This window comes from Trachypithecus francoisi, unplaced genomic scaffold, assembly GCF_009764315.1.
Source record: "Trachypithecus francoisi isolate TF-2019V2 unplaced genomic scaffold, Tfra_2.0 Lachesis_group16, whole genome shotgun sequence".
Taxonomy (NCBI): domain Eukaryota; kingdom Metazoa; phylum Chordata; class Mammalia; order Primates; family Cercopithecidae; genus Trachypithecus; species Trachypithecus francoisi.
In genome coordinates this window covers 76,434,795-76,506,883 of record NW_022681461.1, presented here as the reverse complement: position 1 = coordinate 76,506,883, position 72,089 = coordinate 76,434,795, and positions in this window count along the sequence as shown.

Sequence of the window (72,089 nt, the reverse complement as noted above, 5' to 3'; positions counted from 1 at the left end):
AAGAGTTGCATAAAGTTTCTCAGAATAGTGTAGGTTCAAGTCAAATCCATAAGTCTGATAATTAAGATAATCCATTAAAACATTTTGATATGATTCACCTGGCTGACATATAAGCATCCCTAAACTGTTATTTATTGTGCCCTGATATTGTACCTGGCACTTTGCACATATTGTCTTCATGATGCTCACAGCGACCGCCTGAGGAATGTGCTCCCTTGACAAACACAGAAACTGACAAAGACTCTAAGGGATCTGCTTAATATCATACCACTGCTGAGGGATAGAGCAGCAAGTTGCATTTATCGCTGACTCACTGCTAAGTCCATATTCATTCCTCTGAACCTCAACTCCAACTTGCAAACGCCCCTCCTTTTTTAAGTATCTAAAAAAAAGTTCGAAAGCACAAGCTACATGGTGATGATTTAAAAAATAAAAAATGCGAAACTTCACTTAAGTATCAAAGAAGGCAATCACTTGTTTGTCACAGGACAACTTGGGGACCTCAGAAATACGAAAGACATTTTAAAAAAAGTCATTGTGCTTTCTTGTGCTGAGAGTGGACAGTGGAAAAAGACCTGCCATTTCCACCTGAGCCCCACTTTAGGGAAACAAGGAAACTTTGTGTATCTTTCAGTTCCAGAAAAGGGGAGCCTTGTTCCTGAGTTAAAGAGCAAGTTTCATCTTAGCCTTCAAGAATGATGCCTTTTCATGTCTTCATGGGGTGCTGGAAGCCCTGCCAAAACTCATGAGTGGAAAATCAGGCCCAAATTACCCTGAGCAGTCTGTACTACTAGTCCCTGCCAAATATGAGGCTCCCTCAGGGGTGTTAGTACACCGTTGTCCTTGGGCCTTCATACCTGTGTTATTCTTCATGTGGCTTGCATGTTATATAGAGCCTTTTAGATGTACAGAACATTTCATAATACGTTTCCAAATGCATACTTAAAAATGTAAACAAGAAGGTAGGACCAATATTTTCAAAAGAAAAAGAGATAAATTTCCGTAGTAGAAGAATCGATAAAAAAATGGAGTTTATACATTTCATGCAATGATATAGAGTTAAAAGAATGGACAAGATCTGTTCGAACCTAATTGAGTAGATTTCTTTTTTTTTTTTTTGAGATGCAGTCTCTCTCTGTCGCCCAGGCTGGAGTGCAGTAGTGCAATCTTGGCTCACTGCAAGCTCTGCCTCCTGGGTTCACGCCATTCTCCTGCCTCAGCCTCCCGAGTAGCTGGGACTACAGGCACCCGCCACCTCACCCGGCTAATTTTTTGTATATTTAGTACAGATGGTGTTTCACCGTGTTAGTCAGGATGGTCTCGATCTCCTGACCTTGTGATCCGCCCGCCTCAGCCTCCCAAAGTGTTGGGATTACAGGCGTGAGCCACCATGCCCAGCCCTAAAAAATACATTGTTATGTGAAAATGGCACATTGCAAAATAACATGTACACTATGATATTTACCTAAACGCAGAAAAAAAACTGTATGTATTTTCTATAGATATAGTCATATGTAAAAGTATGTATTAAGAATCTATGCCAATCTTGCATTTGTGGTTACTTGATGGCTGGGAGGCAGTAGTGGTGCTGGAGGAACTGGGGTTACTGGAGAATTAAGAGAAATTCAGCTTGATCTATGACAGCTTTTTTTTTTTTTTTTTTTGAGGTGGAGTTTTGCCCTTGTCACCCAGGCTGGAGTGCAATGGTGTGATCTCGGCTCGCTGCAACCTCCACCTCATGGGTTCAAGCAATTCTGTCTCAGCCTCTCGAGTAGCTGGGATTACAGGTGACTGCCACCATGCCTGGCTAATTTTTTGTATTTTTAGTAGAGACGGGGTTTCTCCATGTTGGGCAGGCTGGCCTCGAACTCCTGACCTCAGGTGATCTGCCCACCTCGGCCTCCCAAAGTGCTGGGATTACAGGTGTGAGCCACCATGCCTGGCCAACAGCTATTTTAAAAAAGTGTGGTCCCTGGACCTTTAGGAGTTCCTGTGATTCTTTCAGGGGATCTTCAAAGTAGAAACCATCTTAGTCCAGTTGGGCTGCTATAATAAAAGACCATTGATTGAGTAGCTTTGAAACAACAGAAATTTACATCTGATAGTTCTGGAGATTGGGAAGTCCAAGATCAAGATGCTGGCACATTCAGTATGTGGTGAGGATTTTCTGGCCCATAGATGGCACCTTCTCACTGTGTCTTCCCATGGTGGAAGTAGGAAGGCAACTCTTTGGGACTTCTTTATTAAGGGCACTCATCTCATTCAGGAGGGCTGCACCCTTATAATATAATCACCCCTCAAAGCCCCACCTCCTAATATCATTACATAGCCTATTAGATTTTTGATATTTGAATTTGGGGGGAACACAACATTCAGTCTATAGCAAACACTAAGATGTCATTTGCCTTGTTCACTGGGTTGACATTTGCACTGAGTATGTGAAACCAGTGGTGTGTAGTACTGCTGGGGGCCTTAGCAGAAATCAGGCAATGGGGTCCAACTGTGCTGGTCATCACTGCCACAGCGCTGCCACACAGTTGAAGTGAAAAAACAAGCCTGCCAATTTCACTTAAAAAATGTTAAAAAAATTGCTGGGCATGGTGGCTCATACCTGGTAATCTCAGCACTTTGGGAGGCTAAGGTAGGCAGATCACCTGATGTCAGGAGTTCAAGACCAGCCTGGCTAACATGGCGAAAACCCATCTCTATTAAAAATACCAAAATTAGTTGGGCTTGGTGGTGGGCGCCTGTAGTCCCAGCTACTTGGGAGGCTGAGTTAGGAGAAACGCTTGAACCTGGGAGGCGAAGGTTGCAATGAGCCGAGATTGTGCCATTGCACTCCAGCCTGGGCAACAGAGTGAGACTCTGTCTCAAACAAACAAACAAAAAAATGGTAAGAAAATTATTACTTTTATTAAATTTGGCCCTTGTGTACACATTTTAAAAGGATATTCTGGGTGATGAAGTATGCACAAAGTACTTTTGCTGCATTCCAAAGTACAATAATTGCCTTAAGAAAAAAGCACTTGTGTGTTGGAGTTGAGATTGTTTTTCCATGAAACACCATTTTTATTTGAAAGAATGACTGTCAGGCAAACTGTGGTTACTCAGACTAGGGTATTTGGCAGATATTTTCCTGAAAATGAGCAAAAGGAGCCTGTCACTTCAAGAAAAACAACTGATAGTATTTGTTACCGATGATAAAATACAAGTTTTCAAGCAAAAACTAGAATCTTGGAAAATTTGTTTCTGCCATCATGATCTTGACAACTCAAATACTTAAAGACTTTTCTGGTAAGATCAGTAGTAATATTGACAAATGGGATTCTTTTAATATTGTCTAATCAAATGAGCCAACATTTGGAAGATTTGAATAGCTGGTGAACCAATATTTTCCAAATGATCTATATGTTTTGTTACAAAACCATTTTTTTCTTTGTTTTACTGCATTTTCAACTTAAAGAAATTATTTGCTGCAAGCTTGCTGTTATGGACTGAATTATATTCTCCCCTCTCCCGGAAAATCATATGTTGAAGCCCTAATCCCTGGAACCTCAAAGTATGACTGCAGTATTTGGAGACAGGGCCTTTAAAGAAGTGATCCAGTTAAAATGAAGCCGTTACAGTGGGCCCTAACCAGATATTGCTGGTATCCCTGTAATAAGAGGAAGAGACACCATGGGCATTGCACACAGAGAAAAGGCCATGTGGGGACGCAGTGAGAAGGCGGCCATCTGTAAGCCAAGGAGAGAGGCCTCAAAGGAAACCAACCCTGCTGGCACCTTGGTCTTTGACTTCCAGCTTCTGGCACTGTGAGAAATTAAACTTCTGTTGTTTGAGTCATCCAGTGTGTGGTATTTTGTTAGGGCAGCCCTAGCGAACTAACACAGTAGCTTATCTTATAAGGAACCTAGATTAATAGAAATAAGATTATTGAGGAGTGGGGCAACAATTTGCAGCATATAAAGCTCCAAAGAAGTTTCTCTAACATTTCCCCCCAATTATTTTATACTTCATCTGCCTTTTCTGTCATTTCTCTCTTTTCCTATTTCCTTCCTTTATTTTTTTATGTCCCAAAGCCAAAATGACAAATCTAGCCAGGGTTGCTGCTGTTGCTGGTGTGTATGTGTGTTGTGTGCATGTGCATATGTGTGCAGGGAATGTAGAATTGGAGGCTGTCAAATAATTACTGTTTTTGTTTTCTTTTTCATGTCTTGGCATTAATACAAACGTTTTACTCTGACCTACTATTAAGAGAGCAACTTGGAGATGAGAGAGAAGAAATTTGATTGAAAGCTTTCGCCCCGAATGTCTCAGGCAGAGGTATTTGGGATTAACGTAGAGACCCTTCAAGAAAACAAAGTAAAGAGAAAAATATGCCTCTAGAAAAATAAGGCCAGGGCTATTATTTCTCAAGGAGTGAGGGCAACATCAAATTAATGGGAAGAACATATATCCTTCTTGTAGCCTGATTGGGTGTCTTTGGAAGGATAATTAATTTTTTCTGTTTGCAAGTGTTGTTAGCCTTCTGGTATTTTCAGAAGAATAATTGCCACAGCATGGTAAGTGGAGATAATTTTTTTTTTTTTTTTTTTTGAGACAGAGTCTTACTCTGTCACTCTGTCACCCAGGCTGGAGTATGGTGGCATGATCTTGGCTCATTGCAACCTCTACCTCCTGGCTTCAAGCAATTCTCCAGCCTCAGCTTCCCGAGTAGCGGGGACTATAGGCATGTGCCACCATGCCCAACTCATTTTTGTATTTTTAGTACAGATGAGGTTTCACTCTGTTGGTCAGGCTGATCTGGAACTCCAGGCCTCGAATGATCCATCCACCTCGGCCTCCCCAAATGCTGGGATTACATACATGGGCCACCATGCCTGGCTGGTGGAAAGAATTTGAACTGCAATCAAAGCACTTACTATTTCACTGCCTCTTCCTAACTTGGAACTAAACCCACTCCCTCCCTTGCCCAAGGGAAGTCAGCAGAATTGTGAGCTTGAGTTGGCCACCCAGAATCTTTTATGAGTGTTGTGGGGGTCCAAGCAAGACAGAGCTGCCCTCCCAAGCTTGGGACCCATGTCTGTCCTGGGACCCATATTCTCTCATGGCATCCCCAGCCAGTTCCCAGGGTCCTGTTGAACTGCCCTTGTTGTAATAATATCAGCAGCAATTAGTATCTATTAAATACTCACTGTATACCTGAACTACTTATTACCTTTGTTAAGTCAACAACAATCCTATAAGGTTATCATCCCTTGAAAGGGACTGGGTAGCTTCTCCCAAACCTGTTTCCCATTGTGGGCACACAGCTAAACTCTATTTCCCAAACTCTTTTACCACTAAGCATGGCAACATGATTAAGTTTTAGCTACAGGCATGTGCGTGAAAGTATTGTGTGTTGCTTCCAGGCCTGGGCTAAACAGTGCTCCCATATCTGACTCTACGTTCTTTTCTCCTCCTCCGTCTTGTGCAGACAGGCACCAGAATATTGGAAGCTGCAAGCTGCTTTTATAACCACATCTTGGAAGACAGCTGCCACCCATTTTGGACTCTATGAGAGCAACAAATAAACTCCTATTGTGTTAAGCCACTGAGATTTTTAGGGTTTATTCTAATAGGTTGTTAGAGTAGCTCATAGTAATACTTAGTAAAATACATAGTAGTACTTAGCAGTACATAGTAAAACTTACACTGTAATACATCCCATTTTACAGGTTACAAAGCTGAGCCAGGCTGGGCGTGACTCATGCCTATAATTCCAGCACTTTGGGAGGCCGAGGCAGGAGGATTATTTGAGGACCCCCGTCTCAAAAAAAGATTAAAAAGTTAGCTGATGTGATGGTGTGTGCCTGTAGTCCCAGCTGCTTGGGAGGCTTAGGCGGGAGGATTTTGTTTGAGCCTAGGAGTTCGAGGTTGCAGTAAGCTATGATCATACCATTGCACTCTTGCTTGGGGCACAGGGCAGGACCCTGTCTCAAAAAGAAAAAAAAAAAAAAAAGAATAAGCTGAGCCTTGGAACATTTGTGTTGTCCAGATTCTTACAACTAATCAACAGCTGTATGTAACCTTGAATTGTTTGTATTTCCTTGAGTGTGTAAGAGTGTGTGTGTGTGTAGCACTGATCTATTAGTGTTTATGGGCACTACAAGGTCCCTCTCAATCTTTTTTTTTTTTTGAGACGGAGTCTCGCTCTGTCGCCCAGGCTGGAGTGCTGTGGCTGGATCTCAGCTCACTGCAAGCTCCGCCTCCCGGGTTTACGCCATTCTCCTGCCTCAGCCTCCCGAGTAGCTGGGACTACAGGCGCCCGCCACCTCGCCCGGCTAGTTTTTTGTATTTTTTAGTAGAGACGGGGTTTCACTGTGTTAGCCAGGATGGTCTCGATCTCCTGACCTCGTGATCCGCCCGTCTCGGCCTCCCAAAGTGCTGGGATTACAGGCTTGAGCCACCGCGCCCGGCCTAGGTCCCTCTCAATCTTAAACAGGGAATGAGAAATGTCAGTTTCAGGTACCATACTGTACGCTTGTTAAGTGATGGAGAGCTACACCATGTGCTTCTGCTTCTGGGCACTGCTGAGCAAGAAGCAGTGACCCCAAAGCAACTAAAACTCCCTCCCCAGTGTGTCTGCAGCCATGGTGCTGACTGACAAGATCTCAATTCTTATCTGCAATGTGGAGGGCCTGGCCAAGGATGACGCTGGCTTATGGGAGAATGTAACTCTCTAAGATGCCAGCCTTTCCCAGGGATATCAGTTTCAGGAGCCTGGCAGCATGTGGAAGGAAAACAATCTCAGGTTGTCTTACTGTGCTCAGGGAAGGTCCCCTCCCGCCTTGCCATGTGGAATCTCTACTGGAGCAGAGCAAAAAACAAACCACCCCCCTGCCCCACCATTCCACTTTTTTCTGAGAAATGTATCAGCATAAAATCACGTATTGCAGAAGCCTGGGCAGTGATGTGGCTGGTGTCTGTCTTCCAAGCCTATGCCCAGCTCTCTACTGTTTGTAGATTTAGAAACTGTTAGAATGTTGGTGCTCAAAAGAATATTAGTGACTATTTTGGACTGATAACCTCACTATCAGTCCACTATCAGTTCAGAAAACTGAGACCAGAGAGAAGTGACTCAATGAAGGTCACAGAACTTGTCAGTGGCATATTTGAGCCCTTATTACATGCTTAGCATTATCTCATTGTTTCAGGATCGTGTTTCCAAGAAAAGAGACTCAGAGACTCTAAGACTTGTGTGTAAGAAAAGCATTTATTGGATAGCGCCCTTGGGAACACACCTGAGAAGGAGTGAAAGAGGCAGGACTGGACAGAAGGAGAAGTTGAACTGTGTGTAGTAGCAACAGACACCTCAGCTGATGCCATGGGGAGCTCTGAAGCTGGATTGGCCCTTCAGAGATATCCCAAGTTGAGGCAAGAAGGCTGGAGTTTCTGCCCCACGTGGACCAGTCACTGCATGTGTGCTGCTCCCAGAGAGTGGTGGTAACCTTGGGTGAGGTAGCCTCCTTTGGGAGAGGACAGTTTCCAGGGCTAGTGGAGTGAGTGCCCCAGTCCTAGGTCCTGGAGAGGATCTGGATGGAAGACCGCAGCATTGGCTGTGTTCACATTTACACTCAGAGCTTAGGATGATAGAAACTGAAGTTTCGGTCACACAACCACTAAGAGAAAAATTCAGGTCTCTGGGTCTCAGCTTTCAGCTTGAAGGCTCAAAGTCATCAGGAGGCACAACAGAAAGGACAAAAAAAAAAAAAAAGAAAAAGAAAAAAGAAAAGAAAGGTTGCTCTTGAGGCTGATGGACTTCCAGTTTAGGGAAGCAGCCTCGGGGGATGCCTGTTCAGGACTGGACTGATCGCTGAAGTGTATACTGGAGGAGAGAAGTCGTGGGGCTGGGGAGGGGGTAAGAAAAGGAGCTTGTCAGCAGGGGCAAAGGGTGAGAGAGAAAAGATTGGTGCTGAATTCCAGAAATCCTGGTCTCCCAGGAGGAACCGAGGAATCCCTGTAACCGCACAGGAATTTCTGTTTCCCTGATGTTAGGGTCTTGGGAGCAACATAGGTTGGGTGAGGTAGAGGTATCATCCTAATAGTTCTTGAAACTTGAAAGAGGTTGACCCCTCCCCAACCAGCAGACCACTACATCCCCTAGGGACATAAAGGCCTTAAGTAATTGATGTTATCTGCGGTAGTCTTAGCACCTGGGAGGCATATATTCTGCTGGGAAAAATTGTGAAAGACTTTGAAATGGGCAAAAAAAGATGACTGGGTGTCTTATCTAGGGCACCCTTCCTGGTTATCTGCATTACCCTGGAGTTTTATTTTGTAACTCTGCAATTTGTAGAACACTGAGAGTAATACACATGATTCTTACCCATAGAAATGCAAATGAATTTTGTCCAGTAGAGATGCAGTTGGTTGTTGCACTGTGGGTATTGACTAGTTTTACACTTATTTGTAGACTCATTTCAGCATTCCAGATTACTTAGATATGTGTGTTCTTGGAATGATCCTTTGACCTGGTTATAACATCTTACTGGCTCTCTTAATGAGTTAAATAAATCTTTGACCCATGCTTATTTTAAAAAAAGAAGGATAAATAAATCCAGGTTCTCTCTCTCTGTTTAGTTGCTCTAAAACCAAGGAAAGTTGAACCACACTATGCAGAGACCTCAGAGACTGCAGGAGGAAGGTGGTACCTAGAGGATGGACAGGGAGAGGTTTGAGAACATCCACTCTACACCCTCATGTCAACCAGAGAAGCTCTACCCTTGTCTTCACTGTTCTCTTTTTTCCAGCAGGGAGCATCTATGTAAGATTTCATTAGAACCAAGTTATCACGGGTTAAATTATGTCCCCGCAAAAGTTGAAGCCCTACTTCTCAGTACCTGTGAATGCGGACTATATTTGGAAATAAGGTCTTTGCAGATGGTCAAGCTAAAATGAAGTCATTAGGGTGAGCTTTAATCCAACACAACTGTGTCCTTATAAAAAGGGGATATTTGGACATAGAGATAGGCATGCCCACAGGGAGAGCCATGTGAAGATAAAGGCAGAGTTTGTGATAATACATGTGCAAACCAAGGAATGCCACATTGCCAGAAAGCAACCAGGAGCTAGGAGATCGGCACAGAACAGATTCTCCCTCACAGCCTTCAGAAGGAATCAACCATGCTGACACCTTGATCTCAGACTTCTAGCCTCCATAACTTTAAGACAATAAGTTTCTGTGTTCTATTCACCATGTTTGTGATAGTTTATTACAGTAGCCCTAGGAAGCTAATACACAAGGTTTCTACATACACATACAGTGTAAACCACCAGATTTTGGCTTCTACCCTCTTTACCATGAGAAGTGGAGTTAGGCCTGTAGAGTGTTAGAGTGCTTCAAGTACCTTAAACATAGCCTTCATTCAAGTGGGGAGGCACTTTATCTTTTTGGTTGTAAAACTCTCCAGGAAAATATGAGATCCAAAATAGCACACCCAGCTGCAGTTTGACATGACATAATTACAGCTCTCCTGTTTGTTGTAGGCAAAAGAAGAGACCCTTGCTGTGTTTTAGCAAAAGGAACAGATCATTGCCTAAAAGGCACCCAGTTACTGTGTCCCCAATTTCCCAATCAGAACTGTCAGAGATTACACTTAATTAAGCCATCTTCTCCCAGCCTTGTGGGATCCGGTGGGTTCCAGTGGTAATTATTAAGGCTTCACAGTAGGACTGACTTTCCTGTGCCTCTATGTACACTCTCATGGCAGGCAGGGGTAGTTTGGGCTGAGATGAGATCTTGGCTTTTTTCTCAGCATATTCTGGACCAAGCACTGACTGTTTTTAAACACTATTTTAGTTGATCTGTCTTTTCAACAAGCATGTAAATGCTGAAGAGAACACACCAGGGCTTGAAGGGGGAGTGACCTGTGGGTAGGGCAGGGCCACTTTCTTTTTGCCTTACAAGGAGTTCTCTCGCTGTTCTTTAAGGTGCTTTGGGCAATGAACCTGGAGAATCAGCTTCATGCTTATCTTGGACTGAAGTGTTTTCAGCTCTTCAGTTATTGTCTCTGTTTACTGATCCATTTGATGCCTGTCAGGTGCCTGTGCATTGCTTGCATTCCCTGGGTTGATTATGCATTTGACTCTGATGGGAGATCCCATTATTTCTTTTTCTGCAGGAGATTAAGTAATGTCTAGAGCTGGGATAATGGAGAGGGCAACAAAGGTGAGGCAGGAATAGAGAGTTGAGATTCTGTTTTGCATCTTCCTTGCTTGCTACAGTACATTTGGCATAAGGGGATTTATTTCTGTCTTCTGTATTCTGTCCCATTGGTTTATGTGTCTTTTTTATGCCAGTACCATTCTGTTTTGATTATTATAGCTTTGTAGTATATTTTGAAGTCAGATAGCATGATACCTCCAGCTTTATTTTTCTTCAGGATTGCTTTGGCTATTTGGGGTCTTTTGTAGTTTCATACAAATTTTAGGACAGTCTTTTTCTATATCTGTGAAGAATGTCATTGGTATTTTGATAGGGATCACATTGAATCTGTAGATTGCTTTGGGTAGTGTGGTCATTTTGACAACATTAATTCTTCTAATCCAGCAATATGGAATGTCTTTCTGTTTTTTGTGTGTGTCTTCTTCAATTTTTTCATCAGTGTTTTGCAGTTTTCATTGTAGAGATCTTTCACCTGCTTGGTTAAGTTTATTCTTAGATATTTGTTTTGTAGCTATTGTAAATGGGATTGCTTTCTTGATTTCTTTTTTAGCTACTTTGTTACTGGTATACAGAATTGCTACTGATTTATGCATGCTGATTTTTGTATCCTGCAACTTTGCTGAATTCATTTATGAGTTCTTTTTTTTTTTTTTTTGAAACAAAGTCTCGCTGTATCACCCAGCCTGGAGTTGGAGTGCAGTGACTCAATCTTGGCTCACTGCAACCTCCACCTTCCAGGTTCAAGCGATTCTTGTGCCTCAGCCTCCCGAGGAGCTGGGACTACAGGCTCACACCACCATGCCTGGCTAATTTTTTGTATTTTTAGTAGAGACAGGGTTTTGCCATGTTGGCCAGGTTGGTCTGCAACTCCTGACCTCAAGTGATCTGCCCACCTCAGCTTCCCAAAGTGTTGGATTACAGGTGTGAACCACCACTCCTGACCTCATTTATCAGTTGTAAGAGGTATTTAGGTGGAGTCTTTAGGTTTTTCTATACAAATGTATCTGCACACTGGGACAATTAGACTTTCTCTTTTCCAGTTTGGATGCTCTTTATTCTTTCTTTTGTTTAATTGCTCTGGTTAGGACTTCTAGTACTATATTGATTAAGAGTGGCAAACTGTAGTCTTCTCTTTAAGCTCAGAGTTCCCACTCCATCTTTGAGACTTAGCACATGTTCACCAAATTAAAAAAAACCCGGCCGGGTGCGGTGGCTCATGCCTGTAATCCCAGCACTTTGGGAGGCCGAGACGGGCGGATCACGAGGCCAGGAGATCGAGACCATCCTGGCTAACACAGTGAAACCCCGTCTCTACTAAAATACAAAAAAAAAATTAGCCGGGCGTGGTGGCGGGCGCCTGTAGTCCCAGCTACTCCAGTGGCTGAGGCAGGAGAATGGCATGAAACTGGGAGGCGGCGCTTGCAGTGAGCCGAGATCTCGCCACTGCACTCCAGCCTGGGCGACAGAGTGAGACTCCGTCTCAAACAAACAACAAACAAACAAAAACCCAGTCGCATCTTGTGTCCTGTAAGATCTGACACCTTGGCCTTCAGCTAGTGTTTAATTGAACCTCTCCCAAGTCAACTAACCTCCAGGGCACATCTCATGTGAGTTCCTCCATTGAACTGTCAGCACTTTTGGCCACCTCTAATCCTCTGCCGTGAGTTTCTCTCCTGCCTTCAGAGGAGTCTCTGAAGAGACTTTGCCTGTGAGGCTTCATAAAGTAGTGCCTCAACTCTGCCACTGCTGTGAGCACTCATGGTGGGAAGCTGATGTTCATAGCAAGGGGTCTGTCTCCTAGGGCTCCTGAAGCTTCCAACTCTTGAAGTGCTCCTGTGTTGTCCCTGCACTGCCTGGCAGTGTTTTGGGCAGGAGTGGGGAAGAGGTTTCCTTCCCACTATGGGCCATACTTTGCCTCTGGTCTGATTTTTAGTTCAGGTTTAATCTACAAAGGAAATATGTGCTGGGCTGTCTCAGGCCCAAGCCAACACCAAAGTCTCGGACCAATGCCAGCACACAGTCACCAGGCCAGTGGCATGTTCATGTAGGGGCCTGGATCCCTGGCGGTGGAGTCCTATGACCACAGGGATAAAATGGACTGAGATGACAGTGAGTGATGGCTCCACTAAGAGCTGTCTCCATCAGGATGTCTGCTCTTCTCATCACAAAAGAGATAATACACAAGGTATTTGCTTTCCCTGATGCAAAGCAGAAACTATTACTTGAAACTTTCAGACATGCAGACTTAATGGTGCTAGTCACTTCATGGCTGCTTAGTAAATATTTATCCAAAAAATTGCAAGGCCAAAAAATATGTCTGTCTAGTTGCCTGTGTTCTCATAGCAGAAACTTCAATTGCATTTCTGCTTTTGACTGGGAAGAAGGTTCCAGAACAGACAGGCCCATCTCTAAGTAAATCTAGCAGGAGAAGGAGTAACTTAGACAGGGAAAGCTGAAATCACAATAAAAGAATCCATCCAACAGCAACTCATGAATTTTTGGGATGAGCTAGAGGAGCTACTCTGAGGGAGATTTTCTCTTGTGTTTCAAACAACTTCTGACCCCTGACTGAGCTAATCATTATGTTTCAGTTACAAAAAAAGGTTATCCAAGACTGTGGAGGTTATCTAGATCTGTGACTTCTCAGTCTAAGAGGAAATCCATCCTGCATGAAACATGGGACTTAGCGTTCATTCACCTTACCTGGCCCTTTGAACTGCCAATAGAATTTCACCCAAAAAGGAAGTTTACAGCTCCTTATTATGATAAGTGCCAACATATATCAATCAGGGTCCAGTTGGAGACAGAAACCACACCTGGTATTTAAACAGAAGGAATTATTATACTAACAATTCATATTTGCATAGAGCTTACAGTTTAGAGAGCACTTTTCTTATATTTTGCTCCATTTAAAATCATCACAAAATTGGAGTGACATAGACAGAACATTTTTTTCTTTATGTAACTAAGTAGATATCTAATTATTCGAAAACTTTTCGCATGTGTGTGAAAAGCTATACATATGCATGAAAAATATCAGATAGCACAAAAGGGTAAACAATAAAAAGAAACTCTCCCTGTTACCTGTGATCCCTAGTTCTTTTTTTTTTTTTTTTTTTGGAGACAGAGTCTCGCTCTGTCACCCAGGCTGGAGTGCTGTGGCTGGATCTCAGCTCACTGCAAGCTCCACCTCCTGGGTTCACGCCATTCTCCTGCCTCAGCCTCCCAGGTAGCTGGGACTACAGGCGCCGCCACGTCGCCCGGCTAGTTTTTTTTTTTGTAGTTTTTAGTAGAGATGGGGTTTCACCGTGTTAGCCAGGATGGTCTCGATCTCCTGACCTCGTGATCCGCCTGTCTCGGCCTCCCAAAGTGCTGGGATTACAGGCTTGAGCCACCGCGCCCGGCAATCCCTAGTTCTTTTCTCCAAAATTTTGTTTTCTTCCAGCAATTTTCTTTGCATATATGAGTTTATACACACACACATATCCACACATAAACATATATAATATATACATAGTTATATATATTCTCCACTAAATAGTTAAAATTAATGTAATTCCTTATAATATACACACATATACTTTTGTATAAATACATCAAAGATTATGTCACATTAGTCTTTTTAGCTTTTTATTTATTTTTTTGTATGGCCTCCTCCATTCCTCATTCATTCATTTATTTGGAAACTATTTACTGAGAAGCTACTATGTTCCAGGCATTGTATTAGGATATCGGGATACACCAGAGAGCAAAACAGCTCAACACTATGGTGCTGATGTCTCCCTTCCTTTTTCCTGGTCAGCATGTGGCATTTTCATGCCCCGATGGGGTATCTCAGGCAACCCTTCACAGTTCATGGCATGGCATGTGTACTCCATTCTATCTTCCTTTTTTGCAAGAATGTGAGGCTTTGCCATGTGTCCCTGAGCCTCCCAGCCACTAGGGTCCAGGTCTAGTTACTATACTTCTATGAGCCATTTGGCTTTCATTTTTGCCCCTCCAGTTGAACTGGGCATCCTTCTTTCATTGTTGGTATCTGTGAATTTCTTTTCTTGCTTTCTAATTCATCTGTGTATTTTAAAACTTTATTTTGAGGAGTCTGTGCATTTTTATTTAGGATTTCTACATGCTGATGGCTGAGGTGGTAGTGAGGAGGTCCTTCAATGACAGGTCACTTTGTCATGGTGACCCAAAGTGCCCAGGAGTGTTTTGACAGATATTGGGAGAGACTGATAGTGAGAGAGGTATGTGAAGGGAATGGAAAGGTGTTTTGCTGGGCACTAAAAATGTGATCCTCTACCTTCCACAGAGAATGATTTAAATTGTTTTTAAATTTATTTTATTTTGTCAAGCTATATTTTAATACAGTTCCATGCACAAAATGGAGTCACACAGGGCTCCAGTTATATTTGAAATATGCCTTTAGATTTCCGGTGATGGAGACGGTGTGTTTATTCATCTCGGTGTTTGCCATAGAGTAGATCCTCAATGCATATTGTGAAACAAATGTATGAATTCATGGATGAATGAATGAGTGTTGATTTGTTAGGATAAAAGTCCTGCTATTGAGGTCTTTCATCCTTAATAATTTGACAACTCTAATGATTGGAGGAGGTGCTATAACATTGACCATCAGCCCCAAATTCAGTTAGTGACAAACAATGGCATTCCTGATAGAGGGAGCACAGGAGAAATATGAACGACAAAACTAGAAAGAGGGAGCTTGAAGAGAAAACATTTCTCCAAGTGTCTTAGTCCTTTTGTGTTCCTACAAAAGGATACCTGGGGCTGGATAATTTATAAAGGAAAGAGGTTTATTTGGCCCGTGCTTCTACAGGTTCTACAAGAAGCATGGTACTGGCATCTAAATCTGGTGAGGGCCTCAAACTGCTTCCACTCATGGAGGAAGGCAAAGGGGAGTCTGCCACGTGGTGAGACCAGGAAGCCAAAGGAAAGGAGAGAGGTGTCAGGCCCTTTTTTTTTTTTTTTGAAGCGGAGTCTCGCTCTGTCGCCCGGACTGGAGTGCAGTGGCCGGATCTCAGCTCACTGCAAGCTCCGCCTCCCGGGTTTACGCCATTCTCCTGCCTCAGCCTCCCGAGTAGCTGGGACTACAGGCGCCCGCCACCTCGCCCGGCTAGTTTTTGTATTTTTAGTAGAGACGGGGTTTCACTGTGTTAGCCAGGATGGTCTCGATCTCCTGACCTCGTGATCCGCCCGTCTCGGCCTCCCAAAGTGCTGGGATTACAGGCTTGAGCCACCGCGCCCGGCCATCAGGCCCTTTTTAACAGTCGGTTCCTCCAGGAACAAATAGAGCAGGAGTTCACTCATTACCACAAGGATAGCAATAAGCCATTTATCAGGGATCTGCCCCCATGACCCAAACACTTCCTACCAGGCCCCACCTCCAACATTGGGGATCACATTTCAGTGTGAGACTGGGCAAGTCAAACAAACTATGGAAGTGATAAGCCATAACATCAAGGAAGTGACAAATGGAAGGCAAGTTAAAAAGAGAAAGAAATGGCATCGATCACCTTATGGTAGAAATGCTTCATTGTCTTTGCGGAGAAAAATCAAGTAGAATTTTAAGAGTGTGAAGAAAGGAACCGTGGGTTTCTCATTCCACATTGCCTACCAGGTGTAGTGACAGATTTGCCTCAGGAATGTTTTCATGAGGACAAGAAAAGGCATCATTACCAGGGAAGTCACATGTCAGCTGGGCAGCAGTTCTAATAGACTGAATAGCAGGTTCTTCAGAACATGAAACCAACTCAGAAGAAATTTAAACTTAAGTGTTGTGGGAAAATTAAAAAAGAGGCCTTTGATTCCAAAGAGGAGAGAGAGCTTGATAATCACATGAAGTTGGTGAGGATGAATGTCAATGAAGCAGGTGTGAGATTAGAAGCTAAATAATGACAATGTTCAGTGCACTGCAATCAGAGAGCAAACCCTGGACAATGGGCGGAGGAGATTAGTGGACCACACTTAGGAGGGGATGGGTGATATGGTTTGGATGTGTCCCCACCCAAATCTCATCTTGAATTGTAGCTCCCATTATTCCCACGTGTCATGGGAGGGACCTGGTGGGAGGTAATTGAATCATGGGGGTGGGTCTTTCCCGTGCTGTTCTCGTGAGAGTGAATAAGTCTCACGCGATCTGATGGTTTCATAAATGGGAGTTCCCCTGCACACATCCTCTTGTCTGCTGTCATGTAAGATGTGTCCTGCTTCCCCTTCACCTTCTGCCATGATTGTGAGGCCTCCCCAGCCATGTGGAACTGTGAGTCAATTAAATCTCTTTTGTTTATAAATTACCCATTCTCGAGTATGACTTTATTATCAGTATGAGAACAGACTAAAACAGTGGGAAGAGGAAACTTGGGAAGAACGGACCCCAAAGTGTATAAAAGAAGAAGAGAATGACAAGTCCACAGCTGGACCCAGAGGCTACTAACAAAGGAGGCAGAATGATTCCAATCTGTTCTTCTATCCTTTCTCTCAAGGGTATGGTCTTCAAACTGAAAAGGGCAGAACAAAGAGTATGTGAAAAGGAAACTGCAGCCAAATAAAGTTCAGAAAATAGTGAGAACCAGGCCCAGATGAATTATCTTCCAGAGATTACAGGAGCTAGAACTATATGAAGCTGTTGTCAATAATCTATGAGAAATTGTAGAAAACTGGTTCTGGCCAGCAGATTGGAGCTGAGTCAACATGGTTTTCAGCAGAGTGAAGTCTTTATGTGAATTAGAAAAAGGCGCCCCTTCATCAAGATGCTTTTCTTCCATCTGTTGGGAAATTATCATAATATACAGATTTTAAAGAATAAGATATTTCATGGCCACCTGCCGGAAGAGTCTTATAATAGTCAATGCTCAAATCTATGATATCTGCTATGCATATGGTCCCTCCTAATATGTGGGCACTCTTAAGTATATAGCACCTGCACACCCTGCATGTGCCTCTGAGTTTCAGGACAGGAAAAGGGTGGGTTACAGAAATTATAGAATAAGGCTGGGTGTGTTGGAGGCCGAGGCAAGTGGATCTCCTGAGATCAGGGGTTTGAAACCAGCCTGGCCAACATGGTGAAACACTGTCTGTACTAAAAATACAAAAGTTAGCCAGGCATGGTGGTGCATTCCTGTAATCCCAGCTACTCAGCAGGCTGAGGCAGGAGTATCACTTGAACCTGGGAGGCAGAGGTTGCAGTGAGCCAAGATTGCATCATTGAACTTCAGCCTGGGCAACAGAGCAAGACTCCGTCTCAAAACAAAAAGAAAGAAAAGAAAAAAAAAAAGAAATTATGGAATAAGAACATGATGTTGATCCTTAGAAATACTGAACACTCCACAATCCTAGTTGGGAACATTTAGAAAATAATGTGCCAATATGAGAATTCATCAAGAATGTTGATTAATGGAGAAGAGTTAACTTGGAGAGAGATTTCTAGGGCAGATTATAGTGCTCTTTGCTTAGTTCTGCCATCTTTAGCAATTTCTAGACAGCATGGGCCTTCAATTTTCAGATGTGATGCTGGGAGTGGGTAGAGGCTGGGTAATAGAACTGGGTGCATAGAACATTGACAGACTGAAATGATGGACTAGTCTGTTAAAATTACATTTAATAGAGAAAACTTGTAGACCTCAGCCATTGTACAATGTCATAAGTATAGAACAGGGGAAGATATAGTTTAGTAGAAACATGGATAAGAGAATTCTGTTGCCAGGAACCTCAATATAAATAACTGGTGAAAAGTGATCCCTATAAAAGTTTCTGGGGTCATAGACCACAACAATGAAAATAAAATTATTAGAATGATAGAGGTGAGGGCCCTATTCTACTTTTTTCAGCTCAGACCATGATTTTACATTTGATTCTGGGCCCCACACCTGAAGATAAATATAACTACTGGGAGTAAATTGAAATGTTTGTCTAAAAAAGTGAGAGAAATGGAAATTATGTTTATATAGCAGTCTAAGGAATTGGAGATACTAGCTTTTGTGACAGAGAAAATTATAAAAGAAAAAGTTACTCATAATTGATAACTTTCCCATTGAGTCATCATGGTTGAACACTCTTTTGTTTGTGGAAAGCAAAGTCATTCTTGGAATAATGGTCTCTGGCTTTCTGGGATTTGGGGAGAAAGCTAGACAACAAATAGAGAGCAGCCAAAGGGACAGATGTGGAGGAGAAGGGATGGACTGGGTGGGGATTAGTGGGCTGTGAATCTTCCTTCCACCACATCAGTAAAATCTTTGGTCAAGTTTACATCCTTTCTTTTGCTTGGTGGAAGGTATTTGTTGCTGTGGGCTGGGATGAAGTGTTGAGTTCTGCTTCAAGATGGATGAGCTTGGTCAGGTATGGTGGTTCATGCCTATAATCCCAGCACTCTGGGAGGTGAGGGTGGGAGAATTGCTTGAGCACAGGAGCTTGGGACCAGCCTAAGCACCATGGCAAGAACTATCTCTACAAGAATTTAAAAAAATTAGCTAGGAGTGGTGGCGTGCACCTGTAGTCCCAGCCACATGGGAGGCTGAGGAAGGAGGATTGTTTGAGTCTAGGAGGTTGAGGCTGCAGTGGAGCATGACGGTGCCACTGCCCTCCAGCCCGTGTGACAGAACAAGACCATCTCTCAATGAAAAAAAAAAAAAAAAAAAAGATGTTCCCTTCAGAAAGGAGAATTTTCATATGGCAATAACTTCAAAAGACTTTAAGTTCAAAGAGTAAACAATCAATGTAAGCCAGTAGAGCCAATTAAGATCAGTGAGCAAAAGTTCTAGAATGGCAGGGTTGTTCTGTGGCGAAAAGGATGCTTTCTGAGAGGTAATGAGCTTCCCATCCCTGAGGGGTACAAACAGGCTAGATGATTTTTTTTAGGAGATCATTTTGGGGAAGTATTAAGCTTGAGAAAGGAATTAAATTCTCATTTAAACACTTAATATCTCTTCCCAACTTAAAATCACTGGAGTTGGTTGTTCTAATTTGCAGCAGAGATAGCCTGTGGTTCTAATTTGTTAGACTCCATAGCCATTGTTTTTTCCTTCTTCCATTTAGGCAGGTCAAACAAGCTCCACTCATTATGTTTGACTGATCTATCTTTTCCTCTATATTGAGATGAAATTCATATAACATAAAACCAATCATTTGAAAGTGAACGATTCAGTGGTATTTGATATATTCACAATGTTGTGCACCTCCCACCTCTATCAAGTTCCAAAACACTTGCATCACCCCAAAAGGAAACCCCATACCCGCTAAGCAGTTCCTCTTCTAAGTCTGTGAATCTACAAGTTTTCCTTTCATCTCCTTTGTCATGCCATTTATTTGTGAAAGAAATCCGATCATTTCTACTGCAGAATTTTCTACATTCTGAATTTGGCTAGTTGCTTCCTATGGTGTTAACTTGTTTTTCTATTCCTCTCTGTCCTATATTTTCTATAGACTGGTGGTTATGTCTGGAGACCTGGTTGGATCCAGAGTCAACAGTTACTTTGGCAAGGATAATTCACAGATTTTGCTGCATAGCTCCTAGGCCTCACATTGACACACACACACAGTGTCCTGATTTTCCAATTCTTTCTTTTTGTTTTTTTGAGACGGAGTCTTGCTCTGTCACCCAGGCTGGAGTGCAGTGGCGCAGTCTTGGCTTAGTGCAACCTCTGCCTCCCGGGTTCAAGCAATTCTCCTGCCTCAGTCTCCTGAGTAGCTGGGATTACAGGTACGTGCCACCATGCCCGGCTAATTTTTGTATTTTTAGTAGAGACAGGTTGGTATTTTTAGTAGAGACCATGTTGGTCAGGTTGGTCTCAAACTCCTGACCTCGTGATCCACCCGCCTTGGCCTCCCAAAGCGCTAGGATTACAGGCGTGAGCCACCGTGCCTGGCGCCAATTTTTACCTTATACTGAGATGAGCAGTGGGTTCAATAGCTGTCAGCCTGATTCATTTACATAAATTTTCCCACCCGCCACCTGTTTATTCAATGATTTTAGTGTCCACCAATGATTGCTTCAAGTTCTAGAGGGGAAGAAGGGACCCCAAAGTGTGTAAAAGAAGAAGAGAATTAGTCTTAATGGTTATTCCATTAGGGATTGCTAAGTGTCATTTCTATCATTTCTTCTGCCCATATTATCTGGAATTGTATTTAAAAAAGTGTTCCTTTGGCCGTGCACGGTGGCTCATGCCTGTAGTCCCAGCACTTTGGGAGGCTGAGGTGGGCAGATCACGAGGTCAGGAGATCGAGACCATCCTGGCTAACAGGGTGAAGCCCTGTGTCTACTAAAAATACAAAAAATTAGGCGGGTGTGGTGGCGGGTGCCTATAGTCCCAGCTACTGAGCAGGCTGAGGCAGGAGAATCACTTGAACCCGAGAGGCAGAGCTTGTAGTGAGCCGAGATCTCGCCACTGCACTCCAGCCTGGGCAACGGAGTGAGACTCCATCCCCAAAACCAAAACCAAAACCAAAACCAAAACAACAACAACAACAACAAAAATATACCTTTATTGGCCCAGTACGGGGGCTCACGCCTGTAATCCTAACACTTTGGTAGGCTGAGGCAGGTGGGTTGCCTGAGCTCAGGAGTTTGAGACCAGCCTGGGCAACATGGCGAAACCCCATCTCTACTAAAAATACAAAAAATTAGCTGGGCTTGGTGGTGTGCGTCTGTAATCCCAGCTACTCGGGAGGCTGAGGTACGAGAATTGCTTAAACCCGGAAGGCGGAGGTTGCAGTGAGCTGAGATCACTCCACTGCACTCTAGCCTGGGTGACAGAGCAAGACTTTGTCTCAAAACAAAGAAACAAAGAAACAAACCAAAAAGCATACCTTTATCAACTGTTTGGTTCATACAGTTCATACAGGAAAACAGGCTAAATGCTTAATCCTAGCATGTCATCAGTTTTCTGAATAGTGAGTCAATGGCCTAGAAAGTTCCAAGAAATGAAGTGCATGCTACTATTGTTATTACTAATTTAAAAAATACCGTAGTGTAACCTGGGTAGCACTCTCAGGGGGTTTTACTATGTCTTTAATTATTGACCACATACCCTGTGGTGGTTTAATCTTAATTCACCAGGCTTCCACTGTTTATTCCTTCATAATGCAGTTTGGAGTGGGACAGCTGATGGTGGAAGCATCCTTTGGGGGTGGTTAAGTGGCCTGGCTTTGAGTTCTGGTCTATCTACATCCAAATTCTGGCTCCAGCACTTAGCAGGTGTGTGGTCTTGACTACACTGCCAAACTTTTCCAAGCTTTAGTTTCTCCTCTGTGAAAAACAGGATAATAGTATTCATGTTGAGTGTTTTGGTGTTAAATGAGATAATGTGTGTATGGTGCTTAACAAAGAGCCTGGCAGGTAGTAAGGTTAGAAAAATGGGAACTATTATCATAAGAAGCCTCTTGAAACAGTCTTTCACCCAATAGATCCATCGAGAAACACAAGAATCCCCGCCAAATGTTAATACTTCCTCACCACCAGTCACACGGGGACTTGGCTTGCTCAGTCTTGGATCTGAATTCAGCTGTAGCTTTATTCACCAGATCAGGCAGCTGAGCCCTCTAAACATGTCCCAAAAAGAACTCACTTTCCACCACCCACTGTGCTCACCAATATTATTGAAGTTATTTACCATCTACTTATCCTTCTTTAAACATAAGTTTTGATGAACTCTGCATAAAGATGAAAAATATATGTGATGGTTGTGGCATATTTTCCCCTTCTGCCTCGCTCTCCATCCTTTACCTGCTCTGTGCTGGAAGGCTGACCATATGGGCTTCCGTGTCCTCAGGCTTCTGGCTGGGTTTGGCCGATGGGAGGCACAGGCAGGGGGCCTGGAGTAAGGCTGTGGTTTGATTCCTGCAGCTCCCTCCCTGCCAGGTCATTGTGGCTTGGCTGCATTCCCCTACTGCAGGCTGCAGCTTCTGTCTGGCAGCCCTCTCTCTTGCTCTCTGTAGTTTCCAGACATTTTGGCCTGCAGGAGGTAACAGCTCCCAAGCATTTCCAGCCACAGGATGGTGCATCATCTGAGGCTGCTTTTCCTAACTCCTCCCCTTGACTTTGTAAATAGTACTTTCACTAAACTCTGCTTAAAAGTCCCAATGTAAGTGTGCCACTGTGTCCTCCTGAGTGTTACATACAAAGTGTTTGTGATAGTAGAAGATCAAAACAACCTAAAATAATCAAAAATTATGGGGAACTAGTTTACCAAATTATAAGGAACTAGTTTACCAAGTTATCATATAGTTATTAGATACAGTAATATATAGATATCTGAATTCAAGTTTTATTTGTTTTTTGTTTTTTTTTGGTGACAAGATCTTGCTTTGTTGCCCAGGCTGGAGTGCAGTGGCGAGATCATAGCTTGCCGTAGCCTTGTAAATTCAAGTTTTTGAAAAAATATTTAATGACAAATGTGTATAGCATAATATTCAGGTTCTCCAATTTTGTAAAATGTAGTGTGTGTCTATGTGTGTTAGCCCATAGAAAAAGGTTAGAAGTTGACATTAGTTCTATATAGGATGTAGTTGAATTTAACTTAATCCATGCTTTTTTGTTTCTCGAACTAAAAAATGAAAAGGTAGTTGAGTTTTGTAAGAATAAAATCAATACATTTCATGATTTTTACAGTATTTAAATCAGTTTTCTAGTTAATGTTGTGAATGTCAATTATAGCAACACAGAATAGTTACTTTGGGCAGATGTTTGTTCCTATCTGTATATTGTTATGATATTATTATGATGTCTGTAATTTACTTTAAATTACTTTAGTGTAGATATGTGTATGTATGTGAATGTGAAGGTATGTCGGTGTGTGTGTGAATGTGGATGTGTGCGTGTGTGTGTGAGCGTGTATGTGTTAGTCTGAGATACTCTCTAGAGGCTGTCACTTTGCCTTAATCAATAGTTCACACTCCAGGGGTGATCTGTGCGTCCATACTCCAGAGGCAGCTGCTACCTCATTTCAGTTGTCTACATCTCAGTCACCATCAGGGACTTCATTAATTAACATATCAGCTGTCAGAAAAGCATTTTCATGGATAAAATTTATGTCTTGTTAATCTGTATAACAGATGTTAGATATAGGCTCATCTTATTGAAATTAAAGATTTTCCAGAGGTGCGGATTGGCCATAATATTTTAGAGACAGTCACCACCCCAGCAAGGCCTATAGCCTGTCCTTTTAGGGATAGTACTCGAGACTTAGTCCTCAAGTGGTTTTGAGTTGAGCCACAGTGTGGGATGATTCTGGTGCTTTCTTTGGACAATAAGGGTGACAGAATTCTGCCTCTGAATATTGCGGTGTCTGCTTCAGGCATGAAAGGTGGGGTCAGATTACCTAAAAAACAAAAGATGTTGTATGATCGGTTTCATGCCTACTCACTAATAAAAATTTGTTTTATTGATATCTGTGGCAGATAGATACATGTGGTATGAGACTTATTTTATTTTTTTCTAATTAAAAAATTTTTTTTTGAGATAGGGTCTCACTCTGTTGCCCAGGCTGGAGTGCAGTGAAGCGATCACAGCTCACTGAAGCCTCTACCTCCTGAGCTCAATTTATCCTCCCACCTCAGCCTCCTGAGTAGCTTGGACTACAGGCACATGCCACCACACCTGGATAATTTTTTTTTTTTTTTTTTTTGGTAGCAGTGAGGTTTTGCCATGTTGCCCAGGCTGGTCTTGAACTCCTGGGCTTAAGTGACTCTCCTGTCTCGGCCTCTCAAAGTGCTGGGATTACAGGCATGAGCCACTGAGCCCTGGCTGAGACTTGCTTGCATAACAACCAGACAGCAATGTTATGGGGTTGCTTACCATCTCCTTGACACCTAAACTTTTTGGCCAAGACAATGATCCTGAAAGTCTTAGATGAACAAAAAAGCTTAAGTCCATTTGCAACATGGAATATTTGGACTCCAAAGCACAGACACTTTCTAGAAGGTATTTGGAAGGCTCTAAATTGTAAAAGAGCTATTTGAGGAACAAAACAGGATGGAAAGTCAGTCAAAAATGAAATAATTAAACAGTATGGAGCAGAAATGAGATGTTCATCATAAGTCAAAAAGTTAATTTATTGTCCTTTGTGTCCTGTGACTTTGTAGAGTTCCTGGCACTTACCTGCTCTTAAGACCGGTATGTTGCAGGTAGAGAATAAAACAGAACAAAGCTTCAGTTGGGTAGGATCTGAAGCTTGAACGTGACCAGAAGAAGATGGCAGACCCTTCCAGGTCAGAGGAGGAGCAGAATACTTAGGAAAATAATTTCAGGGTGGGAAGGAAAAATATGGTCCCTTCTGAGGATCCTTGAGTATCTTCAGGAAACAGTAGATAGAAGTTAAATCCTCTAAGACATCAGTGCCTCCTGAAATTAAGAAATAAAACATCAGTAATGGTGGGCTTTTCAAGTCTGTTTGCAGGCTGAACTTGCTTAGAATTTCTCTGCACTGTCTAAAGTCTCTCAATCCTTGTAATAAGCATGGCATATGAAGTCACATATAAGCAACATTTTTATTTGCTCAAACTCTGCCTTTGTTCTAAGACATTGAGGCAGCTGAATAATATTGCCCATGTTTGAGGATACATTTTGTGGGCTATCCTGATACACCTTTCAGATGCATTTCTATTCCAAAGGGTGTCATATGATCAGCTTATTAAACAAGCTCAAATTTTTTCTCACTATTGTCCCTTTGAACTTCTCTGTTGACTCATCTTTTCCTGACCCTGGATGAAACTTTGGAAAGCTCCCTGAGCTTTTTCTGTCATGCTCAGGTTAGTACATTGTCTAATTTTCCAGGTATTAAGTCCAGACTGGTTGAATAGCAAACTTCAGTCTTTCATCCCCTCCTGCAGCTTGGACCCACATCAGGCGGGAGAGCAGCAGTGGGGAAGGGGGTTGGGGTTGGGTCGCTCTCTATTTTCTCAGTCTTCCACTCTTTCTCTTCTGCTCTGTTTCTCTGGCTTCTCCAGTATTAGGGCTTGAAAGGCAAAGAGGGTGAGGGGCAGCAAATACCTCCTTTGACTGCTGCGGTGCAGGTATTTGGTGCGTCTGGGGATAGGGCAGTGAACAAATGCCAGTCCCTCCTCTCCAGGGCTCTTTCTTGAGTTCCTCAGGGGTCTCTTTCCTGGGATCCTCCTACTGCAGTTCCCTAATGTAGCATGTTCCTAGGACGGCCTCTGGCCCTCAGTGGCTCCCCGTCATCCCCTCTGGTGGCTTCACTTTATCCCTCCAGGTAACCCGAGACTTCTTCCCTTCTGATGGATCCATTCTAACACCTGGGAAGAAGATACGCATTTTTGCCCCTCCACACTCTTCAGGTGCAAGCCTTTCAAGGCAGCCTTCTTCAATCTGCCACCAATCGCCCCCCTGGCCAGCCAGCCAGCATCTCACATTTTGACAATATCACATTTGGGGCAGTTCTAGATTCTGTTTTTCGAACTCTGAAGTATACCTATGAAGCTCTCTGAGACCTGAAACCCATGCTCATGTGGCTTAATATGAGAGTGACTTCCTACGTCGGCAGCTGAAATAGCTTGGTTGGGGGAGCATTACACTGGAAAATGATTTCCTACTTCTCTCCCACTTCCCAGTGGGAAGGGAGGGAGAAATGCCACAGCACATCAAGTCTTTTTCTAAAAAGATTCCACTTCCCAATCTCTGTAACAAATCCTCAGGCTTGTCCCACTGTGATGAGTAAAGGACTGCAGCACCTGTCTCACAATGCTTAGCCCATCCTACATAGGTGGTCTCATCCTGTTGTTCTCAGCTGAAACTCTGTGATGAAAGGAAAGATCACATTTAATATCCTGTAACTCTAACCACACACACCCATTTGGAGGCAGTTCTGTTCCAACTGAAACATTGCAGAGGAGTCATGATGATTAAGAGTCTACTACAATGGAAGTGGTGGGTAATGCCTGTCAAAATCTACCTGGCCAACGTCATCGCACTCACTGTAACTCACTGTGAAGAATTTGGAGACATAAATCAAACACATTAAAGACTCAGGGTTACTTGTCTTTGGGAGCTCCCTAGTGACTTCCATTTTGCATCGACTGCCAAGTAGTTTCTGTCAATGTCCCTAACAAAGTTAGAGCTATGCCAACTGTCTCTCTGTTTGAGACTCGAAGCAGGCCAGAACAGGCAACTCACTGCATGGTCTTTATAGAATACGACCTAACTCCATGGCTTTGCTGGAGGGCCAGTGTGATGAACAACCATAAACAATTTCCTTTTAGCTATATGTAAAATGTCAGAAAAAAAAAAGCAGGGCTAATGGAGAAATAGCCAGCTACCTTTAGTCTTCCTATAGACATCAAAGTTGTGAGACAAAACTGGCAATCCCAGAGACCAAAAGTAAAATCCGTTACCTTACAACTGTGACGAGAACATATAACAAGGAGACCCAAAACTGAAAATTGGCGCATTGCCAGTGATTGTTCTGCCTCATTTTAAGACAAATCCTATTACAAGTAGATAGCCAGACATTTTTTTCTGGAATTTGTGAAAATTGTATCTGAGCCAGAATGGAAGAAGAAACAATCAGAAATCTTTATTTTAAATGCCAAGAACAAGAATAGCAATTTAACAGCAGTAGAAAGTAGCCTTTGACTAAATTAGTCTTCCAGTCCCGCAGTCTTCCTCAAATTCTTCACAGCCTAGAGCAGTATTTCTCAACCTTTTATCTACTATAGCTGAATAAAGAGCTTGTTTAGACATTTTTTTCTAATCTCTTCCGGCCTATGAAATCTTAATAACATAGATATAGCTATATCTATGTTATATAGATATATGAGATTGATGTTTATATACTGTAGGTATATCTGTTCTTTATACATAAAAAGAGTAAGGTTTTTTTCACCCCCTAGTAAAATTTCCTAGTTAATTTCCTAGGGCTGCCATAAGAATGTACAGGCACACCTTGTTTTATTGCACTTTATTACACTTTGTAGATATTGTGTTTTTTACAAATTAAAGGTTTCTGTCAACCCTCCATTGAGCAAGACTATCAGTGCATTTTCCCAGCAGTGTGTGCACACTTTGTGTCTCTGTCTCACATTTTGGCAATTCTTGCTATATTTCAAACTTTATTATTATTATAATCTGTGATCAGTGACCTTTGATGTTACTATTATAATTGTTTTTGGGTGCCACAAGCCACATGCACATAAGACAGTGAACTTAATAGACAAATGTTGGTGTGTTCTGACTGCTCCACCAATCGGCCATTCTTCTTTCTCCCTTTTGTTAGTCCTCCCTATTCCTTGAGACACAATATTGAAATCAAGCCAATTAATAACCCTTCAATGTTCAAGTGTAAAAAAGTTTCACATCTCTCACTTTCAATCAAAAGCTAGAAATGATTAAGCTCAGTAAGCAAGACATGTCAAAAGCTGAGATAGGCCAAGACCTAGGACTCTTGCACCAAAAAGTTAGCCAAGTGGTGAATGCAAAAGAAAAGTTCTCAAAAGAAATTAAAAGTGCTACTCCAGTAAACACATAGATGATAAGAAGGCAAAACAGCCCTATTGCAGATATGGAGAAAGCTTTAGCGGACTGGATAGAAGATCAAAGCAGCCACAACATTCCCTTAAGCCAAAGCCTAATCTATAGCAAGGCATTAACTCTCCTCAATTCTATGAAGGCTGAGAGAGGTGAAGAAGCTGCAGAAGAAAAGTTTGAAACTAACAGAGGTTGATTAATGAGGTTTAAGGAAAGTAGCTGTCTCTATAACAGGAAAGTGTAAGGTGAACCAGCAAGTGCTGATGTAGAAACTGCAGCATCGTCCAGAAGATCTAGCTAAGATCACTGATGGAAGTGGCTACACTAAACTACAGGTTTTCAGTGGAGACAAAACAGCCTTCTATTGGAAGAAGATACCATGTAAGACTTTCATAGCTAGAGAAGAGAAGTCAACCATGTAAGGCTTTCATAGCTAGAGAAGAGAAGTCAATATCTGGCTTCAAATCTTCAAAGGGCAGGCTGACTCTTGTTAGGGGCTAATGCAGCTGGCATCTTTAAGTAGAAGCCAACGATCATTTACCATTCTGAAAGTCTCAGGGCCCTTAAGAATTATGCTAAATCTGCTCTGCCTGGGCTCTATAAATGGAACAATAAAACCTGATAATAGCACATCAGTTTACAGCATGGTTTACTGAATATTTTAAGCTCACCGTTGAGACTTACTGTTCAAAAAAAGATTCATTTCAAAATATTACAGCCCATTGACAATGTACCTAGTCACCTAAGAGCTCTGATGGAGATGTATGAGATTGATGTTTTTCTGATGCCTGATAACACAACATACATTCTGCAGCCCATAGATCCGAGAGTAATTTTTACTTTCAAGTCTTCTTATTTAAGAAATACACTTTATAAGGCTAGAGCTGCCACAGACAGTGATTCCTCTGATGGATCTGGGCAAAGTAAATTGAGAACCTTCTGGAAAGAACTCACCATCCTAGATGCCATTAAGAGCATTTGTAATCCGACCAGGCACGGTGGCTCATGCCTGCAATCCTAGCACTTTGGGAGGCCAAGGCGGGCAGATCACAAGGTCAAGAGATAGAGATCATCCTGGTCAACATGGTGAAACCCCATCTCTACTAAAAATAAAAAATTAGCTGGGCGTGGTGGCATGCGCCTGTAATCCCAGCTACTTGGAAGACTGAGGCAGGAGAATCACTTGAACCTGGGAGGTGGAGGTTGCAGTGAGCTGAGATTGCACCACTGCACTTCAGCCTGGCCACAGAGTGAGGCTCCATCTAAAAACAACAACAACAAAACCCCAAAAAACAAAAAAACAAACAAAAGAACAGTTGTAACCCATGGGAGATCAAAATATCAACATCAGCAGGAGTTTGGAAGAAGCTGATTATTCAACTCTCATGGATGACCTTGAGCAGTTCAAGACTTCAGTGGAGGAAGTCACTGTAGATGTGGTGGAAATGGCGAGAACTAAGAATTAGAAGTGGAGCCTAAAGGTGTGACTGAACTACTGCAATCTCGTGATTAAAACCTGAATGGACAAGAAGTTGCTTCCTATGGATGAGCAAAGAAAGTGGTTTCTTGAGATAAAATATACTCCTGGTGAAGATGCTGTGAACGTTGTTGCAATGACAGCAAAGGATTTAGAATATTACATAAACTTAGTTGATAAAGCAGCATCAGGATTTGAGAGGATTGACTCCAATTTTGAAAAAATTTCTACTGTGTGTAAAATACTATCAAGGAGCATTGCATGCTACATCTTTCATGAAGGAAGAATCAGTGTGGCAAACTTTATTGTTGTCTCATTTTAAGAAATTGCCACAATCACTTTAACCTTCAGCAACCACAACCTTCAGCAACCACAACCAGAAGCCATGAACAAGACCCTCCACCAATGAAGATACTGCGAAGGTATTGTATGACTTGTTGAAGGCTCATATGATTAGTTTTTTGTTTTTTGTTTTTTTTTTAGCAATAAGGCATTTTAAAATTAAGCTCTGCACTTTAAGCAAAGACAATTGTATTGCAAACTTAATAGACTACGGTATAGTATAAATATAACTTTTATATACACTGGAAAACAAAAAAATTAGTGTGACTTGCTTATTATGATAATCATTTTATTGTGGTGGTCTAGAACTGAACCCACAATGTCTGCAAGGTGTGCCTGTACCACAAACTTCATGACTTAAAGTAACACAAATGAATTCTCTTATGAATCTAGAGATTAGAAGTCTGAAATCAAGATGTCAGCAGGGCCATGCTCCTCCCTCCCTCCCTCCCTCCCTCCCTCCCTCCGTTCCTTCCTTCCTTCCTTCCTTCCTTCCTTCCTTCCTTCCTTCCTTTCCTCCTCCCCTTTTTCCTATTATTCAACAAATATTTGTCATATGCCAACTATGTGGCAGAGACTGAATTCGGAGAATTAGGGAGATATAGGAGGCAGGTTTTAGCTGTTTAAGAAAGGACTTTATAATGCTCAGATCTTCCCAGAGACAACAATTACCATCTGTGCTTGCTTGTGTGCACATATGACCTTATTTTGCCTTCACAGCAATGTTCAGTGGTAGGCATTATTATTATCTTCATTAATCAAGAAACTGAGTTTGAACAAGAATTTTAGCCAGGATAACTTAGTCAATTTTGTGCTGCTATAACAGAATACCTGAGACTGGGTAATTTATAAACAACAGAAATTTATTCTCTCACAATTCTAGAGGCTGAGAAATCAAGATTAAGGCACCCGAAAGTTAGAGCCTGGTTTCTCTGCTTCCAAGATGGTACCTTGAATGCTGTGTCCTTCAGAGAGGAGGAATGCCATGGCCTTAAATGGCAGAAAAGCAAAGAGAAAGAGAGAATGTCTACTCCCATGAGTTGTTTTTATAGCAGCATTAAACCATTAATGAGAGCTCTGCCTAAACACTGCCCATTAGGCCATACCTCCCAATACTGTTGTTCTGGGGATTAAGTTTTCAACACATAAATTTTGGGGGACGTATTTAAATCATAGCAATAATTCAGCTGCTAAATGAGGATACGTGTTGTCTCATGTTTTTCTGGTTTTAAACCTTTTGTATGACCTTTCCATGACCTAATATGCCCCACCACCTATCCCTTCCCCATTCCCTGTGTGATGGGCATACCCTGTCTGTCTGAATATGCTCCATTTCACTCAGACAAACTTTTTATTCAGAATGTGAATAACATTTCACATGGTGTCATTTCTATTTTTATTCTCTGTGACTTAAAAGCCAACAGCAATATGCCAAATATATTCCTGCTTTCATGCTTCAAAGGTTTGTTTCAGGAGACAGCATCTTGCATACAGGGACCACATGAATACTGGTTGGAAAACAGGTGGCTCAGTGTGGCAGTCCCTCAACACTGCATTAGATGCAACACAAAGTTTTTCAGTCACCACACACCACCAGACCTCTACCGGGGAGGTGAGCTCTAGTTTGCTTTTCATGTATGAGCATATTGTGTATTGTCTTAGAGAAGGTAAAGCCACGTGTCCTGGAACAAAGCTAGTGCTTGTTACAGTGTGCCCCAGTAGCAACTATTCAGGCACTTCTTTCTCCAAAGCCAACGTAAACTGGGAGAACTTGATTGATTGATTGATTGATTGGTTGATATGAAGTTCCACCCTTGTTGCCCAGGCTGGAGTGCAATGGTGCGGTCTTGGCTCACCACAACCTCCACCTCCCGGGTTCAAGCGATTCTCCTGCCTCAGCCTCCCAAATAGCTGGGATTACAGGCAGGCGCCACGACGCCCGGCTAATTTTGTATTTTTAGTTGAGACAGGGTTTCTCCATGTTGGTCAGGGTGGTCTCAAACTCCTGACCTCAGGTGATCCACCTGCCTCAGCCTCCCAAAGTGCTGGGATTACAGACGTGAGTCACTGCGCCTGGCCATTATTATTTTTTGATGGTGGGGTTGGGGAGCTTCCTCACTATGTTCCTATTTAGCATGGAGAAATAAAAATGTCTAGGCATTAATTTATTTGAAGGTAACTTAAATCATCTCTTTTTTCCTTTTCTTAATCTCATCTTATCTTACTGAAATTCCTCAAAATTATGACTTGTGGATGACATTCTTCCTTAGCTTTCAGAGAGATGCAATTTCCTCCTATTTTAATGGTCCTTTTGTCATTACAAAATGTAAGCCCCTGCATATGGTGTATCAGTCATGGAAAATTAGCTTGTACTTGTGGTAATCTACCTCAATAAACAAAAGTTTACTTCTTGCCTGTGGGTCAACTAGTTGATTTGGTCCTCATTGTCTTTACTCTGAAACCCAAGTGGATAGAGCAACTACCATCTAATAGGTGGAGGTTGCTGTGGCAGAGCGAAAAGAAGTGTCACAAACTATGCACTGACCTTAAAACTTCAATTCACTGAAGCAAATCACAGGACCACTTCTAACTTCAGAGAGCAGAAAAGTGTAAGTCCACTGTATGCCCATGTGGAAAACTTGTACTGTCTGCTGAAGTGAATTAGATACCTGCGCTACACTCGAATCTTATCTGGAAATTTCAGCATATATAATTTTGGCAAAAACCATGGAAAGTTCTACTAGGATTTTGTAATCTGGAGACTTACAACACAGGGAGACTCCATCTCTACAAAAAAAAAAAAAAAAAAAAAAAAAAAAATTAGCCAGGCATAGTGGCATGCACCTGTGGTCTCAGCTACTTAGGAGACTGAAGTGGGAAGATCACTTGGGTCCATATCCCCAAGTGGGTAGCATATTTGCCTCTCAAAAACTAGTCCTTTGTTATTATCATCTTTCATTCACTAAACACTAATTAAAAGCATCCAGCACTGTGCTGGATGTGTGACCAAGCTAGTATGGATGCAAGATTAATAAGACCAGCTTGTCCCTGAGCAGTTCACATCAAATGGAGGAGACCGTGATGCAAGTAACAGTGCCATGCACATGTTAGAGATGTCTGAGAAGTGTGTCTGAGTGTCCTGGCACTGTAGACAAGGGGAGCCTACTAGTCTTTGGAGGTCAGGAAGAGTTTCTAGTATGAGATAAAATGCACGTTGAATCTTGAGAATGACCAAATGGCTGTCAATACAGAGAAAGAGAATTAGGGGCAGAGAAATAGAACATATAAAGATCTAGAGCCTGGGAAGACTTTATGTTATGAAATTTGTGTAACTGGAGTCAGGATGCCCTGCAGAGCTAGAAGGGCAGGCAGGATTAGCTGTGTGCCAGGGAGGCCCGAGTCTCACTCAAAACCAATTACCACCATCCTGAGGGGGAGGGTTAAACAAAAGTGTAATATATATACATGACAGCTTAGGTTGCAGCACAGAGAACGCTTCCAAAATTTCCCTCCCTTTTTGCTCTTCTGCTCCTCTGCCTCCTGCCCAGCCTCTAATTCCACTCCCTAGGCTCTGCTTCCATTGAGCTGCTACTCCTTACAGTGAAGCCCAGGACCTCTCTATTCCTTTGGTCTGAGGTTGCAGAATCTTGGGAAGATTAACAGTGGCTCCTTGCATCCTTCAGAACAGGGCACCAACCAGAAAAATTCATCTCTCTCTTGCTAATGCTCATTACCTTGAAAACTTAATTTTGATTCATTATTATGCTAAAGGAATTTCTTCCCATAAGGGAAGAAGACAGGAAGAGACAAAGCACGCAAACAATGCAGAGAGCCACATCTGTTTACTTTCTGAGGAGGAGATGACAATCTCAGACATCTTTGCAGCTACATCTTTGCATTTGCTCTGCTCATGGCCATCTCTGCCGACTTCCTCTTATCATGGTAAGACAGATGAGCCCTGCTCTTGGGACAGGGAGATAGAAGTTCAAGAGCTTATTTACCCAGCTCATTCCCAAGGACAAGATTTCTGTTAGACTCTTCCATGTAGTATAAACCAATGGTGTGGAACTCTGACTTGGGGTAGGCAGAATAAACCAAATAAAAAGTCAGTTATAATGACTTGGCGAGGCATTTGGTCTTAGAACATTGGCAATTGTTCTTTGGAATATTGAGAAAGGCTGCAGGACTAGTTATCCCCTGGGCAAGGGTTCTGTTCTTTTGCTTAGCTCCAGTCCTAACTAACAAGTGTTAAAGGCTGAAATGATCCTAAATGATTCTCTATATTTTTAGCCAGGTCCCAGCTGGTCATTTTCTGTCAGTTGTGCCTGCTGAAAATGAAAAAAAAAAAAAAAAAAATTGCAGCTGACCCATATTACAAAGGCTGCTGTATTCTTAGAGATTTGTTGATCTGATTTTAAAGTCCCGGAAGCTAGCATTGCATTTTGAAATGGCACATTGCTTGACATGAGATTTAACTTCATTTTGGAGTGAACTCTTCACCTTCTGCCCAGGTTCTCACTGACATGTCCTTGAAGCAGGTATCAGAGTGAGTGCTGCTCACGTCTTTCCCCCATGATATGGTTTGGCTTTGTGTCCCCACCCAAATCTCATCTTGAAAATTGTAATCCCATAATCCGCACATGTTGTGGGAGGTACCTGGTGGGAGGTAATTGAATTATGGGGACAGTTTCCCCCCATACTGTTCTTGTGATAGTGAGTGAATTCTCATAAGAACTGATGGTTTTATAAGGGGCTTCCCCCTTCACTTGGCATTCACTTATTCTCTCTTCTGCTGCCCTGTGGAGAGGTGCCTGCTCCCATGATTGTAAGTTTCCTGAGGCCTCCCAAGCCATGTGGAACTGTGAGTCAATTAAACCTCTTTCCTTTATAAATTACCCAGTCTTGGGTATTTCTTCATAGCAGTGTAAGAATGGACTAATACCCCCTACATACCATTACATTGTCTTTCAGCTTGCCACTTTGCACTGTGATCAAATTATGCAGTGATTATAACCGAATAATATCTGTTTTCAAATTTCTCCCCTCTATGCCATCATTTAGGGCAGCAACTATGACTCCTTTGCTTACCAGTAGGTTTCTAATTCCACCACCATGCCTGGTACATAGTAGATGCTCAATAAACATTTGTTGAATGAATTTTATATAACGTCTCTGCTTAAAAATTTTCAATGGTTTCCTGTAGACTTCCTGCTGACTTAGGCATAATTAAGAATCATTTTGTGTGGGGTGGGGCAGAGGGATTCAAAGGATTTCCTTTGACCCCCTTGGGTCATAGACCCAAGCCTTCCTTTATTACTCCTAAATACTTATAGAATCTAATAAAACTAGGAAGGCTACCCCACCTCAGGTCCTCTCTAGCTCTCACTTGAACAATTATTAAGCCTCCTTGCTTCCTGACTCTCCCTCATTTTACTCACTCAGCTTCCATTTCCTGAGTTAAGGAGCAGTCACATAATTTGCAAGGCCCAGTGCAAAATGAAGGGCCCCTTTTTCAAAAGTTTTGAAGCTTTCAACACAACAGTAGTGTATTAACCAAGCGCAAGGCCCTTCTGTATGTAGGCTGTCTGTGTCTATGTGACTGCACTGGTTGCATATCCGTGAAGCCAGTCCTTTCAGAATTCAATTCTTTTAAAGCACAGTTTTGGTCACGATAAGCCCTTGCTCAAACACTTTCAATAGCTCCACATTGTCTAGGGTTCTAATTTTAGGGTCCTATGAATTCTGATCCCAGTCAACCTTCCCTGCTTCCTCTCCTAGAAGTCCCTTTATATACCTTATATGCCTTCCAAACAGAACTACTCAACCTTCCCCAGAGGTATCCTTTCCTGTATCTGTGCCTTTATTTGTACTATTCCATTACTTAGAATGTGGAACCTCCCACTTCCCATCAACACAAATCCTTTACGAAGTCTTCCCCGATGCTTTCATTTTTCAGAAATCTTTTCTCCATTTGAATTTCTAATAGAATTTTAGCAGAGTTCTTTTTGTATTCATTCATTCCCTAGTGAGCTCTCAAGATTGTGCTAGACACCGTGGGAGGTACTGAGATGAGTGCTGTCTATTCTGTTCTGTGACTTTGCTGCTAGACTCCTTTAAGCTCCCACGGGCAGGTTTTGCCTCGGTTTGCCTATGTTTGGCCTTCCAGTCAGTGGGTACGTACTCACTAAATATTTGTCAATTCAATAAAAGAATGAATAAATCAATGGTTGCCAGATGACTTTCAAGAAAAAGGCATACCAAATCAAACCCACAATGAGATATCACCTCACATCTGTTAGAATGGGTATTATCAAAAAGTCAAAAGATAATAAGTATTGATGAGGATGTGGAAAAAAGGGAGCCCAGTCCACTGTTGGTGGGAATGTAAATTAGTACAGCCATTACGGAAAACAGTATGGAGGTTCCTCAAAAAATTAAAAATAGAACTACCACATGAACCAGCAATCCCTTCACTGAGTATATACCTAAAAGAAATGAAATTAGTGTCTCAAAGAGACATCTGCACCCTCATGAACATTGCAGCATTATTCACAATAACTAAGATATGGAAACAACCAAAACATCTATTGATGGATAATGAGAGAAGAAAATGTGATACATGTATATATCACAATACATATACAATGGAATACTGTTCAGCCTTAAAAAGGAAAATGCTGCAATTTGCAACAACGTTGATGAACCTAAAGAACATTATGCTAAGTGAAATAAGCCAGACACAGAAAGACAAATACTACATGACCTCACTTATATGTGGAATCTCAAAAAAAAAGACACATAGAAACAGAGTAGAACAGTGGTTTCCAGGGATGGGGAGGGGAAGGAAATGGGAAGCTAAAGGTCAAAGGGTACAAACTTGCAGTTATGTAGGGTAAGTCTAGAGATCTAATGTATAACACGAGGACTACAGTTAATAATATTGTATTATATATTGAAAGCTTGCTAAGAGAGTAGATTTTATGTGCTTTTACCACACAAACACACACGTACAACCATACACACACACACACACAAAGTTTATTATGGAAGATGATGGATATGTTAAATTGCTTAGTTGTAGTAGTCATTTGAGTATGGACACATATCAAGACACCATATTGTACATCTTAAATTTATACAATAAAAATAAATTTAAAAAGAAAAGGGCATAATTCATTTGTTAAGTATTTATTGAGCACCTACTATGTGTTAGACTCTAAGTGTTGGGAATATAGAAATGAAAAAGGCAGATTGGTCCCTGTTTGCATGAAGCTTACGTTTTTATGGGGGAGGCATAGAATAAACAGACAAACAATCAAAGAAACAAACCAGAAAAATATTAACTGCAAAAATAATCCAAGTGTGTTGGATGTCATTATGAATGGATGGTGTGTTTGAGGGTGTCTGAGAGATTCTTTTGGATTGAATTATCAGGGAGGTTGATACCACCAGGCGACATTTAAGCTGAACTCTGAGTATCAAGAAGGAGAAGCTTTGGGAAAGTAAAGAGCAGAGGGTTTAATGCAGAGAATCCGGGCATTGAAAAGTCCTCAAAGTCCGGGCGCGGTGGCTCAAACCTGTAATCCCAGCACTTTGGGAGGCCGAGACGGGCGGATCACGAGGTCAGGAGATCGAGACCATCCTGGCTAACACGGTGAAACCCCGTCTCTACTAAAAAATACAAAAAACTAGCCGGGCGACGTGGCGGGCGCCTGTCGTCCCAGCTACTCGGGACTCGGGAGGCTGAGGCAGGAGAATGGCGTAAACCCAGGAGGCGGAGCTTACAGTGAGCTGAGATCCGTCCACTGCACTCCAGTCTGGGTGACAGAGCGAGACTCCGTCTCAAAAAAAAAAAAAAAAAAAGAAAAAAGAAAAAAGAAAAGTCCTCAAGGTGAAGATTAGCTTAGGGTATCAAGGAGGAGAAAGGCCAGAGCGGTCAGAGCAAAGTGGACACAGCAAGAGAACTGAGATGAGCTGAGAGGCAGTCAGAGTGGGCACTTAGGGCTCTACAAGCCAGAAAAGGAGTTTTGATTTTTATTCCAAGTGTGAGGGAATGCCTTTGTGGACTGGGAAGGTTGGGCTTAAGCACAAGATGAATGATTGGAATTCCATACTATGGCTTGTGAAGTGGCAAAAATGGAAACAAGGAGATTTCAGACTGAAACAGTCCAGGTGAGAATCACTAGTGGCTTGGACTAGGGTAGTAGCGACTTGATTACCCAGGTGTCTGTGCTGTTCTGGGAGAGAGAGGAGATTAGGAGGGATGCTACAGAGAAGTTCCACCAAGCAGATGAGGAAAGTCTACATGGGTGTGGCATGCAATAAAGGATTAACCTTGCCCCCAACGCAGGTCTGGCATGTGTCCTTGGCCGCTGGGAGGTAACCCCTAATGCCTTGGAATGTCCTGCCTGATTTGTTTGCCTGGGAGCCTTGGGCCATGCTAGATAGTCCATGCTAACCATATGATTTATAGTGAGGGACCTTGGGCCATGCAGTATCAGCTCATCCTCTGGAAGGGCTGGAGACTAAGGTCAGTTAAGGGGGCAGCCAACCATGTCCATGTTACTGAGCCCCAGTAAAAACTTTTGGACACCAAGATTCAGATGAGATTGCCTGGTTGGCAATACTCTGTGTGCATTGTTATACATCACAGCTGTGAAAGTAAGCACTAGCTGCACAACTCCTCTGGGAGAGGACAACTGGAATCTCCATGCTTGGAACTCTTCTGAACCCTGCCCTATGCCCCTCTCCCCATGGCTGCTTTTAATCTGTATCCCTCTGCTGTGATAAATTGTTCTTGAGTGTAATGGCTTTCAGTGGGTTTTATGGGTCTTTCTAGCAGATTATCAAACCTGAGGATGGTCTTGGAGCCCCCTGAACTTGCAGTTGGTATCATAAGTGAGGGTGGTCATGGGGATCCCCAAACTTTGCAATGGGGGTATGAAAACCTGAGAAAGGGAAGCCTTGAGTGACCAATGTCAGCTCATATGTCATTGGTCAGCTGAGTCTTAGGAGGATTGAGGAGTGAGAAGAGAGTAAAGAACCCTGCTGTCCCTTGGCAACTGTCTGAGGGACTTTTTTTCTCCTCTACACCCATGTTACATTGAGAATAATCTGAACTCTTCTGGCCAGAGAGCTGTCTATAGTGTGACCTGGAGAGATAGCAATGAAGGACAATGTCTTTAGTCATTGCCTATGTGGATATCTGTGGGCAGAAATAGCATTTTTGATAAGCCAACCACTAACATGGTCTTCATCTGATTGAATTCATTCACTGCTACATTAAAAAAGAAGCTGACACAATTGAAGAATGAGTTCAATAAATCTATCCTGCCACAGAGACAGTTGTGTGTGTGTGTGTGTGTGTGTGTGTGTGTGTGTTGACATGGATCTCATCCTAAAGAAAAAATAAATCTTGGCTTCAATCAAATGAAGACTCATTTCACATGGCAGCCTCCTCGCATACAGCTGATGGTTGAAGTATGGGGAATTGTTTAAAATTGAAGCCTTTGAAAATGAGGATATGGCACTCAATTTATCATCCTCTTCTCTGAGGTTTAAAGGGTTCTTCAGAACATAAGCCAGGCCAGTTGCTATTTTAATAAAGCTGTAAGTATAATTTCATGGGCTTAATGAGGGTTTCTCCATTTGGCATCTCTCAGCATCCCCACAAACTTGACTGTAGAGGTTGCCATAGATGTGTTGGATAGAGGCTGATTGGGAAAGTGTGTCTTGTTTCACAGGCTGTACCATGGACAAAGACAGCAATAACAATTGTTCAGAACTTCAAAAACCAGATATTCCCTCCTGGATACTTCAGCTTGGATCAGGATTGTATTAGTTTTCTACTGCTCCTTAGTAAATCACCACAAAATTAGTGGCTTAAGGCTTCTCTGGGTCAATAGTCTGGGCCCGGTGAGCTGAGTCCTCTGCTTTAGGGTTTCTCACAAGGCTGCAATCAAGTTGTCAACCAGGGCTGTTGTCTTATCTGAAAGTTCAACTACAGAAGAATCCATGATCCGCTTCTCAGCCCATTCAGGTTGGCAGAATTCAGTTCCTGGAGGACTGTTTGATTGAGAGCCTTAGATCCTTGCTGGCTGTTTGCTATAAGCCACCTTCATGTCTTTTCCATGTGGGCCTCTCCGACATGGCCATCTCCTTTATCAAAACACACAAGTGAGGAAGCAAGAAAGAAAGTCTGCTAGCCAATATGGAAATTATAACCTCATCATATCCCTTCACCTCTGCTGTATTCTATTGGCCAGCCCACACTCAAGGGGAGAGGATTGCACAAGGGAGTGATACCAGGACATGGAGATCACTGGGGACTATTTTAGCATCAGCCTGCTATGAGGAGGCTGTCCCTGATTGGTGAAGTCACAGCAATATCCTCTTACAAAAAATATGCTGCATATTCCTGAGTTTCAAAAATATTCGTGCAGCAGGCAAATTGCACCTTTGAAGAAACTGTGATGTCCTGGTGGCAAACTTATGTCTCTATATTTTCATTTATCTTCTCATCTTTCTCATGAAATGCTATTTTCTATTCTATCCAGAATCTATTTCATTTTATTCCTCTGCTTATCACTAACCTAGCTGGGGAAATAGCTGGTCAAATTAGAATCTGCGAAGAGCTCGATTCCTTGAGGTTGAACAGAGTAGACCAGAACTTAACTGGTGGGTGGTATTGTGTCTGGGAAGCTTCCTGACCTTGGATTTCACAGTTTCGCCATTTCTCTTTTATGCTTATGAGGCTCTGAATCAGACACCCACACAGTTTCAGAGCTGTTTCCTAGAGCTGTCTTCATGACAAAGCATTTGCAGGGAATTCCATGCTCTATCTTCTGTAGTTTTAAAACATATTGAATCTGTTCCTGCCAGTTTTCCTGGTAGATGTGACTTAAAGTTACAGATGACATTCAAATAGAAAGACCTACATGTCTTTTTCAAATGGTCAATTATATCAGGGATTAGAAAATTGTTGTTATTTTTTTGTTTGCCATAACAATCAAGCACTAGACTAATTCATTCAACCTCTCATTCATGCAGTCACCTTCTACTCATTCAAGAACAGCCATTGGCTGCCCACTGCAGCTGCTGAGAGTGACAAAATGTCAAAGTCAAAGTTACTGCCCTTACTGGTCCCTGCTCTCCCCATCCTCATGGTATTTCTTCTTAGTGCCCACAAAGGTGTCTGCACACTGCTCTGCCCTTTCCTGGAGATAGTGTTTTATCTCTAATGTCTGATATGGAATTAATATTTCCTTTGTCTGAACAGAGGGAGTCAAGGGCAATTCTTCAGCCCAATCAAATCAGCAGCCCCTTCTGCAGGTTCTTCTGGGGACCCAGGTGCTACAGGAGCCTGCCTGCACTGGGTCTGGGTCTGACCCGAGAGTTTGCAAGGTTCCTCCTTTCATAACTGGTTGTGGGTAGAGGATGGAGAGGAGAGGGAAATGGTAGCGATGTTAGGATCTTGTAGGCTAGAGAGGGTATTAGAGCTTTTAGAAGACAAGACAAGATGGTGGATCCCTGAGCCTGTAGGGAGGCCTAGAGGTAGTTCTCAAACACGTTAGTGCATGTTAGAATCCTTTGGGGGAAGGTTTTTTTGAAATGAAAATTATCTGTCTCCATTCACAGATATTTTGACTCAGGGGCCCAAATATGGCCTAGGAGTCTGCATTTGCATTTTGCATTTCTCATAATTCAGATGCTGGAGGTCCATGTTTAGAAACAGTGGGACTTTGGCAAAATAGATAGATTACATGTAAACCATAAGAAGAAAGAATCCAAGGAATACATTTACTGCTTGTTTTTCCCTTCATTGATTTCAGATATATAATCCCAAACTCAATACAATCTATTTGTTTTTTGACCAGAGGTAGAGAGTCTGCAGTGCTTATTAGATGAGGGAAATCTGAAAGCTGAAATTAAACCAACTGGCTACTTAATTCAGTTATTCATCTACTCCAGGCAAGGAGCAGTCATTCACTTCCTTTCTTTTCTTTCATTCAAGAACGTAGTCACCTATACTTTATGAATGAAAGCCAGCAGCCTTTCACAGCTAGAAAAATAATGCTGGCTTTGGACAACCAGACAATGTCTCCTCTGTATTGATGTCTCTAAATCATTCCCTGAGTACCCACTGCTGTTATTCTCTCTGAAAGAAAGCAAACCAAAGTTTTGGAATTGCAAAGACTGAGAGTGGGAATTCTATGGGCTACTAAAGAGAAAAAGAACAGATTTAAGATGATAAATATAATACAATGTAATATAACACAATATAATCAAATATCCATCCATATATGTGTATTAATGTTTGTAATATTTTACAATGTAAACTTGTGAGTTTTATGAAATATTATGATATAATATTTTTATGAGAAAAAAGGTGGAAGAAAAACTCCATGTTGTTAATATATATATTTTTTAACCCTAATTGGGGGATTGAGGATGAAACTGGTTGTAGGAAATTATTGCTACTTTTTATATCTTTGTAGCATTTTTCCTAAGGTAGAATCTATATTTTGTATTAAAATTTTTAACAATAGAATATTATATAATAATAATGAGGAATAGGTCCCAGGAATGTCAAAGTTAAAAGAAGAGCCCAAGTTCAAAGTAGATACACTTCCTAGAGAAGATGTGTTTTTGTTTTGTTTGCAATTTCACTTGAAATCTGGGTTGTCTTGGCTTCCTTTAATTTAAGATTTTATTACCAGTGATTGTGTAGGACCTGGATTTTGTTTAAAAAAAAGATTTTAATATGAATGAATAATTCGAATAAGGAAATGGTGCAGACCAGGCTTAAGTACATAATGCAGAGGTGCTTGTTTTGATTGTGTCGGAGCTAACCCCTCAAGTCTTCTGGAGAATACACAGACAACTGAAATTTCTTCCCATTTGACTGCCCAAGGGCAGAAGCCCCAGACTGGCCTTTTTGCTAGCTTCCAGCTAAACAATGTTTTACCCAGAGCATGAAAATCTAAGTTTATGTTCCGAAGTGATTTGATTTTCCTTCTTCCTTTTCCTATATGTAAATGCTGTGGTTTTTTTTTTTTTTTTTTGGCCTTGATTAGAGGAAATCAACCTATTATTATTTTCCATTGTATACAAATAAATAGTATGCTAATAATGTTACTGTATGTTCTTGAGTTATTCTTTGACTGTTATTCTGGAGGTTCTGCTGTGATCTAGCCCTTCAGAGAAATGGGCAGATTAGAGGGCACCTGGTCTGAATCTGGTCTGTACCTGATCCTCTTGGATCATTGCCTCATCTTCTCTTGGCTCCTGTGATAAGTCTTGGGTGGTGACTGAGCTCTTTGGCTCTCATATGCTAAATCTGATTCTTGGTTACATCTGTTTCTGCTTCTGATTCTTGGTCTGCTTGAATAGAGCTGATTTAATCCATCATGGTGGCAACTATAGTGGAACCTGGGTTTTCATCGTATGACCAGATCATTGAATGACTTCTGTCAAGTGGCAGCTGACAGGAAATATGAAATCTGGTGTCTGTTAACTTTTTGTTATTTGGCTGAGAATTCTGATGATTCCTGGTCCTTGATAACATACAGTTGTAAAGTTTTTGGAGTTTTTCTTACTAATGATAGAATTCTCTGTGTTTATATGTTTTGTTTTGTATCAATTTGGCTTCCTCTATCTGATTCTAAACCTCAGAGCCTTTTTCCTTATTCCAAAATTAAGTTTTCATGTGCATTTATTCTAAACCCAATAGTGCCAATATCTGTAAAGCTCAAATTCTTGCACCAAAATTGAAAGGAAGTAGAACCCCTAGTATTCAATGATTTGCTTTTATTTCTCTACACTGCTGAATAATTCCAAAATTCCTCTCTTCAGGACTTATAAAATAAGGCTAATGAAAGGACATTATCACTATTGTACAAATATGGACACTAGAAAAATAGAAAAAATACTATTTTGGTAAATTTAGAAGAAAATTGCAAAAGCATATAGATTTATCAACAATGATGCTTCCCCGAAGGAATAGTGTTGATTAATTGCATATCTTATAGTATTTGAAATTGAGAATATTGTTTACTTGATCAATATCCTTAATACTGGTGCTCTATATTTCTGCCTTAAATTCTGCTGCTTCTAATTTATAGATTCAATGCTGTTTCTAAATTAAATTAAACTACCATTGGGATACTTCAGAGAACTAGAAAAAAACTATCTTAAAATTCATATGGAACCACAAAAGAGCTTGAATAGCCAAGGCAGTCCTAAGTAAAAGAAACAAGATAAAACTGGACCCCTTTCTTACACCATATATAAAAATCAGCTCAAGATGGATTAAAGACTTAATGTAAAACCCAAAAGTATAAAAACCCTGGAAGACAATCTAGGCAATACCATTCTGGACATAGGTATGGGGAAAGATTTCATGATGAAGATGCCAAAAGCAATTGCAACAAAAGCAAAAATTGACAAATGAGATCTGATTAAACCTAAAGAGCGTCTGCATGGCAAAGGAAACTATCAACAGAATTGAGCAGACAACCTACAGAACAGAGAAAAATTTTGCAAACTATGCATCTACCAAAGATCTAATATGCAGCATCTATAAGGAACTTAAACAAATATACCAGAAAAAAAACCAAAAAAACAAAAAAACCAACCCCATTAAGAAGTGGTCAAAGGACATGAACAGACACTTTTCAAAAGAAGACATACATGCAGCCAACAATCATAAGAAAAAAAGCTCAACATCACCAATTATTCAAGAAATGCAACTCAAAATCACAATACGGTACCATCTCACATCAGTCAGAATGGCTATTATTAAAAGTAAAAAATAACATGCTGGTGAGCTTGTGGAGAAAAAAGAATGCTTATACATTGTTGATGGGAGTGTAAATTCGTTCAACCATTGTGGGAGACAGTGTAGCGATTCCTCAAAGACCTGAAAACAGAAATACCATTGGACCCAGCAATCCCATTACTGGGTATATACCCAAAGAAATATGAACTGTTCTAAAGATACATGTACACATGTGTTCATTGCAGCACTATTCATAATAGCAAGGACATGGAATCAACCTATATGCCCATCAATGATAGACTGGGTAAAGAAAATGTGGTACATATACACCATGGAATACTATGCAGCCATAAAAAAGAATGAGATCATGTCCTTAGCAGGAATATGGATGGAGCTGGAGGCCATTATCCTTAGTGAACTAATGCAGGAACAGAAAACCAAATACCACATGTTCTCACTTATGAGTGGGAGCTAAATGATGAGAACGCATGGACACATAGAGGAACAACACACAGTGGGGCCTATCAGAAAGTGGAGGATGGGAGGAGAAAGATGATCAGGAAAAATAACTAACGGGTGCTGGGCTTAATACCTCGGTGATGAAATAATCCATACAACAAACCCCTGTGACATGAGTATGTAACAAACCTGCACATGTACCCCGAACTTAATATAAAAGTTTTAAAAATTCTGCTGCTTCTCATAATTAGCTTCTCTAACTTGTATAAGAGTTGATAAAAATTCCCTGTTTGTAAATATAAAATAGTGTCTGAGCAAATAAATAGATATACTTTGTCTGCCTCTAGAGAGAGTTATTAGTAACAGATTATAAGAGCTTCTAATATCTAATGGAGCAAGTACCTTTTCCAGTTAGTTTTTATTAAAAATATCAAAGTATTAAGTGGTTATATAAATGTAAGGTAAGATAAATTTAAAATTCTAAATAGATTTACATATGTTGACTATAAAAACTTTTTCTTGCTAAAACTGTAACTCTGGGGGGAAGAAAGTTACACTATAAGTTTCATTAATGACCTGGTTACTAGGTTAGAATATAAAATACAAATATTTGTTTTTAAACATGTTAGATGATTTAATATCTGATAATTCAAAGGTATAGAAAACAGCTTTAAAAATATTCATAATCAAGATGACTGTGATAATTAGACTGATTTAATTAATTTATTTAAGGACTTTACCTCTTCCCTCCATGACAGCTTTGAATATATTTTTTCATGAAAAACTTAATCAATTTGATTTTCCTGAATTCTTTCTATTCATAGATAAACTAGCATCACTCTGTTAGATGCCAGGTAAACTAACATCACTTTGTTTCAGATTGTAAAATTACAAAATTATGTGTTCAACTAAATTCAATTATAAAAGGTAATTGCTTTATAAAAAGAAATAATGTTACTGTGAACAAAAATAGCTATATAGTCCTTGGTTTTCTGCTTTCAGACTTTCTGTGGAGAAAATGTTGGTTTCTTTGGTTAAAAATAGCAATTAATAAAAATGCTGAGATTATACAGTGTAACACTTTAAAAAATAAATATATATATACAAAGATAATATGTTTTTCTTTATCAAGGAAATTGTTACAGTTTATTATGGCAAATATATACAGTCTGATATATTACACAGATTAAACAATTGCAAACTTACAGAAAAGTTGGAAATACTACAAAGACCCTTACCTTTTATTTTCTGAGCCATTTGAGAATAATTTATCAACCCAATACCCCATCACTCTGATTACTGTGTACACTATTTTCTACAAACAAAGCTATTCTTGCATAAAACTACAATACAACCATTAAAATTGGTAAATTAACCTTGATATATTATTACCATGAAATTATTACCATACAATCTTTGAATGGCATTCAAATTTCCTAATAATATCCTTGATAGCAAAAGGATCCAGTTCAGAATTACAAGCCACATTTAGCTGTCATTTCTCTCTTACCTCTTTCAGTGTGGAACAGTTCTTCACTCTGCTTGATTTTCATGACCTTGACAATTATAGGTTAGTTATTTTATAGAATGTCCTTCAATTTGACTTTGTCCAGTGTTCCCTCTTGACTAACACCGGTTCTGAGCCTTTGGTAGGAATATCATAGAAGTGATGATGTGTTCTTCTCACTGCACTCCTCAGATGGTACATAATGTCAATTTGTCCTATCACTGGTGATGTTCACTTTGGTCACGAGGTTAAGGTAGCATCTGCCTGCCTTCTCCACTGGAAAGATCCCTGTATTAGTCTGTTCTTAGGCTGCTAATAAAGACATACCTGAGACTGGGTAATTTATAAAGAAAAAGAGGTTAATGGACTCACAGTTCCACATGGCTAGGGAGGCCTCACCAGTCATGGTGGAAAGCAAAGGAGGAGCAAAGGCACATCTTACATGATGACAGGCAAGAGGGCATGTGCAGGGGAACTGCCCTTTATAAAACCATCAGATCTCATGAGACTTATTCACTATCATGAGAACAGTATGGGGAAAAACCTATCCCCATGATTCAATTACCTCCCACTGGGTCCCTCCCATGACATGAGAGGATTATTACAATTCAAGGTGAGATTTGGGTGGGGATACAGAGCCAAACCATATCAGTACCCTTCTCCATAACCCATTTGTCATAATAACTAAGCCTTATTCCCTTCCTTCCTTCCTTCCTTCCTTCCTTCCTTCCTTCCTTCCCTCCTTCCCTCCCTCCCTCCCTCCTTCCGTTCTTTCCTTCTATTGACTCGTGGATTTGTATTTTATTCAATGGTTCATAATCTGCTTCTGTCATTTTTTTCTATTGCCCCTAATTTGACCCTTCAGAGCAGATCAGTTCAAGTGGGTCCCTATGTTCTTTGGAAATGTTCCACCATCCTTTGAGTACTTCTTTGCTTTCTGGCACAAGCTGTTTCAGGCTCATCTTGCACTTTTCCAGTCCTAGTTCTGGAATGAATCATTTCTCCAAGGAGCTTTGGTTCCTTTTTGTGGAGAATGATATCTGGAAACCCAGATTTGTGGGCCAAGTATCCTCATTTTTATTGGGATATTATTGCTCCTAGACCCTCTCTTAGTGGACAGAACTAGGGAATGTATGTTTGTATGTATATATTACATGTACATACAGATATGCATACATTTGTTTCTATCTATCTATCTATCTATCTATCTATCAATCATCTATCTATCACCATGTGTTGACAGCAATACCACTAATTCCAATCCAACCCCACAGGTTTCATTCTATTTTTCCCTTTCTGTCTATATAACTCCCTTCTCTGACACTGAGAAACACAGCTCCCATATCCATAATGTATTCACTTATTTGCCCAATCTTCCTGTCAGTAACAAATCTCCCATCTGTGCCACCATCTTCATTTTGACTAGACTGGTGTTCAACCTTGATGATAATCCTAATGTGATATTGTTGGATAATGCTTCACATATGAAAAATAAGCAAGGTGTACTTTGTTCTGATATACTATAAATTTAAAATACTTTATTATACATACATATATACATAAACATATTTTACTTATAGCTTATTCCATTCAGATAACCACATTACTAGAGGTTCAACAGTTAACATTTATACCAATAGTGAATATGTCTTCAGGATTGGTTATGACTTTGACATGGTATAAAATTTTTTTATAAAAAGGTAATAACCTATTGAAGATACTTCAACGTCTGAAGAAAATCTCAGTTATTAAGATTAAAGCTTCAATGAAAGAAAATGGTCCAAATGAGTGACATATGAACATCTAACCATTGTTCTTATGGACTCCAGGATTCTGTCAAGGCGGAATGAGCTACAGGTATGTAAAATCAAAACTATCTGGATTTCCAGAAAAGCTTATTCATTACATTTAGCTGTAATAATAACAATACAATTGACCCATGAAAACTCCTGTGTTCTCACCCTATAAATGCTTACAAGAGGACCTGTTGGACTTCCTTGACTCTTCCATTAACAAACTCTACCTTATTGGACTTCAATTATGCAACTAATGAGATTCAACATATTTCTTAGGTTTCTTGGGATTCTCACCTTGTACCTCCTCAAGTTTGCTGGTTGTGACTGCAGGCTCTTGCTAATTCTTGTGTCCTCCCTCAGCCCTGCTTAGATGTGGCTGACTGCTTTTGTTTCAGTCCCTGACTTGGCTCTGGAAGTGCTGACTGGGGCAGGGGTCACTCTCTTTTTCACAAGGGAATGGAAGGCACATGGCACAGAGCAAAACATATTCTAGAACGTTTTTGCCTTGTAGCACAGAGAGTCAAAGCCCAGAACTATTCTAAAAAGCATTTAATTTAGATGGGAGAGTCCTGTGATTTATACAGTGTTAAATTCGATCTGGTCAACCTTGCTCCTTTATACTGTAATTTAATATTCATTTTAAAAAGTGGTATTATTTGAGAGCCTTTCCTGGACCAAATTATTTCTCTTGAGACCAGTCACAGTGTTTGACATCTGAACATCAGAGATTCATCTGATGAGAAAAGAGAGCTTTAAAATATTCTTGGTCCTTAATTTCCCTCCATGGAAATATTAATTTCTAAGGGAGTATTGTGAGACTGAGAAAGGTTCTGGAGTTCTTGAGATAAATTTCATGTTCCAGAGCCAGACTGCCTCCTGCCCACTATTTTTGTTTTAACTTCTCAAATACTTTCTAATATTTTGGTTTAGGAGGGCAGCGGAAATGATGCTTACAAATATGAAAAATTAAAAGGGAAGCAGGACAAACACATTTAGTTCAAGTTCATCTGTTAAAGTCGTTGGCAGAGAAGTGTTTTATTTTAAGTTAAGGAATGCCCAGGAAAAAAAAAATATCTGTAATATTAAATAGAACCACATGTCAAGGCAGGGTGCCCAGAGAATAGGGGAGCAGTTTGGGGAGGCCTCAAGGATGACTCAGAAAGCAGAATTGCCACACTGAGCAGAGGGTCTAACCATTGGGACAAAGGGGCTTCTGAGCACCACCTCGCACATCACACCTACAATCGACAGAGCAGCTTTCAGGGCGGTCATCTCATGGCAGAGGAGCTTCAAGGACTGCTGCCATCCTGAGTCCTGTGAGAAGCACCTCATTCCCCTCCTCTCCACTGATCGGCTCAGAGCCCAGCAAGTGGCATGTCCTGAAACCCTTGACTCCAACAAGCAAACTTGTGTGTGCCTTGAATGCTTTTACTTCCTAACAACTGACACCTTTTAAAGAAGCCCAGCACCTATCTCTTCTAATCCATCATTAAGTAGCCATGGAGTGTATGTAAACTGTGTGACTCTGCAGGAAAGCTGTGAAAATTGATGTGGTCTGTGAAATTCAAACCCATCGCAGCTGATCCCTTAAACCAGAGCTGACCCCTTAAACCAAAATGGCCACAGGATCCACCGGATTACTTTAAAATTTTTACTTTCTTGTCATTTTCTAGGGGGAGATTTTATATAAAGATAAAGATTTTTCTTATTTTCCTAGAGAAAATTCAGGGGATCTGGACACACCAGATCTGTCTGTACTCCTGCATGGTGATGGTTGACTGGCCTGAGTAGAGGTACACTGTAGATGGTTTATAGTCTCCTTGTCACCACTGCCATCATTTCCTATGGTCCCTCTACCTGGCCCACTTTACTCTTTTAAAATGCCTGACTTCTGTATGCTGAACTCTCAAAACTCACCCCAAATTATCCTGGCCAGGTTGGGGTAAGCTAAGAGAAAATAACTCAGAGGATGAAAAAGGTGTGGGGAGGACTCCAGAACAAAATTACCCTATTTCAAAATGTTTAAGCAGGATATTCCCCTGCCTGCAGGCCACAGAACCTTAGCCTGATCCTGACTTGGACCTTCTCACCAACTCAGGTTCACTATCCAGATCTGTGTCAGTGTCACTGGGCAAATATTGGAGGTGGGGGTGGCAGCATCCTCTCTCATTCATTGGAAAGAGGCCAGGGTGTAATTCCTTTTCACAAAACAGTCTTAGAGTTCAGGGACCAAGAATATGGGGTCAGGGAAGCAAGGAGAGAAGCTGCCCTTGTTCCATACCTTCCATGTGCTTCTACTCCACAAACCTGTGTCCCCAGGGACAGCTGACACATCAGGGGTGGCTGTGAGGGAGACAGCAAGTAGAGTGTGGGAGTGGTACTGCACTGTCCCTTTCCCAGGATTTGATCCTCAACCCAGGAGTACCCTCGCTATTTTCATGTTGCAGTAAGTTTGTAGGTCATGTTCACATTTGGCTTGCGAACATGAAATCTGATGGGAGTAGTTGGCTGGAGTACAGTTTTTGAGGTTGAAGAGGTCGAGGAACTTTGAAGGAAGGTTTGCATAAGGCATTCACACAGGTGTTTAAGTCAGTGATATGAGGATGATATAGGCAGAAAGAAGAGTTCTTGGAGTGCTGATGAAGGTGGGCAACTGGAAAAGGAGGTGGGAGGGAAAAGTTGATATAATTCACTTGGTTAAAAGAAAGACATTTAAAAGCTTTATCTTAGAATGGAGGTATAACAAAGAAGTTGCAACCGGTAGGTAAAAAATGCCTACCCCAATTGGCTGATCTTTCTAATGATAGAAAGTTTACTACCTGAAAGCCAAGTTATTTCTTATTGGGAGTGACTTACTTAGTTCTCTAGATTAACATATAACAAAAAATACAACTTGGGAATAACCAGTTGCATTACTTATCTTCCCCCGAGTCCTCTGATACTATAAATTCACAGCTCCCCAGGAGAGTGTATTGCAGAAAATCAAGTTCAATCAATTCCTCAAACATTCCAGACTTCTTTGCACAGCTCTAATGCAAAAAGCTTGAGATATGTTGTAGGTCACACGTAGAACACAAGGTGGTCCTAGTCCAGAGGAAAGTGATGATAAGCTGCTGTTCATTTGCTGAGGTCAGGATCCTCTAGTGGCACCTGTGGGCCTCTCTTGATGCTCTGCAGAGCTCAGTTGGTGCTATTGCCTTTCAAACTGAGTCATTCGAGCCGTGAGAATCAGGCTCGATGCCTTTCTCTTATCCACACATTCTGAGTCCTGGCATATTTCTTGATTCTCTTTCCTTTCCATGCCAACTTTCACTGCCCTAATTTACGATCTCATCGTTGTTTGTCTAAACTATTGCAGCAGGCTTCTCACTAGCTTTCCTGCCTCCAGTCTTGTGTACACTAAAATCTACTACCTACACTGTATGCCAATACCTTGTGGACATGACACAGAAGCCATAGCATAAGACTGAGTGGGAGATATGAAGTCCAACCTCCAGATGATACTTTCCTCTACATCACAATATACCGTCCCAGTTTCCCAGGAGGGAGAAAATCTAAACTACTTGAAATGAGGTAGAACATAAATTATGATTATAGATAAAACCAGCTATGTCAATCATGAAACATGGTTCTATTTGTTCTGTATGTTTCTCAAAAATTTCAAGGAAGTAAAAATTATAAACTAAGAAAGACTGTGAGTGTCTCCAGTTATGATGGTCTGCTTGTGATTTAGAGGTGAGCTTAGTTAAGCTTCTACATTCAAAGCCATTTAGTCTCATTTCCAGCCTTAGCTCCAGCCTCATCTTCAACCATTTCCTTTAGGACCACTGCATTGCACAACCCCAGGGGGCACTGTCACACTGTATTTTATGTTAATGGTGCCACTGGAATTGAGCAATGCTGTGGTGCTTCTCTGTGCCTCACATCCAAGCAATTGCCAGAAATATGTAGACTTCATCCTACTGATTCTTGTTCCTTGGTCTTTGATTTTGCTGGTCTCTCTTCCATGAGAAAACATTCTCATGACTTTTTTCTAAATTCTTGGACACACAGGCACACAGAGACACACACGCACACAGAGACACACACACAGACACACACACACACACACTCTCTCTCTCTTTCTCTCTGTCTTTCCTGATCAAGTATTAAAGTACAGTCTAAGTATCAGCCACTCCAGTAAGTTTTACCTGTTTCTCTACTCACCCTCATCTCTGTCATCACTAACAACCTTGAATTGCAATTTTAATCATACATGTAATCAGATGATTTTGATTATATAGATTTATTTAAAATATACATTTACATTTATAGATATATAAAAATATATTTATATTTATAGATATATGAATATATGTATTTCCCCCACTCAACCCTGAGTTTCTTAGGGGCATGTCTTATGCATCATTGCAGTCCCGTGTTCTACTATAGGACCTGACACCATTTTTCCTTTAACCCGGTGCTAACATCCCTCTTGGCAGGTTTCCCAACCTGAAACTGACCCTTTCCCAGAATGAGAGCGACACCATCAACTCCCTTCACTGGAAACCCTGTCCTATCTATAGGGATATGATTTGGTCCTCTGGGTTATACATTATACATAATACTTGTTCCCAAACATATTCCCAAAGTCTAGGTTAATTGAGTATTAATACCATAGGTGGAACATTAACAGTCTAGACCACGTCGTATTGCCTCAAATGTAGTTAAGTTCCTTTTCATAGTTTTCTCCAGCATCAAATGAAGAGAAGACAGATTTGCATGTTTTCCTGCATATTGTGTGTGTGTGTGTGTGTGTGTGTGTGTATTCACATGGGTCATGTTCTTGATCCCTTAGCTAGCAACATATACACACAAAACAGATAATACTATACAAGCATAAGGCAGTCAGTGCATGCTTAGAGAAAAAAACATTACTATGGAAACCATCAACTGTAATGACTTTGATTTGATTAAAGAAGCATCTAAGAAAGTACAACTTCTTAGGGTCTTGCTCGGGGAATTTTTCCATTATTTTATTCAACAAATATTTATTGAGATCCTACTATGTGATAGGTACTATTGTAGGGAACGTGTGAATAAATAAAATTGAAAAATAAATCCTCGCCCCCTCAGGGCTTACATTCGAATGGATCCTTGATTGTATTTGTAGAAGATGTTCCACTCACATTCTTCCAACAGCTAAATAACATTCTGCCTTGGGAAAAAACCCCAATTTTCCACTTTCCGAAGGGAGAAATGAGTTTTAACTTTCATATTATCCTCCTCAAAAGAGTTTCCAAAAAAATGTGAGGTCCATCTCTGCCACAACTGCTTTTAATATTGACACTTATCCCATGCGTGGTGGCTCACGCCAATAATCACAGCACTTTGGGAGGCCGAGGTGGGCGGATCACAAGGTCAGGAGTTCGAGACCAGCCTGACCAACATGGCAAAACCCTGTCTCTACTAAAAATACAAAAATTAGCCAGGCGTGGTGGCAGCACCTGTAATCCCAGCTACTCAGGAGGCTGAGGCAGGAGAATTGCTTGTACCTGGGAGGCGGAGGTTGCAGTGAGCCGAGATCATGCCACTGCAATCCAGCTGGGGCAACAGAGTGAGACTCCATCTCAAAAAAAAATTGACATTTAATATTGTATTAGATGAAAGTATCTAATGATGATATACGTAAGCCTCCCTTCAAAGATACCACCAAGTAACCAAATAGCTCCTCCATCTTCATGCGGGATAGCGGAGCTGATAGGATTATCCTGAGTTAAGTATTAATGGCCTTATATCAATTAAACATCACCGATGTCTTCTGGCTCTCAGCTTAACCAATGTGCAGCATATCCGGGTGACACTGCACTTGCCTCTCTCTAATGTGTGGTTAAGGGGCAGCTATTTTCCTCGGCAAAGTCCCCTTGGTGAGTCCATGGTGTCACTGGGTTATCTCTGAGAGGTCATTGTTCATCTTCCATCATAGGTCAGACTTGGCAGTGGTGAAAGAAATGTTCTTGCTACATCTGTACACACATAATCATGAGCTTTTCTGAACACATACGTCATTTTGTGGATGTGTGAGTGGATTCTCAAAACAAAAAACAAATAGGTCTTTTCAGCTTTTTGAGCTAGAAGAAAACAATAAGTATGCTGTAACAAAGAGGATGATCCCAGGTCAAGTGTAGAAATTTGTGTTGGCTGTGGGACTAAGTCACCCCCAAGATCCCTCCATCCTCAATAGACTATGATTCCAAGAATTACCCAGAGTCAGAAGCCAATGCTTTCAGTGTCTGGTCTGAGCATGCCCATAATTATATAGAGAAATCAATAGAAAGACCGTGAAGGGGAGAGATCAATTTTGCCCATGTTTAACCAAAGAAAAGACCAATTTACATTTTCCCAACATCCTGTCACATTCTATAGGCCACTTTTACCTAACATCTGCAGAATTACAAGAGACCATTTGAGTGACGTATTTCAGAGAGAACTTATTAGTGATAGAAGAATGAGACATGAAGGCTAACAATGACTCTGTGATATTAACTCCAGCCCTATAACCAAGTGGGAAGTCTACAGATGAAAAAAACTCCATCCACTATTTATTTCCTTGTTGAGACAGGGTCTTGCTCTGTCTTCCAGGCTGGACAACAGTCATGTCAAGTACTCTAGTAATGTCAGGTAGATGAGAAGACTGCTTGTTTTTATATTTTAATTATCAATCTGATGATTTGCTTTTGGTTTGTTAATATATTTATATTATAAAGTATTATAAATTTATTTATTTATTGTAACAGGGTCTTGCTCTGTCATTCAAGCTGCAGCGTAATGGCTCTATCATAGCTCACTTCAGTCTCAAACTCCTGGACTCAAACAATCCTCCTGCTTCAGCCTCCTGAAGTGCTGGGATTGTAGGCATGAGCCACTGTGCCTGGAACCATACATTATTGAATTACACCTTCTGTTTCCCTCCACCTTACAGAGCTAGATGAACAAATACCTAATTTCAGTTAGAGATGTTTCTTTTCTACACGTCTCTAACAGTAACATTATGTACATGATAATATAAAGAGGCAAAACAGTGCATGGTATAAAATGTAAAAAAGTACAGGAAGTTCCATAGGACATAATACTTCCTACTGTAGGAATACAACTGCAATCCACTAATACCAAGTAGATGAGAAGACTGATTGTTTTTATATTTTGATTATCAATCTAGTGGTTTACTTTTGGTTTGTTAATACATTGGAAGGCTGCTTTGAGCTTGACAGTGGTTGTGCTGGTTTTTATTCCCGTCATCCTCAGATAGACATTTTAAATTATAGTAATATGTCCATTCATCCAACACTGACAAGGAACAAGAATGCCACTTGAACGTGGAAATGAATACATTTTCCAAACAACTAAATTTTAGCCTAGTCAAACTGGAAACATTAAGAGCCCAATCTGAATGGAAAATTGCGACAGCCTGTTTGGTTAAACACGGGTGCTGAACATTGTTACTACTTAATGTTCTCGGGAACTACTGAGATATGCAAGGCTGTATATTCCCCTTTTAAACAACCTTCACACATGTTGAAGAATGGTCCCAAACTGACGTTTTGGTGGCTGTTGTTGTCTTGTGTGCATTTTCACAGTTTTCTTCCTTGTAGTGGTTACTGCCTGAAGTATCACTTTTCCTGTTTTTCTCCAACCCCTTCTCATGTGTGTTTCTATTTTTAGTAAACCAGAAAATCATTTAACCAAACGTACTAAGTGTTATATCTAGTCATATATAGAGTTTTGTTTGTTTTGAATCAGGGAACACTGAGATTGTGGTGAGAGGTGTGGACCCTCTTCTCTATCCCCTACCTCCTCCCAAGCCATAATTCTGTCTATAATCCCAGCCAGATCCCTGATGCCCATCCATAGCCCCCAGTTTAAGAATTTCTGTTCTAGTATGAATATTCTTTAAAGAACTAAAAATAGAACTTCCATTCCATCCAGCAATGCCACTACTCGGTAACTATTTGAAGGAAAATAAGTCATTATATGAAAAAGACACATGCACACACATGTTTATAGCAGCACAATTCACAATTGCAAAGATATAGAACTAACCTAGGTGCCCATCAACCAAAGAAAATGTGGTGTATATATACACCGTGAAATACTACTCAACCACAAAAAGGGACAAAATAATGTCTTTTGCAGCAACTTGGATGGAGCTGGAGGCCATTATTCTAAGTGAAGTAACTCAGGAATGGAAAACCAAATATTGTATGTTCTCGCTTATAAGTGGAAGCTCAGCTATCAGGAGGCAAAGGCATAAGAATGATATAATGTACTTTGGGAACTTGAGGGGGAAGGTTGGGAGGGAGGTGAGGGATAAAAGACTACATATTGGGTGTAGTGTACACTGGGTGATAGGTGCACTAAAATCTCTGAAATCACCACTGAAGAATTTATCCATGTAACCAAAAACCACCTGTACCCCCAAAACTATTAAAACATTTTTAAGAAAGTGTTTCTATTGTAAAGCTCATGCATTTTACCTATGTGAAATCCCATTAGTTTTTGCTGTACAAGGTAACTTGTTCTTTGATAGATCAAGAGGTTGAACACCTCAGTTCTGTTGATGAATTTGACTCTTACTACTATGACTTGAACAAGTTTTTAACTACTCTAAACTTAAGTTTTTTCATCTATAAAATGATGATAATAAATAACTGTCCTGTAGGATCATTGCAGGATGAATATAAAACAACATATAGGCAAGGAAGTTGCAAATTTCAGACAAGGAGAACTTAGCCCAAGGTCGGTGGACAAGGGATGGGCTTCAGAGCATCAGCAAATGCCCTGATATTCCCAGCAAAATGCAGGTTTGTGCCACCTGTGTGTTTTTCATCAGAAGTTTATTACCTCAAGAGAGGAAGAATAAGTGCTTCTAGCATGGACTTTGTGATATCATTGTTGTGCTTATTTCCCAATTCTAAACTACATTTCAGATAGGAAGAGCTGTTAATTTACTGACTTCCAGGTAGGAGAGGCATTAATATGTACTTGGTGTGCAAAGGGTCCTCAGTGAACTCAGCTTAATGAATTAACTATGATTTCATTAACCAGTTAATGAATTAACTATTAGAGAATGTGTACCAATGTATCTGCATAGTCATGTACTCTGCTACTTTGTAGCTGATATGGTCTGGATGTGTGTCCCCTCCAAATCTCATGTTAATATGTGATCCCTAGTGTTGGAGGTGGGGCCTAGTGGGAGATATTGGATCATGGAGGTGGATCCCTCATGAACGGCTTAGAGACATTTCCTTGGTGATGAGTGAGTTCTTGCTCCGTTAGTTCATGTAGTATCTGGTTGTTTAAAAGAGTCTGGGACCGCTACTCTCTCTTGTTCCCTCTCTCTTGCTCCCACTCTCACCATGTGATATACCGGCTCCCCGTTTTCTTTCTACCACAAGTGTCAGCTTCTTGAGACCTCACTAGGAGCAGATGCCAGCATCATGCTTCCTGTACAGTCTGTAGAACTGTGACCCAAAATAAGCCTCTTTTCTTGATAAATTGCCCAATCTCAGGTATTCCTTTATAGCAATGCAAATAGACTAACACAGTTAGTGATAACATATAATTCACAAATGGACTAATGGATATAGATAGCTATGCTATATTTGCCAACATAATCTATATTATTTTAAGTAAATAAATAGATTACCTGGGCTAACACTCTTACTTCATTAATGCAAATAAACAAATTGGTCTTCTCAGTGTCTTTTACCTGTACTGGTTTCCTTTCTTCAAAGGGATATCATGAAGATATATAAAGATATAGCTATTAAAATGTTTGAAATTTCAGGGAAAATTGCAGTGTAATGAGGATGATGGTGAGGATTAGCTAATTAGAGTTATTATTTATTAAGTATCTACTAAGTACCAGACTCTGTTCTAGGCATTTAATACACTTTGTGTTTAATTTTCAAAACAAGCTTTAAAGATAGGTATTATTGCCCTCATTTTATACATAAAGAAACCTGAGACTTAGGTTAAGTAATAGGTCCAAGTTCACAAACTAGTAAATGTAAAGCTGGAATTTTAATCAAAGTCTGTTTCACTCTACAGTCTGTTTTTTTTTTTTCCTACAGTTAATATAGCAGAAAATATATTTGTGACTCTTAATAAGGAATAACCCAGCCCTATGAAATGAATTTTTCTTATTTTCCTATTGCATTTGAAGATTGTAATAGTCAGTCTATTAACTTTAAAAAACTTAGGATGTACCTAAAACTCAATTTAACCTTTATATTAAAGTTAAGAAATGCCCTTGAAAAGTTTCAGGCAAGGGGATGATATGATCAGATTAGTGTTTTTGGAAGTTTGCTCTGGCTGTAGGGTTGAGTGGGTTGGCACGGGATGTGACTGGGGGCAAGGAGGCCAAGATGGAGGCTGTTTTAACAATAGCAATGGGGTTGGAGGAAGTGAATGGGCATGATGACTATTTAGAGGATAGCCTGGATAAATCTTGTTCATTGACTGGATATGGGAGGTCAGGATGGTTAGAAATTAAGACAGACACCCAGATTTTTGAGTGAGGCCTTATATCCTTTCTGGTATTAGGATAGGGGGCAGGCTATTAGGGAGAGATTTACAGGTGAAAATGACAAGTGCTTCTGGGACATACTGGGTTTGAGGTATTTGTGAAGATGTTACAATGACCTTTGGGTATTGGTTTTGAAATTTAAGAGCATGATCCGGGCTACAAACTTAGTTTTGGAAGTCAGCATCATATTGGTGGTTAAGCCATAGAAGTAGATGAAATTGCTCAGGAAGGGTATGTGTAGTGAGAAGTGAAGAGAGTTTAGGTAAGAATCTTACAGAACACCAAGATTTAAGAGACAAGTAGACGGCATAGCTAGAGGTGTGGTACTGTATTGTCACAGAAGACTCTTTCAAGATGGAAGGGATGACCCTAAATACTTACCCAAAGAGAACACATTTATTCACATAAAGACCTGTACATGAATGTTTATAGCAGTTTTATTTCATAATTGCCATAAACTGAAAACAACAAATATCCCCCAAGTGGTGAATGGATAGACAAATTGTGGTGCATCTGTACAACTGAAAGCTATACTTATCAATGAAAAGGGCCTACCCACCTATACACACAACATGGATGGATCTCAAAAGCATTTGCAATGTGAAAGAAATTGAACATGAAAGGCTATATACTGTCTGATACCATTTATATGATATTCTAGAAAAAGCAAAATCATGAGAACAGAGATGAGACCAGTGGTTGCCAGAGGCTGGAGGTAGGAGGAGTGGATCGACTATGAAGGGACTTAAAAGAACTGTTTGGGGGTGATGGTCATGTAATATATCGACTATGGTGTAGTTACATGATTGCATAATGGATCTAAACTCATAGGCCTCTACACCTACAAAGGGTGAATTCCACTGCATATAAATTATACCTGAATAAACCTGACTTCAAGTAAAAAACCAAAAACAAAAGGGAGCTGTTAAAATGTTCAACACAGCTTAAAAATGACATAAGAAGAGGACTGAGACATGTCCATTTGGCACTGGGGACTTTACAGGGAGCAGTGGCAATGGCATGGGGGAGGCAGAAGCCAGAATGCTAAGCATTGAGGAGAATGGCAAAGATCACTGGTTGTCTGTCCCCCATACCCATTTTCCCCTTCTTACATGGGAATGGAGGCCTCAACTTTTGGATAGGCTTATGACCATGCAGAGTAAAGACTGCTTTGTCTAGTTTCCCTGGAAACTGCATGTAGCCATATGACTGAATTCTGGCCAAAGAGATGTAAGTGTCCTGAGGCAGCTTCTGGGAGCCTTTCTTAAGAGGCAGTTGGCGTGCTTCCTTTACTTATTTTTCTTTCCTCTTTCCACATTTATGTTGGCTGGAATGCAGACATAAGGGCTAGAGCCAGAGCAGCCAACTTGGACTGTGAAACAATTTTAGGAAAGGAGACCACATATGTTAGAGCAACGTTTTGCTCTGCATCTCTTTGCTCTTTCAGGAGTCGAGCTCATAAACTGGCCCAGGACAGCTTATCTCTGATCTTTTAAAAGACAGAAAAGCACATCTTTTTCCTGTTTAAGCCTCTTAATTATTCACACATGAACTTAATCCTATATGCAACTGGAAAGGGACATGGATTGGGGGGAGGGTTTTATGATCTCCAAATTCACATCCAATTTCTCTGTGAAGGGATACCTGGAGTTGATCCAGAATCTCCTTCCACAAAACGGCTTTTTGAATCTTCACTGGGTTTGACTTTGCAGCTCACTCTCCAGAGGAAAAGGAGGAGCAGTGAATCCACTGAGAACATTTTGCACGGTTCTCTTTCCAGCCCGTGGAACTGTCTCCCATCTAGAGTCACCATACAGGCTGTTGACTGGCCAGAAAGTCCTAGCCCTGTGGCTTGCATATCTGAGTCCTCTCCCCTTTCAATCCCAGTCCCTCAGGAAAGCTTTCCCTGAACATCTACCTACGCACATCCACTCCTCTTTTATTCTCCATCAAAGCATTTTTTAAAAGCACATCTTTAGTAAGACATAATTCATAGACCACAAAATTCACCCAGAGTGTATAATTCAATAGCTTTCAGTATGTTCAGTTGCACAATCATCACCAGAAATTAATTCTAGAACATTCATCACAGCATCTTATTACTTAATTTTTATAGCAATATTTTCAGCTTGTGACGATATGTTTATTTTTGTCTTTATCTGTGCTTTGCCTTTCTACTTTAACCCGTGAGCTCCTGCAGGGCAGGGATTGTGATGGCTATGCCTATGCTTGGTGCTGCGTTTTCAGCACCTGGCAAACACCAACTCACAAAGGGACCCAGCTGCAAGATACAAGAAAAGCCTGAAGCTGTCCCATCGACTCTTCATTGTAGCAGGTGCAGGACACCTGGATGAGAACTAGGTTCTTGCTCTGGAAACCGTTAGGAGTAGAGGATTCTCAGAGCGGGTGGAGGCGGGGAATACGTACTCCAGGTGGCTTATTACTGCGTGGCCGGTGCCGTGGTAATTTGGGAAAACATAGTCAATATAGCTATTGTTTTCAAATAACAGACTAGGGAAACTGACCCTGGACAATATCTCCCTGGCAGGCGGGAACACGCAGAATTTGGAGTGAAACGGAAAGGGGCATGGGGTCACCACGGTGGTGAAACGCCGCATTAAGGCGCTGCAAGACAGCTGGAGTTTTGCTTGGGAAACTCACAGGGATCTCGCCGGGCCGGCACAATGGCGTTTCCGAACCCATGCCCAGCCCACTGGGGGCAGTACTTGCTGCTTGCAGAGGCCAGACGCTTCTTGCAACTTCTAAGCGGCGAGAGCTGCCACCTTGCCAATGACTCACTCGTTTCCCTATGCCCTTTGGGCTGTGCCACCCGCCGCAGCCTCTCTGCTCCCCCACCCACCCTTCTCCCCAGGCTCTGCGCCGCGCCGCCAGTCCCAGGGGAGCCGCCAGCGCACCTGGCGCCTAGGGCGCGCAGCACTGCTCGCTGGTGGCCACCTCACCCGACGCGCAGCTGCTAGCGCGCTCCCTCCCTGAAACCCTGAAGTGGGGTGGCTTGTCTAGCGCCCAGTGAACAACATTATCCAATTGCTTCCCGTTTTATTCGCAGGCTGGGAGCTGAGAGAGCCTGAGCATTCACTTTCAACCCTCCAGGGGAGGAGGGGGTGCGGGCGGGGAGGGGAGACGACTCCCAGCTCCACCTCGCGCTCAGCGCGGCCAGAGCACTCGGCTCGGGAGAGGCGAGCAGCGCCGGTGAGCCCCGCAGCAGCGCGCCCGGCCGCCGATCCCCGCGATGGAGTGAGTATCCCCGCGCCGCGCCGGCCACTGCCCTCCTCTCGGCATGTTGCCATGGTGACCGCGGCAGCAGGCAGATCCCGCTCGGGTCCACGTCCAGGATGGGTGTTTAATTTCAGCCCCATGTGTACGCCTGGTGTTTCTATAGCAGCCGCCGCGGCAGCAGGAGGCAAGGGGTAGGAACCCCGGGTGGCGTGGTTTTTGCGGCTGCCCCTTGGCCAGCAGGGCCTGGGGGGCGAGTGAGGGGAGTAGATGATGTTGCTAAGGACGGAGGCACGTTCTAGGCTTTCCCATCCCTGCCCCAAGCTTCCGCTTATCGGGGAGTTGGCCGCAATAGCCATGACTTCCGATTCCTAACCATGTCAGCATTATTGGACTGCAGTTAAAAAAAGAGGGAGGGGGTCACTGCGGATCGGAAGCAAACGCGGTTCGGTGTGAAGCGTGCAATGGAAGGATGATGAGTTAGTGGGTAATATGAGCCAGGGCTGCAATGTCCTGGCCACTAGAAACCATCAGAAGACCCCAAATAATTGATTTGTTCCTGGGGTATTGGAGAAATAAGACAGAAACATATTGGCGGCAGCCCAGAGTGGAATTACAACGTTTGGCACTGTGAACACGGCATGGATGGGTGGGGAAGAGAGGGCATGAAGACAAGAGGCGTTAACCAGAAGAGGCATAATAAAGGGCTCCGGCTGTGGGTCTGGTCTCGGATGCCTCTTTTCTCTGTGTTTGCATCCCTGTACTGCTTTTTGGACACATTCTCGAGCTGCTGCCGCAGCAGGGCCGCTCTGACAGGCGAGATAGCCAGCTGCTCCAAGGAAGGGTCATTTTTGGAGCCAGCTATTAGATCCCGCTCACTTGGTCAGCTTCTCCTCTTCCGTTCTCTTCCCACACTACTCCTTGACATTGAGGCCGTCTGAAATCATATTTCAAGTTAGAGATAAAGTCATGTTTTCAGACATCAGGACCTTCGTGCCAAACCCAAGAAACCCTAGATGCAGCCTTTATCCCTCTGCATATCTGATTGTGTAGATGCAATTTAATCTTCAGGAAGGCTGCTAAAGCAGAAGTGAGAGATGGTGTGGCATTGTAGGAGTCAGGAGTCATGGATTTCAGGCCCCACCTAGCCTGATACTGGTGTTATTGATTTCCTACTCCAGTAATTGAATGTCTCTGAGCCTCAGTTTCCCTATCTCTGCAATGGAAACAAAGATGTTCCTTACTCACTTTGAAGCATTATTGAGAGGATCATGTATTATTTGTATCTCTTCCAAAGGGCTTTGTAAATTGTAAGATATGTACAAATTTAAGGAACTAGTGTCACGATTAAGAGCTGGGCTTTCCTTTACTGTCCTTTACTGGAGTCAGATTGGCTGGTCTGAGCCTTCCTACACTTTGCTGAATGACATTAATCTCCCTGGACCTCATTTTTCCCATCTGGAAAATGGGAATAATAATAGTAACTATTTCATGTACTTTTTGTGAACATTAAAGAAGTTAATGCATGTAAGTTGATACATATACATATAAAGTTCTTAGAGCCTGGCATAAAGTAAGCTCAATAAATGTCATCTATTATCTATGAATATTATCTATTATTATTAGATTGATGCAACAGTAATTGCAATTTTTGCCATTACTTACTGGCAAAACCCAAAAATTACTGTTGCACCAGCCTAATACTACAGTCTACAGCATTTCATGGGATTTCGGATTGGCACCAAGCTATTTTTTGTTTTAGACAGGGTCTCACTCTGTCACCCAGCCTGGAGTGCAATGGTGCTGTCATGGCTCACTGCAGTGTTGACTTCCTGGGCTCAAACAATCCTTCCACCTCAGCCTCCTGATAGGACTACAGGCATGTACAACCATGCTCAGCTAATTTTTAATTTTTCATAGAGACAGGATTGCCCTATGTTGCTCAGGCTAGTCTTGAACTCTTGGGCTCAAGCAATCCCCCTGCCCCGGCCTTGCTGGGATTATAGGTGTGAGCCACCACGCTCAGTCTTTTTTTTTTTTTTAATTTATAAAGAAATACATGGTGTGGTGGTTCATGGCTGCAAGCTCAGTGCTTTCAGGACAGAGGTGGTAGGAACTCTTGATGAGCCCAGGAGTTCGAGGATGCACTGAGCTATAATTGCATCACTGCATTGGGTGACAGAGTAAAACTTCATCTCAAAAAAAGAAAGAAACAGAAGGAAGGAAGGGAGGGAGGGAGGGAGGGAGGAAGGAAGGAAGGAAGGAAGGAAGGAAGGAAGGGAGGAAGGGAGGGAAGGAAGGAAGCAAGGAAGGGAAAGACAATGCCTGAAGGGCAATTGAAAATAACATAATTCCAAAGATACCACTGTAGATATGAGAACCAGCAAGAAGCCACAGCAGGCTTGGGTATACAGAGCAGATTCACCCTGATGCACACGTCATTCTTGTTCTTCACTGTCATTTTCTTAGACATGGAGACTGTCCTTTACAAGAGACTGAACATAGATCTAGTCATCTCACGGGGTAGGGCTAAATGAGAGCCTGGTTGTTTGCCAGGGCAGCAACTTTCATCTTTGTGTTCTCACATGAATAATCTAATGTTTGATGTATTTCTCCCAGACTTAGCACTTGGGTGCTCAATAACTGGAACAGCACACAGGATTGATAAGTTTACAAAGGTCCTCAGCTCTTTCCCACATTCCCTCTGAGTCCTCTGGCTAAGGTTTCCTTCCAGGTGTGCTAAGTTCACACCTGGAACTCCTTGTGAACAAAGACCTTCCTCATCACATTCTTCTGGCTTCACAGGATCCAAATTGCTGCCTCAATTAGCCTCTTTCTCCCTAGTCAACTTGGCCTCGGCTTTCCCATTCCCAAGTGACATTCCAAAGTTCTCACTTCTTGGTTAACCTTTCCAATTTCCAACTCTGTTTTCTGCCCTACTTCCTCGGCTTCCTTAATGTATTAGGCCGTTCCTGCATTGTTATAAAGAAATACTTGAGACTGGGTAATTTATAAAGAAAAGAGTTTTAATTGGCTGATGATTCTGCAGGCTGTATAGAAAGTGTGGTACAGGAGTCAGCTCAGCTTCCAGTGAGTCCTCAGGAAGCTTTCAGTCATGGAGAAAGGTGAAGCAGAAGCCTGGCAAGTTGTATGGTGGGAGCAGGAGCAAGAGCAGGGTGGGGGTTGGGGGGCAGTGTCACAGACTTTAAACAACCAGATCTCAGGAGAACTTATTCACTATTGCGAGTGAGCACCAAGGCCCCATCCCCAGGATTCTCCCCCAGGACTGAAACACCTCCCACCAGGCCCCGTGTACAGCACTGGGGATTAAATCTCAATGTGATACCTGGAGGGGGACATCCAATCTACATCACTTGATATAATGAGCTTTTTCATCTCTCTTTTTTCCCTTTTAGAATATCACCTTTTCCTGTCCCTCCTTGGGTCTCACAACATTTCCCTTGTGCCAAATACTGCCCCTTCCCTTCAATCTAAACACTACTCAAGTTTCATCCCAGGTAGGAAAGCCTACTTTGAATATGACTGAAATAGGGACTCCATTCCCCTTACTTTCTGTAACCAACTTATAGTTATAAACATTTATTAAAAGAGGGAATAAAATTCACTTCTTTTATGTTTTATTTTAACCAACAAATATTTATTAAGATATTTGTTGGCTCACGGGTCAAAAAAACAGTCATGATTCTCATTGTCTGATGAGAGATAGATGTTAAATCAGTAAACACATGTGTGTGTATACTGATTAAATTTCTTCTCAGAGAGGGGTTTTTCTTTTCTATCACATTGTCAGGCTGCAAATTTTCTGAACTTTTATGCTTTGCTTGCCTTATAAAACTGAATGCCTTTAGCAGCACCCAAGTTACCTCTTGAATGCATTGCTGCTTAGAAATTTCTTCCACCACATGGCCTAAATCATCTCTCTCAAGTTCAAAGTTCCATAAATTTTTAGGGCAAGGGAAAATTTCTGCCAGTTTCTTTGCTAAAACACAAAAAGAGTCACTTTTGCTCTAGTTCCCAACAAATTTTTCGTTTCCATCTGAGACCTCCTCAGCCTGGATTTCATTGTCCATATCATTATCAGCATTTTGGTCAAGGACATTCAGCAAGTCTCTAGGGAGTTCCAAACTTTCCCACATTTTCCTATCTTCTTCTGAGCGCTCCGAACTATTTCAACTTCTGCCTGTTACCCAATTTCAAAGTTGCTTCCACATTTTCAACTATTTTTTTAAGCAGCACCCCACTCTAGTGGCACCAATGTACTATATTAGTCCATTTTCATGCTGCTGATTAAGACATACCTGAGACTGGGCAGTTTACAAATGAAAGAGGTTTAATGGCAAACTCACAGTTCCAAGTGACTGGAGAAGCCTCACAATCATGGCAGAAGGCATGGAGCAAGTCACATCTTACGTGAATGTCAGCAGGCAGAAAGAGAGTTTGTGCAGAGAAACTTCCATTTTAAAAACCACCAGGTCTCATGAGACCCATTCACTATCATGAGACCAGCACATGAAAGGCCTGCCCCCATGATTCAACATCTCCCACTAGGTGCCTTCCACAACGCATGGGAATTGTGGGAGCTACAAGACAAGATTTGGGTGGGGACACATTTAGCAAGAAAAATGGTTCAACCTCACAAAGTATCCATAATCACACGTAGACTAAACCGTAAGCTCCTTGAAGACAGGGTAAGGGATATTTTCACCACCATTTATCCCAAGTACCTATCACAGTGCTTCGTACATAGAAAGTATTCAATAAATACTTGCTAACTAAATGAGTTACTGGATGAATGAATGAAGGCATATGTTAAGAACCTGCATTTATCTGTAACTTTATGTCCCTAAAGCACTTATCCTTTTAAACCATATCACCAAGGTTCCCAATTTAAAATGAAACTTAGTGAAAATCAGGTGCATAGTCATTTTTTCACAAGCATTATTGGTTTTAGTAAAATGAGAGCTTCTTAGTTTAAACAAGAAAAAAAAAAAAAAAAACAGCCATAAAAGAGAATGAAATAATGTTCTTTGCAGCAGTGTGGATGGAGCTGGATGCCATTATCTTAAGTGAGCTAATTCAGAAACAGAAAGCCAAATATTGCATGTTCTCATTTATAAGTGAGAGCTAAATGGTGTGTACACATGGACCTAAAGATGAAAATAATAGACACTGGGGACCTCAAAACGGGGAGGGTGGGAAGGGACAAGGGTTGAAAAATTACCTATTGGGGACAGTGTTCACTGTTTGGGTAATGGGTACATTAGAAGTCCAGTCCCCACCAGTATGCAATATACCCATGTAACAAACTTGCACATGTACTTCCCTGAATCTAAAATAAAATAAAATTTACAAAGGGTCTATCTTGGAAAAGAAGGAAGGTCTAATTTACACCTTAAGAGACTAGAAGAGCAAACTAAATCCAAAGCAAGCAGAAAAAGAAATGAAAGAAAGAAAAATCTAGGTAATAAACAAGAAAAGAGGGTATTAACTGATTGAAGTTAAAATTTTTCTTAGTGACATGCTCTGTACTGGATGGGTAGAGCAGAGAAGACCTACTGGAAAACCAGAAGGTGGGGTTGGTGTCATGTTCCATACCATGTCAGCGTTCTTGTGTGGTACACGAAACATCAGGCAAGGGCAGGTACATGCTGCCCTCCTGGGTGGGTTGGGTATGAGATCCATGTGTTTGCAGGAATGCACTTTAACACCTGCAGTTGTTAATTTGATGCCACACCTATAGATTTTGCCCCACACTTCTCTGGAATGGTCTTCAAAACAGTATGGGATCAAAAAGGCACAAATAACATAACACAAGAATCTAAGTTGTTGCCATCCCTGTAAGCCCTGGGGCACTGACAATGGGGGTGACAGCCTCGGATCAGAAGTGGCATTCCCCATCACCAGTCAGATGCCTGTTCTCACATGGAGTTAGGCTTATAACATCCAGGGTTGATCATAAAACATCTATGTTTGATTTTACAAATGAACAAATCTGGCTTCATGGAAGAATAAGTGCAGTAGGGACACTGAGTTACAGATAACTTCAGGTTCTTAACATATGCCTTCATTCATTCATCCAGTAACTCATTTAGTTAGCAAATATTTATTGAATACTTTCTATGTACAGAGCACTGTGATAGGTACTTGGGATAAATGGTGATGAAAATACCCCTTACCCTCTGTTCAAGGAGCTTATGGTTTAGTCTATGTGTGATTATGGATACTCTGTGAGGTTGAACTATGTTTCTTGCTAAATCCATCTTCTAATGACAAAATGTGGCATTTTGTGGGTTCAGCTTATGGAGGGCATCAAATAAATGTGTTTAGAAATGTGTAAGACTTTTAGAAGATAATTTCTATGATGAAAGTAATGTATGCTTTTTTTTTTTTTTTGAGACGGAGTCTCACTCTGTCGCCCAAGCTGGATTGCAGTGGCCAGATCTCAGCTCACTGCAAGCTCCGCCTCCCAGGTTCATGCCATTCTCCTGCCTCAGCCTCCCGAGTAGCTGGGACTATAGGCGCCCGCCACCTTGCCTGGCTAGTTTTTTGTATTTTTTAGTAGAGACAGGGTTTCACCGTGTTAGCCAGGATGGTCTCGATCTCCTGACCTTGTGATCCGCCCGCCTCGGCCTCCCAAAGTGCTGGGATTACAGGCTTGAGCCACCACACCCGGCCGTAATGTATGCTTTTTAAAAATTCAAATATTATAGAAGTTTATGAAGTAAATATCTCCATTTTCCATTCTCTCCCTCATATCTCAATTCCTAGGAGTGATTACCATGAACACTTGGGAAGCCTCTTTCCAGATATTTTCCATGCAAACATCATAGAGTTGGAATCACTTATATATATAGGTTTAAATATTTATTTTACATAAATGAAATCATACCACATATGTTGTTCTGCAGCTTGCTTTTTCCACTTCATATTATATTCTGTGTACTTTTACATATCAATATATGTTAGCATGTATAGCTCAGTGGTAGAGCACATCCTTTGAATATCAATATATATACATTTACTTCATTCAATTTATAAAACTGCTTAGTATTTACTTTTGGAATATCATTAACCAGTTCTTTATGATGAAGAGTTAGACTTGTTTCCACTTTTTGCTAATATTTTCAATACTACAATGAACATCCTTGTCCACACTGCAAATGAGTCTGCATAATTTTCTTAGAAATGAAATTACTTGGTGAGTGAATATGCACATTGTAAATTTTGCTAGATATTGCCCAGGTGCCCCCAAAAGTGTTGTATCTCTTTACATTGCCATCCATCATGTTTGAGAGCCCCTGTTTCCCCAAATCCTTGACAACCCTAGCCACATTATATATTCATATTTGAATATTTATGTTTGACTAGTCTAACTTGAAGTACATCATTACTGTCATTGGCCGTGATCTGTGCTCTTGCTCTCTCTACTTGTCACTTTCTCAGAGAGCCCTAGTAAGCCACAAGGTGCAAATGTTCAGAAGATAGTGAAAATCACTTACAATGACAAAGCTTAAAATATCTCATTACTTTTAAAAGTGATCAAGTGATTGTTTTACAGTTTGTCAAATGTAGACTTTATTGATAGATTTCTTACTCTTAAAGTTGAGGAAATGAGCGCACATCACTTAGCCCGCTTTTACCATTTGTTGCAGTTATAGTGTGATATAGTTTGGCTCTGTGTCCCCACCCAAATCTCATCTTGAACTGTAGTCCCCATGTGTTCAGGAAGGGACCTGGTGGGAGGTGACTGGATTATGGGGATGGTTTCCCCCATACTGTTCTCATGATAGTGAGTGAGTTCTCACAAGATCTGATAGTTTAAAAGTGGCAGTTTCCCCTGCTCTTTCTCTCTCTACTGCTGCCATGTAAGACATGCCTGCTTCCCCTTCCACCATGATTGTAAGTTTCCTAAGGCCTCTCCAGCCATGCAGAACTGTAAGTCAATAAAACCTCTTTGTTTACAAATTACCTCTCAGGTAGTATCTTTATAGTAGTATGAAAATGGACTAATACATAGTGTTAGTTTTATGTTTTCAAAGTTTTTAGCATTTGCAAATTTGAACATAATTCCCTTAGTTCATTCAATCAACAGATAAATCTTTTTGAGTGCCCTTTTCATCCCAGGTACTGCTCCAAGCACTGAGAATACAGCAGTAAATTGTCAAAGAGTAGATGAGCTTATATTGTGTTAGAGGAGACAGACAATACATATATTACATATATACTTTGTCAGGCAGCAATACATGTTAAAAAAATAAAGCACATTAGGAGACTGGAGAGCGATGGGAGGGTTATTTTTGATAGTGTCATCAGGGAACGGGTTTCTGAAGTCACGAGTTTGGACAGAGACTTGAACAAGGTGAGGGGGTGAGACATGCAGAAGAAGGAGCAGCACTTGCAAAGGTCCTGAGGCAGGGCCATGCTTTGTGGGCTGAGTGTTAGTCTTGGATCTAAATGCAGTCAGAACACCACCAACCCTTTCATCAATGACCTCCTCTTTTTTGAGCATCTTACAGGTTGATTTAGTGTTTAGTTAAAAGGGTTTGTTTTCAAACAGGGCCAAAGTGTTTTAAATTCTAAATGCCTGTTGGTTGTTTCTATGAACAAATGAATGTGTATAAAATTATAGAATCATGGTTTTTTGCCCCTCATAATTCTCTAAGATGTCATTCCATTGTGTTCTGGCATTGATCCTTGCTCTGGAAAAGTCTGAGCTAGACTGACTATTTCTTCTTTGTAGATGGCTTGCCCGCTCCCATCCCTCCCGCTCCTGCAATTTTTTTTGTTTTTTGTTTTTGACTTTGATGCTGATCAAGTTATTTTTAAACACTGAAAGTTTGGTAACTTCTCTTTGATATTTCTCACTGTAAGTCATGTGTTTTTTTTTTTTCCTAGAAAATGGTAGTTCCTTTGATCTGAAGAGTTATATTTTCCTTTTTTTTTGTAAAGATATTTTCATTGTGGCTTTCAAATGCAGAATGTATTTGTTCTGTTATCTACTACAGGGACATCTATTACCTATTGCCCTCCATAACTATTAATTCTGACCATTTTTCATTTTTTCCTGATGTTCCTATGAGTTTCCTTACATTTAAAAGCCTGTCGTATAGATAGTTGACTCTCTTGTTAAGCAACAGTTTCTAAGTAGGCTTCACTTCTGAAATGGTTTTATGGTTATCTTCAATTTATTTTCTGGCTTGGCTAGCTCATTTTGCACTTATTTTTTAAAAAGAGTTTATGTATTCAATTTTTTGAATGTATGGAGAATAACTTATCAGAAAATTATCTGTATTTCTTGGGCTATTTTTCTGAACTGTATTTATCTGCCATTTGCTGATAAGTCTTTCCTTTATATAAAAATAATAACTGTGCATATAGAATCTATGCATGTTAATGGCTTTGCATTTATTATCCATTTCCAAATAGAGGTAATTCTATCTAAACCTACTATTTGCTCAAGAATAGGTAGAGGGGATGGAGACAGTGATTTGGGGGAGACATTAGCTTTAGATTGGATTTTTTTCTCATAAAAAATTCTTACAACTCTGCAGTGTCTTCTGTTCAAAAAAGTTGTGTAGCAAGTGAGCAGATCATTCAGACAGATCACATATCCCAACTTACTAAGTGTGTGTGAGTTGCGGGAGGGTAGACAGATATTTGGTGGTTTACCACTACTTGTTGACTTGGTTTAGCATTTATGAAGAGTGGCAGGGCAAGTCAACTACAAAGAGAATTGCTCTTTTCCTTCTATTTTCCTACATCTCTTGCCTCGAGATTATTTCTCCATGTTAAGGTTTTCAGTTTTGCAGATAATAAACATGAAGGATTCACACAGTACTCCCATTGACTCCCATCAGTGTCACTTTCTCCATCAGTTCACTCTGGTAGGGAACCAGCCCCTTCTCACTACCCAGTGTTGGGCTTTTCTGTACTCTCTCCTTATGTAGAGAGAAATTTGAGAACCAGTTAAGATCTGTGGAGAACTATATCACCTTTTAGGGTTGTCCACTGATTTAATAAAAGTTATACTCTGTTTGACAGATAATTCTTATAGCCTGTGATCTGAGAATTGTAGCTCTTTGCTAGTTTCATAGATCAATTTTTTCATTTCTTTCTTTATTTTTTTAGAGTTGAAGTCTTGCTCTGTCACCTAGGCTGGAGTATAGTGGTACAATCGTAGCTCACTGCAGCCTTGAATTCCTGGGCTCA